This window comes from Thrips palmi, unplaced genomic scaffold, assembly GCF_012932325.1.
Source record: "Thrips palmi isolate BJ-2018 unplaced genomic scaffold, TpBJ-2018v1 HiC_scaffold_2, whole genome shotgun sequence".
Taxonomy (NCBI): Eukaryota; Metazoa; Arthropoda; class Insecta; order Thysanoptera; family Thripidae; genus Thrips; species Thrips palmi.
In genome coordinates this window covers 4453833-4518972 of record NW_023144629.1, presented here as the reverse complement: position 1 = coordinate 4518972, position 65140 = coordinate 4453833, and the positions used below count along the sequence as shown (strand labels likewise).

The 65140-nt window shown below is 56.0% G+C and overlaps 10 protein-coding genes and 1 long non-coding RNA gene across 14 annotated transcripts in view; 4 read left to right on the top strand and 7 right to left on the bottom strand.

Moving 5' to 3' along the window:
* The window catches only part of LOC117646696 (alpha-2-macroglobulin receptor-associated protein), a 2556-nt gene extending 164 nt beyond the window's left edge, over positions 1-2392 (bottom strand). The window contains exons 1-8 of the mRNA XM_034387815.1: positions 2233-2392; positions 1824-2125; positions 1593-1734; positions 1347-1520; positions 1157-1270; positions 973-1063; positions 730-886; positions 1-653 (exon numbers count right to left, since the gene is read on the bottom strand). The exon at positions 1-653 is cut by the window's left edge and continues 164 nt beyond it. Coding sequence (XP_034243706.1) covers positions 435-653; positions 730-886; positions 973-1063; positions 1157-1270; positions 1347-1520; positions 1593-1734; positions 1824-2075 — 1149 coding nt within the window. The 5' untranslated portion in view covers positions 2076-2125; positions 2233-2392 and the 3' untranslated portion in view covers positions 1-434. The remainder of the gene's footprint in view (positions 654-729; positions 887-972; positions 1064-1156; positions 1271-1346; positions 1521-1592; positions 1735-1823; positions 2126-2232) is intronic.
* Positions 2393-4329: 1937 nt separating this feature from the next.
* Positions 4330-10721, bottom strand: LOC117647106 (aminopeptidase N-like). 2 transcript variants are annotated; one of them, XM_034388628.1, is made up of 13 exons: positions 10695-10721; positions 9201-9484; positions 8639-9126; positions 8264-8560; positions 8003-8183; positions 7768-7924; positions 6606-6687; positions 6124-6530; positions 5763-6043; positions 5506-5690; positions 5214-5384; positions 4950-5102; positions 4330-4858 (listed from the first exon to the last, which is right to left on the bottom strand). In XM_034388628.1, exons 2-13 carry the CDS (start codon positions 9474-9476, stop codon positions 4396-4398), a joined length of 3141 nt encoding a protein of 1046 aa, XP_034244519.1. In that variant the 5' UTR covers positions 9477-9484; positions 10695-10721; the 3' UTR covers positions 4330-4395. The 2 variants fall into 2 exon arrangements, with proteins under 2 accessions (XP_034244519.1, XP_034244520.1); XM_034388629.1 differs by lacking the exon at positions 10695-10721 and having other exon boundaries at positions 4330-4506; positions 4540-4858.
* Positions 10722-15821: 5100 nt separating this feature from the next.
* LOC117647522 (nuclear receptor subfamily 2 group E member 1) lies at positions 15822-21603 on the bottom strand. Its single transcript, XM_034389291.1, has 6 exons — positions 21308-21603; positions 18046-18146; positions 17819-17954; positions 17618-17735; positions 16827-17185; positions 15822-16717 (listed from the first exon to the last, which is right to left on the bottom strand). Exons 1-6 carry the CDS (start codon positions 21411-21413, stop codon positions 16464-16466), a joined length of 1074 nt encoding a protein of 357 aa, XP_034245182.1. The 5' UTR covers positions 21414-21603; the 3' UTR covers positions 15822-16463.
* A 2739-nt stretch (positions 21604-24342) lies between these two features.
* On the top strand, positions 24343-25606 carry LOC117647397 (zinc finger protein 668-like). Its single transcript, XM_034389125.1, has 3 exons — positions 24343-24581; positions 25030-25191; positions 25342-25606. The coding sequence occupies exons 1-3, from the start codon at positions 24343-24345 to the stop codon at positions 25604-25606; spliced, it is 666 nt and encodes a 221-aa protein (XP_034245016.1).
* A 111-nt stretch (positions 25607-25717) lies between these two features.
* Positions 25718-26104, top strand: LOC117647396 (urease accessory protein UreE-like). The gene has a single exon (XM_034389124.1). It carries the CDS (start codon positions 25718-25720, stop codon positions 26102-26104), a length of 387 nt encoding a protein of 128 aa, XP_034245015.1.
* Positions 26105-32756: 6652 nt separating this feature from the next.
* LOC117647524 lies at positions 32757-33380 on the bottom strand. The gene is made up of 2 exons (XR_004587833.1): positions 33328-33380; positions 32757-33241 (listed from the first exon to the last, which is right to left on the bottom strand). It is a non-coding gene; the product is annotated as an uncharacterized LOC117647524 (long non-coding RNA).
* A 2177-nt stretch (positions 33381-35557) lies between these two features.
* Positions 35558-40193, top strand: LOC117647521 (ubiquitin carboxyl-terminal hydrolase 46). Its single transcript, XM_034389290.1, has 9 exons — positions 35558-35729; positions 36155-36235; positions 36303-36519; positions 36622-36702; positions 36817-36956; positions 37034-37189; positions 37275-37412; positions 37485-37628; positions 37704-40193. The coding sequence occupies exons 1-9, from the start codon at positions 35727-35729 to the stop codon at positions 37812-37814; spliced, it is 1071 nt and encodes a 356-aa protein (XP_034245181.1). The 5' UTR covers positions 35558-35726; the 3' UTR covers positions 37815-40193.
* Positions 40043-42333, bottom strand: LOC117647523 (p53 and DNA damage-regulated protein 1-like). Of its 3 annotated transcripts, none has more exons than XM_034389293.1 (3): positions 42191-42333; positions 40594-40831; positions 40043-40499 (listed from the first exon to the last, which is right to left on the bottom strand). In XM_034389293.1, exons 2-3 carry the CDS (start codon positions 40817-40819, stop codon positions 40327-40329), a joined length of 399 nt encoding a protein of 132 aa, XP_034245184.1. In that variant the 5' UTR covers positions 40820-40831; positions 42191-42333; the 3' UTR covers positions 40043-40326. The 3 variants fall into 3 exon arrangements, with proteins under 3 accessions (XP_034245184.1, XP_034245186.1, XP_034245185.1); XM_034389295.1 differs by lacking the exon at positions 42191-42333 and adding an exon at positions 41815-42046; XM_034389294.1 differs by lacking the exon at positions 42191-42333 and adding an exon at positions 41042-41182.
* LOC117647395 (G patch domain and ankyrin repeat-containing protein 1 homolog) lies at positions 41070-42140 on the bottom strand. The gene has a single exon (XM_034389123.1). The coding sequence runs from the start codon at positions 42138-42140 to the stop codon at positions 41070-41072; it is 1071 nt and encodes a 356-aa protein (XP_034245014.1).
* LOC117647520 lies at positions 42330-44339 on the top strand. The gene is made up of 5 exons (XM_034389289.1): positions 42330-42489; positions 42701-42993; positions 43075-43465; positions 43548-43792; positions 43885-44339. The coding sequence occupies exons 1-5, from the start codon at positions 42467-42469 to the stop codon at positions 44154-44156; spliced, it is 1224 nt and encodes a 407-aa protein (XP_034245180.1). The 5' UTR covers positions 42330-42466; the 3' UTR covers positions 44157-44339.
* Positions 44330-62206, bottom strand: LOC117647394 (nuclear receptor subfamily 2 group E member 1). Its single transcript, XM_034389121.1, has 9 exons — positions 62098-62206; positions 58585-58665; positions 58343-58504; positions 49434-49561; positions 48827-48940; positions 46194-46292; positions 45585-45668; positions 45255-45492; positions 44330-45163 (listed from the first exon to the last, which is right to left on the bottom strand). Exons 1-9 carry the CDS (start codon positions 62105-62107, stop codon positions 44916-44918), a joined length of 1164 nt encoding a protein of 387 aa, XP_034245012.1. The 5' UTR covers positions 62108-62206; the 3' UTR covers positions 44330-44915.
* Positions 62207-65140: the final 2934 nt, after the last annotated feature.

Here is a 65140-nt window from a genome sequence, read left to right as displayed (position 1 = left end):
AGTGGCATGTGCAAAGAGGAATATCCAACTAATATCACAAATGCCTACAAGTAAAGAGATGCCCTTATCACAATGTATTTGTAAAGTAATTAAACATAATTAAAATTATTTTACATAGAATTTAAATGGAAACAGAAAAGAGTTACAGTAAGAAAAATAGAGAAAATCACAATCACAGAGGCTTTGGAAGAAGTTAATACTTGCATACAATACAAATTGTGGCACAGTCACATTGAGTTTTAGACAGGTAATATAGAAAACAATAAAATTAACATAGAAAAGAAGAGAAAGCAACAAAAATGATGGCAAAAATATAAGGAGATTCTAAGGAACTTTTTTTAAAAGTCTATACAAACAAATAAAAGATCCAACGACAGTATAAAATTTCAGTATAGATATCCTTTGGTGACATATAACATTTGTGCACAATGTCTTTAGAGTTCTGAATGTTTGTTAGTAATTCGCTTAGACAAGTAGTCATGCAATTTTTCAACTTTCCTTGCATGCTTTTTGATGGTTTCCTCCATTAACTCTTCTCCATCACTTTTGTGGCCTATAACTTTCTTGTCCCCATGACGCTGTTGTCCCAGGGCAGCCTCAGCCTGAAGATGCCTCAATTTCAGTAAGCGGTTTTCATAATGAAGTAGCTCAGTCTGAAAATAGAAATATATTTAGTCCAATTTTTCTTTGTTTAGTGTCCTGATAACCAAACAATCCATCATTACTCACCTTCAATGATGCCAATTCATCTGCTGAGAAATTGGATTCTACAGCAATACGCCAAAGTCCCTGCACCTTTGGTTCAACAAAATCTTGACTTTTAGGTCCTTTAGAGGCAATTCTGTTGAGGCGATCATAACTATCCTTTAAATCTCGATGATGAGTTCTATGAGGAAAGACATGGAACAAACATAGGAGAAAATTAATGTGTTTCATTGAGGATCTTTAGCTTTACTGATGAACAATTGTTACCTCAATTCATTTGCTTTCGCTGTAGGGTCTTTATTGATTTCCTCCACAGACGCAATTTCGTTGAACTTATCATGAGTTTCATCAACAGTATCTAAAAATGAGAGGGTAATAATAATAAAAATGTTACAATTTGAAAATTAAATCTCAAGGGAAATATTTTGGGTTTCATCAGAGTCCAACTCACTTTCAGCATCATCCTGTGGGTTGCGCTTCTCAACCTCACTAAGAAGCGAGTAAAATTGGTCCAGTTTATCTTGATGGTGTTGGAACTCCTCTTTCAAGGCTTGAAGCTCCTCAGCTGCAAGAGGTAGTTCATTAGACATAATCTCAAAGCCGAAAGTTGAGTTTCCATTAAGCATTGAAAGCCAACTTACCAGAGAATCCAGCATGTTCTGCTTTGTCCCACAATTTGTTCAATTTCTTGTCCTTGAATAGTTTTTTAGTCAAATTGTCGTCGGAGGCTTGGTTGAAGGGCTTGTGGAGCCTATACTTTGAGGGATCATTGACATCTTCAAAATGCTCAAGGAGATCATAAGAACTCATAATACCTATGATAAAACATACAAATTGTAAGGTGGAACATAACGGGAAAGCGAACCATTCAAGAAACATAGACTTACCAGTTAGCCTTTTCCTCATGTCTGCCTCCATCATGCCATCTTTATCCTTCCCCTCAGACTTCACCTTCTTGAACGTGAGCTCTTCCTTATCGTGAATCTTAAGCTCGCTGAAGAGTGATTTCAGCTTAGGTTCCGTCAGCCTCTGCAAAGTAAAAGTCACACGTAACACAGTGATGACCGAAAACTAGCTGGAGTGGTAGAAAGAAAATGAGAAACAGAAAAGGGACTGACCAACTGGGCTTTGCTCCAAAGCATGTTCAATTTGGCCATCCGGAATGGTTTCTCGAGCTTCCTGAAGTCTGACACTTCGCCAAAAATGGACTCCTTGGGGGGAGTGAGGTCCTTCTTGGAAGGCTTGGCTGCCTTCCCCGGCTTGCTCTTGTCGGCCTCGTTCGCCTTGGCCGAGTACTTGTTGTGGGCGTGGCAGTACACCGCAAGCAGTGCCAGGAGGCACAGAGTACTCAGCAGTCGCCCTCGCCCCATCTTGCCGGCTCCGCGTTCAGGTTAGCTACGCGCAGAATACTTCTCAGCTCCTGTAAACCAAGAAAACCGACCACAGTCAAAGAAAGGACTCCTACACTTTGAGTAAAGCCGGCCGCAGACGAGGTGGACGCGTTACACACGAGAGAGATCAACGCACCGAACGGAATCAAGGCAAATATCAAGATGAGACGCCTATCACTGCAGGCAATAACAACATTCATTCATTTTCTGCACACGACGACATCATCACACGGTCACGTGGTTTCAGCTTCAGCAGGGTATGAAAAATTAGGCTGGCGCCAAACGCGCGCGTAGTTGCGGCTCCTGCCGGTGGGGGGCAGCACTGTGCACCGGGGCCTGGCGCTGGTGGCGCGCTGATTCAAAAGGACCAGAGACCACTACACTGTAGAGAGAGTTAGTTTGGGCGCAGCCTGCAGTGATCGACCAAAGTCAGTCCTCATTTCAGTCATTCTTGGACGTTTTGGCGAACTTTGCGCTCACTTTGCATCTAAACTTATGTGGCCATTCGTGTGCCCTGTTCTCAGGGAAGGCCCAAAGACCACTGCACTGTGGAGGTGATCGACCAAGGCCAGTCTATTCCGCAAGTTTCAGGCCTTCGTTGACGTTTTTGCAAAGTTTTCGACTCCACTTCTCCCTCCCACCTCCTCTCCTCCCGCCGCGCCGCGGCACGCCGCTGGCTTGATGGCTTGCCTTTGGCTTGCCTGGCTTTGCGCAAAACTCAAAACAAACAGCCGGCAGCCCGACTGAAAGGCTTTTGATCCAGCTGCAGCGGGAGTTGAGTTGAGCCGCCGGCCGCACCGCCGCACCGCCGCGCCTCGCCGTCCGCAGAGCGGTTCCGAACAGGGCCTCCGTCGCTCTGTCTCTCTCGCGCTCCTACGGGACGCCCCTTGAGTGCGACAAGGACAGAACCGTGTTCGGAATCGGCCAGCCGGAGTGATCGTCCGCGTCGACAAATTGACTCGTCTATTACCTGGCTTTCTGGCTCCCCTCCCCCTCCCCCCTCCACCCAGCCATTGTGTGCGGCGACCGGCGACGACGGCGACCCCACCAGCCAGCATGCAGGCAGCGCATCCCTCGGGAACCGGTTGCCCTGCCTGCCCTGCCCCGCCGATCTCCGCCACTTTAGCCCCGCAACGCTGTCAACATCAGACACCCAGAAACCACCCGTCCGAGGGCGAAGCGCGAAGGCGAGGGGTGGCAGGGTGCCTCGCCCCGCGCACCCCGCCCCGCCCCGCCCCGCCCCGCGCTCTGCCATGCGGCGAGCACAACAAAATGGTCGCAGTGATATTGAAAGGAATCTGCAGCCATGTCGGTGATCTGACACGCTCTTTGACAAAGTGACGCTCGGCGAGCTCGGCCGGGGATGGGGAGGGGATGCTCGCAGGGGGTGGGTATACTGTTCCGAGAGACAAACACGCACCTCTTCATCTTGATGCCGCCGGAAAGGAAAATACCAGACTTCTGATTACATTCCAGATAGACTTAATGAGGAGCGGGAAAGAGAGAGCTGTGTGTGATCCTTGGGCGTGGAAGCAGCCCTTGTCTCGCAGCGCGGTTCCGCCCCGTCGTCGCCGAGGTGTCTGCGGGTTCGAATACCGGCCACGCCGTTGTGAATGTGTCTTGTTGTTGCTGTTTTTGCTATTTTTGTGGCGCGTGCGTGTGGCAGTCTTTAGCGCCTCGTCTCAGTCTTTTGTTTTATCGGCTTAGGTGTAAGCGACACGCCGGGGGCGGGGCGGTGAAGGCTCTCATTAGGTAAGCCACCGGTACGCCCCGTCGAGGGCCAAGACGACCAGGACGCGGAGGGACTCGTCGGGCGGCGTGCAGGAGGCAAGGGCTCATTGTGGTCAGAGCCATACAGGCCTTGTTTATCTCAACAGGCAATCGACTTGGGTGCCTCTCTCTCTCTCCCTCTCTCTCTCTCTCTCCCTCTTTCTCCCTCTCTCTCTCATTTCTCTCTCGCCGTGCCTTGCCCCCACCTCCTGGACAAAGCACACATTTTCCACTCTGTTACCCCTCATGAGCTGAGGAGTCATTGTGTCGTGCCGAGAGATTCCGAACATCACTTTCGTCGCCCCGTCTCTCTCGCACTCACGGGGCGTCCCGCGCGGGTGCGAGAGAGACGGTCCGCTGTCCGGAATCCGTCTGCAGCCGATGCAAGTAAGCTCGCTGGAGCCGACGCTAGCTGGAGAAGCTGGAGCCGAGCCGGACTGCAGGGATGGAGAGACCAAGCCTCTCAACGATCGGTATAAAAGTTTATTTATCGAGTTTTCTAGCTAAAATTAAATTTACAAAAAGGGCTCTACGCCCTCTGGGCAAGGGCGGCCACCAGGAGCACCAAGGAGAGGAGAGTGGTGGTCGACGCCGCCACGAAGGAGGCCCCGTTCGGCTTGGCCGTCGAGGGGTTGGGGCCGGGGCCGGGCTGGCCGGTGGGGCGTGCCGAGGTGGGGCCGGGCTGGCCCGTGGGGCGTGCCGAGGTGGGGCCGGGGTTGGAGGTTGGGGGATGGGAGGTGGTGGGGCCGGCGGGCGGGTGGGTGTTCGTCTCCAGGTAGATGTAGGCGGCCACCTTCTCGTAGTTGCTGCGGTACCAGCCGTTGTGCAGCCGGTCCTCGATGATGGACAGCGAGCCCTGGATGTTGGCGTACTCGGCGCGGCCCGAGAAGGTGGAGCGCACCCACTGCTGCACCTCGCTCAGCTCGGCGTCGTTGCGGATCGTGCCGATGATGGAAGTCAAGACCATGGCCAGGCTTTCGGTGTCACCAAAGCTGCGCAAGCGAAAGAAACCGACAAAAAACATATATCACTTTCAATTTTTTTTTTAAATATAATTTTCAAGTGAGCTTTTGTTGCACTTACAAGGTGTCTATCTTCTGCCAGTTGCCCTTGACGAAGTCCAGCAGGGCGCGGCGGTGGTCGGGCTGCTGCGTGATGATGGAGTCGAACAGGTCGTACAGGTCGGACTTGTCCTGCTCCTTGGCTTTCGTCTTGGACAGCAGCTCGGGGATCAGCCTGAGGAAACACCGCCTTGTCAAAGTGCGCCTCAACCACACCAGTGTGGCGCTATCACACTGTCTCTTCCGCGCTGACGACCCGTGAGTGCGACAGAGGCAGACAACTCACCCCGTGGTCGAGACGAGTTTCTGGCTCGGGGCGCAGGCGAGGGCGGTGGCCATGTCGCTTCGCGTCGTTCCAGTAGCAGACTGCCACAGCTGCTTCACGTTGGCGAAGACGGTGTCGTCGGTGGTTTTGAGGCCGTAGCACAGCACGGCGCGGGCCATGTCCACGTGGGGGCTGCGACGCGAGAGAGGGGTGAGGTTATGTGAGGTTATGTGAGGTTAGGTGAGGTTAGGTGAGGTTAGGTGAGGCCTCAGAGCGTCGAACCTCGCTGCATGGCGGCGTGGCCGTGACTTACAGGACGCTGTTGGCGAAAAGATCCTTGAGCATGGTGGCCGCCTCAGCGAGGCAATCGGCGTTGCCGCTGGCGCAGGCGTAGGGCGCCACGAAGTAGCGCAGGTGGCGGGTGTTGTGGTCGTCGGTCTCCTTGACCTTCAGGCCGACCTTCTCGAACGTGGACGCGGTGACCTTGTCCAAGATAATCTGAACAGAGGGCATGACTTTGCAAGACTTTTTTTCTCGCAGTGTCTATGCGTTAGTTGGCACGTACTGTACCTTGAACGACGAGTAGACGTCGGTGTTGGCGAGCTCGTTAGCCAGGGTGCTGATGACGCGGAAGCCGGCCAGCCACACGGCCGAGTTCTGCGTGTCCTTGAGGGTCTGCAGGGCCTTGACGGTCTCGGTCCAGTCCAGCTTGTCGGTCTGCGCCAAGCCCAGGACGTCACTCAAGTACTGCGCGCGCGTCGCTCCGTCCAGCACAGCCTCGTTCTGGGAGTCCAAGAGCGCGGCCAGGATGCGGCCCCTGGAGGCGTCGTCGTACTGCACGCGGTAGTAGCCTGCCGACACAAAGCGGTCAGGGAAGCCTCAGGAAGTGCCTCTCGACAGGCTCCTCTCGCGTGCCGGACCCCGGACGCACCTGTCTGCTGGGGGTTGATGATGACCCACTGCGCGCTATCGTCGTCGACGTCGATGTCGATGCTGACGCTGTCCTTGTCGGGCGTGAGCCAGGCGACGGTCTTGACGGCGGACAGGTCGGCGGACTTGGAGGTGATGACTGTCACGGGGATGTACCACTTGTTGCTGGTCTTGGACGTGGACGACGCGGAGCGCAGCTGCTGCTGCGACAGGGTGCACTTCTTGGCCCTGAAGTCGCACGAGGCCGTGACGACGGGCGCGCCCGGCTGCTCAGTCCAGCTCCTCGCCACCGCGGGGAAGTCCACGTTGTCGGGCAGCGACACCGTGTCGGGGGTCTTGTCGTTGGCGGCCGCGGCCTCGGCGGCCAGCGCGCGGAAGAGCTTCTCGGGGGTGCCGTTCATGAACATGCTGCGCACGATCGCGGGGCGTTTGGGTTATTTGTCGACCTTTTTCGAATTACTTGGCCGTAAGGGCGTGACTCACTTGGTGGCCAGGTAGCGCGAGAGGCCCTTCTGGAAGACGGCCGGGGTGAGGATGTGCTGGAACATGCGGAGGACGGTGCCGCCTGCAGGAAGCAAAGAAACCGTCAGGCAATTCTAAAAACAAATCTACCACTTTGGTTATCGATTTTGTGTCCAATCTAGTCGCCGTAAAAGGCTTCCCTCGACGCCCTAGTATTCTTAAGACCCTACTCTTTCATGCCCTGTGTCGGGAAGACGTTGACCACAACGATTTTGGCTTTGACCGCAACGATTTTCCGACCAAGTTTGTCAAAAAGTGGTCATATCTCGGAAATTTGCTGATTATGCTGACTTTGGGTGGCCACTGTGTCCAATCTAGTTGCCGTAAAAGGCTTCCCTCGACGCCCTAGTATTCTTAAGACCCTACTCTTTCATGCCCTGTGTCGGGATGACGTTGACCACAACGATTTTGGCTTTGACCGCAACGATTTTCCGCCCAAGTTGGTCAAAAAGTGGTGGAATCTCGGAAATTTGTTGATTTTGCTGACTTTGGGCGGCCACTGTGTCCAATCTAGTCGCCGTAAAAGGCCTCCCTCGACGTCCTAGTATTCTTAAGACACTACTCTTTCATGCCCTGTGTCGGGAAGACGTTGACCACAACGATTTTGGCTTTGACCGCAACGATTTTCCGACCAAGTTGGTCAAAAAGTGGTTGAATCTCGGAAATTTGCTGATTTTGCTGACTTTGGGCGGCCACTGTGTCCAATCTAGTCGCCGTAAAAGGCCTCCCTCGACGTCCTAGTATTCTTAATACACTACTCTTTCATGCCCTGTGTCGGGAAGACGTTGACCACAACGATTTTGGCTTTGACCGCAACGATTTTCCGACCAAGTTGGTCAAAAAGTGGTCGTATCTCGGAAATTTGCTGATTTTGCTGACTTTGGGTGTCCACTGTGTCCAATCTAGTCGCCGTAAAAGGCCTCCCTCGACGTCCTAGTATTCTTTAGACCCTACTCTTTCATGCCCTGTATTGGGAAGGCTATTGACCGCAACTAGTTTGGGAGCGGTAGCCTGACTAAGTTGGTCATGAAGGGTAAAAACGATGATCGGGGGCCTTTTGCGTTCTTATCCGCTGGGGCCTTTTGGGGCCAGTCCGAGCCTGGATTTTCCCCACGACGCTCACCCTTGGAGTAGGAGATGCGGTCGAACTTGGCCTCGATCTCGGCGGGGCTGGAGACGGGGCTGCTCATGGCGTGCTGGGTGTCGATCAGGTCGTTGTTGAAGGCCACCTGGGCGTACGTGGTGATGGCCTTCTCGATCAGCTTCATGTCGGGGTTGATCTGCAAACGGATTGTTTTGGTTTGTTGACGCGTTCGTCACGCACTGCGTCGTGTTGGGCAGGGTTAGTCCAGGCGCACCTTGTCGCAGATGAAGTTCTCGAAGAAGGTGGCGAAGCCCTCGTTGAGCCAGGTGTTGGACCACCAGTCCATGGTGACCAGGTTGCCGGTCCACTGGTGGGACAGCTCGTGGCAGATGATTGTCGAGATCGTCTGCTCGTAGGACACGTCCGTGTTCTCCGTCTTGATGAGGTACGGCTCCCTGTCAGTGTGCACGGACCACGGCCACTTTTAGCAACTTGCAGAACGTTTGCCACCGCGCGGCGCAGCCTGTGCTTGTACCTGTAGGTGACGAGGCCCCAGTTCTCCATGGCGCCGGCGCTGAAGTCGGGGATGGCGAACTGGTCCGTCTTGGGCATGACGTAGGCGATGCCGGTGTACTCGGCGAGCTGCTTCAGGGCCTCCTGGCCCACCTGCTGACTGATGGTGGCACCCGCGACGATGTCCTTGCGCGCCCACGTGTTGAAGGTCTCGTCGGCGTTGGACACCTTCTCGAAGTCGGACACCACCCACGCCAGCAGGTACGTGGACATGGGGACGGTGGACTTGAAGACGGTCGTCTGGGTCCTGTCGTCGGAACTGGAAACCAGTGGCCGTTAGTCGATCTGAGTGCTCGCTCTGCGTGCTGTGGCTTAGAATGGCAGGTGGGGTAGGTACCTGGTACTCAGCAGCGGCATGTTGGACCGAACACCGTAGCCCTTGTCGTGCGTGATCTGGATGTCGAAGCGTGCCTTGAGGCTGGGCTCGTCGAAGCAGGGGAACGCCTTCCTGGCGTTGATGGACTCGAACTGCGTCGTGGCCAAGTAGCGCGTGGTGCCGTCCGACGTGACGTAGCTGGACTTGTAGAAGCCGCTGAGGTCCCCGAGGAGGTCCGACGAGAAGGACGAGAAGGAGAGCGTGTAGTGCGCGTTCTTCTGCAGTGGGGCGGCCAGGGTGACGGTCACGGTGCTGTACTGGCTGTTCCGCTCCACCTTGCTGACCGCGACGGTGCTGTGGTCCGCGGCCTCCACCCTCACGCTGTCCTCGGGCAAACCGAGGTTGTCGGCGGCGTGCAGCACGATGGTGTCCGTGTCGGCCAGCACGTTCAGCGAGATGCTCACGGACCCCGTGAAGCTGAGGACCGTCATGTCCACGGTCAGGGCGAGCTACGGAGGGCAGCGAGAGGTTAGGGAAGTGCACAGGCAACGTGTTTCTGTTCGCGTTGGAAGCAAGCGCTTGCCTGGTAGCGCGTGGGCACCACGTTCTGGGGCAGGCGGTAGGGGTCGGCGTCGGCGCGGACGGCCTTCACGGCGGCCTTGGGCGCGGGGCTGTAGCGCCGCGGCGGCGCGGGGTCGACCTGCACCCCGGCGGGCAGCCCCAGCAGCTTCTCGGCGTCGTCCTGGATCCGTCCGGCGGGGGGCAGTACGAGGCGGGGGGCCGGTCCAGGGCCGAGCGCCGAGCCCCGCACCAGGGCGGCCGTCGCCACCAGCACCAGCAAGCCGCACCACTGCACCATGGCTGTTTCTAAAAAAAAATATAAAAAATTGAGTAAGGAGAAAAGAATTCGAAAAAAAGGGTGGGTGAACAGTGCGTAGGCGTTTTCCCTCCGGCCGGCTATCTTTCATCCGCTTGCGAAGATAGTGTGCTGGTACTCGGTACTCGGGTGGAGGATCGAGATTGTGCCACTCACGCGCCGGTGTCGCACTGTCGCACACGTCAAAGCGTTCCGAACCTGTGCTCCCTCGACAGAAAAAGTCACTCCGCCCGGCGTTTGAGCAAAGCCCGCTAATGCCAACTTAACCAAACAAAAAAAGGTCGACAGCTCTGTCTGTATCTCCTAAATGGTGCGCGTTTGTACAAGTGTCTGGCACTGAGTGTGACAAAGTATAAGGAAATTGAATTTGAAACACAAGTTACTTCGTGCGTATAGCGCTCGTGGTCCTCACTGTTGACGAGCTTCCACCACCGACAGACGAATTTCGGAAGTGAAGTCATTCCCTCGTCAAATGGGCCCGTTGCCGCGCTTACCTGAGCTAACCTAACCTAACCTAACCGACAGGCGAAGTTCGGAAGTGAAGCCGTTCTTTCGTCAAATGGGCCCGTTGCCGCGCTTACCTGAGCTGACGGACGCCGCGGACGCCGCCAGTCGAATGGGGCGACGCGGCGACGCACCGACGCGAGACAGACGCTAATTGTTGTTATCGGCGTCGTCGCGCAATTGCCGCGCTATCTCCCGCGATTACTGACAGACGCGGCAAATCAGCGCCCCGCCCCGCGTCGCCGTGCATCGCCCCAGTAGCCCAGATGATGAGCCATATCGACTAAATGGTGCGTGGAATATTTTGAAATCTCGAGTGGGCCAATAAAACGCAGTGTCAGTGCCGGGGCGTATGCACTTGTCGGTCTATGACGTGGTTGCCATTGCCTAGGGGAATACACGAAGCCATTTCCTCATCTTTTTTCCCTGAAGGCGCTGCTCAAGGAACAGGAAAAAGGCACGACGTGAAAGGATGCCACCACCAAGTTTATCCCGCCCAGTGACGCCCGAAAGCCGCTGAACTCTTATCATCAGACCAAGTATTATTGCTTTTTGAGAAATTGGATTCTCGAAATTCTATCAACTTTGGCAACTGTCGTCACAAGGGCGCACGTGCCACGCGTTTACGTCAAGACCGTCAAGATGATTCAGTCCTATTTCGACCGGTGCTTGGGGTAGTGCGCAGAGTTTCCCGACTTTTTTGTTTTCGCGCCTCCCGGACAGCGTCATGCAGGCCACTGCACCGCTAAAGTATTCCCGGCGCTGATTGATTGGTAATCTTATCTCAAACTTCGCCACAAGTGCCGATGGCTTTTCCGGCCCCGAGGCGGAAAGTCCGAAGGTCTGGGCCGCGGTTGCCAGGGTAGGCCCTCCTCTTCGCGCCCATTAAGTCAGTCCGATTCAAGTCTTTCTTTTGAAATATAACGAATCCTTTAGGAGCGACCGGGCGAGCGAGAGAGAGAGAGAGAGGAAGAGAGAAAGAGAGAGAGAGCGCGCGCGTCCCCTCGCTCCGCGGGCTCCGCGTCCATCGGCCGCTTCGAGGAGCTCTTGAGCGCGGTAACAGTTTCGCTGGTGTCACCGGCGCGACTGCGACAGCTGCTCCCTCCCCTTTCCTCCGGAGGCTCTCCACGGTGTAGCAATAAAGTGAAACGAGATCCATTCATTTGGCTCACTTACACTAACAGCAGCGGTTAGCACTTGACGCTCCGAGTGCGCCGCTGCTGCGCTGCATCGGCGGGACGGCGTCGTCGACGGCGCGGTCCAGCGCGGACACGGCCTGCATCGGCTGCCCGGCGAGCGTGGACCCCGACGAGAGCACCTTTGAGTCTGCAGAGTGCTGCTGCGATGCGAGGCCGCTCCACGGCTCAGCCCCTGTGACGGAGGCGGTAGCCTAACCCGACCGCCGGCGTGTGCGCCGTGTTGCCTACCCCGCGGCTCTGCCGCCCTGCTGCCGCTTCCTCCGGCGCGGCCTGGCGCTCCGGATTACCCCCGCCGTGAACAAGAGCCTCCAGTTTATCGTCCATCGGCCTGGGGCTGGGGGCCGACACGGCCGCGCAGCAGCCTTACTTTATTTTTAGCTGTTTTCAGGCACGGCTTTTCGTTTTGCTTTTTCCCGCCAACGCCGGGGAGGCGGCGGCAGAGGCGCGCCCTCGGCCGCCGGATAACACAAATCCGACTTCCCCGGTCGCGAGCCGCCGCCTCGCTCTGTCTCTCTCGCACTCGAGGCGCGGCCCGCAAGGGTGCGAGAGAGACAGACTGCTTGAGCCGGACTCGAATTGCAGCGGCCTACAATGGGCCGCTCAGGCGGCTGGCCGGGGTCGTTGGACTCGGCGCTGGCTTCTCTCGCCCCCGGCGCTAGGACCGTACGCGCGGCGGCCCGGAGGCGTTCCCGGAAAAACGCTGCCTTTTCCGGGACGTGTCCGGCGAAACAAACACGAACGCAAACGGGCGGCGTCGTCGGGAGCGACTTCGCGGCTTCCAAGTACTCGGTGAGTCAAGTGCTTCGTAATCAAAGCGGCGCGTCGAACGCCGCCCTGGCTTGGCTGGCTTGGTATCTGGGTACCTGGGTACCTGGCGACGTAGAGCGATAAAGGCGAGGGCCGCGCCCTGGGCCGACTCAGAGGCCCGCCTCGCCCGATCAGACGGACCAAACATTTTCAAAACGCAAACTTTATCAATCAAGCAAACGAAAGTAATCAGAATTTTGACTGGCCTGTTTCTTTTCCTGCTTATGTTTTGTTGTGCGCCGGCGGCGTCTGTGAGGCGCCAGGGAAACGGAACGGAATGGAAACGGTTGTACAAATGCTGGTCCGCCTGAGCTGGTGCGGCGCGCACGCACACAGCCACACATTCACACACACACTGCACGGCCACAGCTTTTCGCCATTGTGGTGGGCCTGTGACGCGCTCCGTGCACTCCGTGCCGCACCCTGCGCACACTCATTCCGAAACGGTCGCTCCGTCTCTCTCGCACCCTCAGGGGACGCCCCGTGCGTGCGAGAGAGACGGAGCGATCGCTTTCGGCCAGGAGGTCGAATTAGCCGGGGGATGTAAGCGAGATGGGGCAGTCGATAGCGCCAGCCTGGCCCGGCCTGCCCGGCCTGCCCGCGGCACCGACACTGACCAGATCATCTTTCGGTTTGGCCGACTTTGTTTCGCCCCCATTCTTTACGTTCGCGGTTGCGGCCGAAAAATAAATCGTAACAAAATAGAACAACGCCGTGGCGATCATTGTGGCTTTATTAGTGGCGCGGTCCCTCTGAGGTGAGGCGCGCGCGGGAACGTCCGATGACCCCGTAAAAATTAAAAAAAATCAATTTTAAAGGCCGCGGTGGTGTTTGAACCCCAATAACCGAGGATTGCATTCGACCCTCGGTCCGCTCTGCTGCTCTGCTGCCCATGCCCTGGCTATGCCCATCGGCCTGAAGGCAAAGTTGAACGCACCCAGCCGACTTATTCGCTCCGTCTCTGTCGCGCCTACAGGGGACGCCCCGTGAGTGCGAGGGAGACAGAGCGACGAAGACGACTCTCTGGCTTTGCGGCCTTTGCAGCCTTTGCAGGCACCCCGTCCTGGGCCTTCCCGGCCTCCTCGCCCATTGTCGGAGGGAGGTGAAGATTTTCCGGCTGGTTTGCCTAATCACTGCAACAATGCCGCCAGCTCTGCTCCGAGGCAGGCCGGCCGTGCTGGCCGCGCTGGCCTTGCCCGAGACTATTTACTCCATGTTGCCTTGTTTAGTTACCGTGGCTTTGTGAACCTCGCCTCGGCCTAGCTTCACTTGGTTCTTTAGCCCCCCCCCCTCCCCCCCGAGGATCATCCCCGACGCCAGCCGCATCGCCGTCCTCCTCGCACCCCCACAGGGCCCGCGAGGCCGCGCCGGCGGTGCGAGAGAGACAGCCGCGTTGGCTCGGCGACGCGGCGACGCGACGCGACCTGTTTTTATTATGAGGAAAGTGCACGCAGCCAACTAAAGAAGCCATTGAGTGAGTCAGTCAGTCAGGCCGTCAGTCAGTCGGGGAATCGGGCGGGTTCAGAGAGGCAGAGCGTGGCAGAGCGTGGCAGAGCGACGCAGCCGCGAGCGCAGGGGCGGCAGTTGCGGGGTTGTTGGCCGCCAGTCCCACACTGCACGCCGCGCCGCCGCGGCGGTGTGCCTGTGTGTGTGCGTGCGTGCGGGTTCGGGGGGCGCGCGGGGGGAGAGCCTCGAGGCGGTGGAGGGATGGCGGAGGGATGGGCTGCCTTTTCGATATGAAGTCACCGTCGACTCCAGCGCGACCCTCTTCTTCGCCTTCGCCCGGATTGCCTTGGAGTCGGCGAGGCTTGGCCCTACACTGTGCGCTGCCTGTAGCCTGCTGGCCCCGGGGGTTGTTTGTTGTGTGTAATCATGTGCGGGCACCCCGGCCGTCGTCGTCCTCTCCGCGCCGAGTCCGAGGAATGCGAGTGGAATTCGGCGAGCCCCTCGAGAGGCCGTCAAGGAGGTCGTCAACGAGGTCGTCGCGACGCACGGACCTCGAGGCTGCCGAGGCTCACACGCCCGGATCCCGAGCCGCGGTGTGAAAAGTGCAGCGACGGGACGGGGAGAGCGGCATCGCCGAAAGTTACGTTCTTGGAGGGTAACGCCCGCTGGTGGAGAAATCCTCGCCCAAAGTGTTGCGCCCTTGGCAATGTCGCTGCCCGGCCGGCCCTGCCATTGTGCCGCATTTAGCCGTCCGGGTTGTTTGCGGAACTATCGGCGGCGACCTTCCTTTGTCTCTCGGGCCGCGCGACACCCCGAGCACCCCGAGCACCCCCACCAGCGGATGCAGCGGGCCGTGCCGCCGTGCCGCGGCCGGGCCAGCAGGTCCAGACCCCTCTCCCTTCACCTTGCCCTCCCGCCCCGCCCCGCCGCGGGGGGCCTGATCCCCGCCGCGGCCCGCCCGGGCCCACCAGGACCCACCAGGACCCACCCACCCCCCGCGGCACCGGCTCCACCACCGCCCGGCACATATTGATCCTCGCTTCCTCGCGCGGCCCCCGCCACCCCCGCGGCCCCCGCCACCCCACGCGGCGAGCGGCCACGCCGGCCCGGCAGGCAGTCAAGCCCCGGTCCTCAGCGCAGCGCCGCCGGCCCGCGCTCCGCCGCCCGACGCCGCCGCGACGCCCCCGGAGCCGGCACCGCGTCGTGGCGTCCTGGCGTGGCCGTCCGGGTCCGAGGCCTAGCAGTGCCGTGGCGCCGACGCGCTGCCCGACGTGCCCCCCGCGCCGTCGGCCGCCCCCGGGACGCCGACCGCGTGCGGCGCGGCTCGCCGGACGCGCCTCGCGGCCCCCGCGGCCTGCCCTGGTGCCCCTGGTGCCCCTGGAGACCGGGGACGCCGCCGCCGACGAGGCCAGCATGCTGGCGCCGGGGCTGCGGCGGCAGTGCTGCCTCTGCAAGTCCACTAGGAGCACGTAAGTGGCGCGGACTCGCAAGCCGCGGATTCGCGATCCGGGATTTGGGTCAGGAGGGGGCGCTTCCGGGTTGCCGAAACAGGAAAAGGACCGGGGAGGGGAGGGGCAGGGCAGGGGTGCAGGGTGCCCCACGGCGAGGCGCAGGGCCCAGGGCGCGCCAGGGCCGAGACACGGCCGAAAGTCAAGACGCGGTGGGATAGTCTTGGGAAGCGCGCGCCACTGTATCCACACACCGCCCCTTTGTTCGAAGCAGCGAAGCAGGAAGAGGGTGCAGCGAGGTCCGTTTCGCTACCTTTCCCTTCCCTGTAACGTTTCCCGGCCGCAGCAACAACAGCGCCGAAGAGCCAAAGACAAAGGGGATGCTTTGGTGCCTCGCAACGCGGTGCAGCGACGCAGCCTCAGCCGCGCGGTCGAGCGGCACTCGCTGGAGTGTCCCATTCTGGAGTAGCCAATGGCTTTGTAGCTCCCGGCAGCCCCGGCCAGGCGGTTTGAGGTTAAGGGTCGACTCCAGCACCCCTCCCCCCTCCCGCTCCGGCCGCCACCCCTCCGTCGGCACCCCTGCCTCTCCAGCACCCCCACCCCCCGAGCTACCCCCAGCCATGGCCCGGTAACCCAGTGACGACGCGCGGGCCGGCCGGGGCCAGCGGGCCAGCCAGCCTCGTGGGCCGATCCTCGCGGCAGTAAGCTATTGAGCCGGGCCATCACGGGGGTGGGAGTGGGACGGGACGTGTACTGACTGAAGATAGAGAAAGATAGAGCACCGGTTAGGTTAGGTCTGCCGTTCTAAACTTTTTTCCGGCTGGCGACCCAATTTATTCATAGTGTCAAGTCCTTTCATTTGTCGGACTTTATATACTCGTTTTGCGTCTGAATGAGAAGGTGATGATTAAATCCGACAAGGACACATGTTAAATCTTAAATTTAATAGTATAAAACGATATAAATTTGTTTCAGCCTACTAGGCGAAAGATATACTATAATAAGAATACATTGGCTCAAAAATATGTTTATCATATTTAATAAAAATATAACTGACGAGAAATGGCGTCATTGCAAGACGGAGAAAGTCTTTAAATCACTTCTAAAAGACATGAAACTTGCGTGCAGGCCAGAGACGCGCGATATTGTCAGTCATAAACATTAACAAAAATATACACGCAGCAGCTTCACTCGGCTTTCGATCCATCCTAGCATTCTGATAAGAGCGCTAAATACGTATTTTTTAAAATCACAGACAACGAGTACACAAATATAACAGTCAGTAGCATAAACACTTTCTTTAAAAACACCGCACTGTGAATTTAGCGGGGACGAGGAAAATCATTACATTTTACAATCCAAGGCCTGCGGTTCCACGAAGCGGCCAAGAAAATCGATAACAACATTCTTCAGCGAAAAGTCCCCGCAAAATCAAGTCATGAAATGGATGGCGGGCGCTTAAACGCCACCTGGAAAAGGAGACATTCTTTGGCATGCAACTGAGAGTGTAGTTGGCACTCCTGGGGGCGATGAGCGTCCTCAGCGGCGCGCTCAGGGCCAGGGCGTCAGGGCTCGCTGTTGGAGTACATGTTGCAAATGATGCCCTGGATGGGGATGCTGCCGATGGTCCTACGGAAGAACAGGTCCTCGATGGCGTTGGCGGGGACCTTCCGGAGCTCGGGCAGCAGGAGGAGCAGCTTGCCGAAGCGGCAGGGCTGGTCGGGCCGGGCGGCCGACGTGTACTTGCTGAGCATGAGCTGGGCCTGGTCCTGCAGCGCGGCCACGGCGGGGACGTCCACCAAGGGTCCGCGTTCCACGGCTGCAAAACAGAAACAGAATTCGTCAGTGGGCGTCAGATTAGCGGAGCGCGTAGCGCGACGCGAACTCCACGGTGGGCTAGCCGGGTTCAAATCCCAGACTTTACTCACCTGTTTTGAAGAGGACGATGGCGCGCAGGCACGAGTACTCGTGCGCGTCGACGGCCAGCGCGGCGAACTTGGCCAGGGTGTCCTGCAGGACGAGGCGGTAGTCCTCGTGGCCGCGGAGCGCGTCCTGGCCGAGCGGCAGCGCGAACTGCGCGGCGGCGAGGACGAGCAGCTCGCTCCAGGACTCCTGCAGCAGGAGGAGCTGGTCGCGGAGGCTGAGCCCCGTGAAGGCGGGCACGCCGCGCGCCCACTGCACGTTCAGGAACAGCAGACGGGCCGCCGCCTCGCAGACCGTCTCGGGCAGGGGCAGCGAGGGCACGGCTGGCGGAGGCGGCGGCGGGCTGCGACTCGACGGCTCGGGGCTGCCGTCGCGGACGCCGCCGAGGCCGAGAAGCTGCAGCTGCAGCCAGACGGTGTTCTGCGGGAAGACAACAAGGCCGTTAGCATGGACTCGTTAGCAACGAGGTGGCCGTCGTCGCGCTGGTCGTGGACTCACCTTGGCCGCCTGGGCGTGGGGGTACTGCAGGCCGGCGTGCAGGCGGGGGTGCAGCGGGCCTCCGGGGGCCGGCGGCAGTTGCTGCATGGACGGGGGCGGCGGCGACGCGCCGTGGCTGCTGCCGGTGCCGCTCGTGTCCTCGCTGCGGGGGCTCAGCTTGGGCATGGCCAGGTTGAGGGCGGGGCCGGCGTGGTGCAGCGGTGACGCGTGCGGCGACCCGACGGGCGACGACGGCGAGGTTCGCTGGTGCTGCGGCGGCACGGACATGGGCATCAGGCCGCCCAGCCCGCCGCCCAGCGACATCGGCGGCCCCAGGGGCAGCATGGGCATGCCGTGGTGGGGCATGGCGTCCTTGAGGTACAGCGCCATCTGCCGGCGCAGCGTCGAGTTGCGCGGGCCTCGCTCGTGCTGCACGGCTGTGGCGGGAAGGAGAGGTCAGTCCTGGCTTCGAGTTCGAGGAAGGGGAAAGGCAACCGCATTCGCGGAAAGAGACACTCACCATCCCTGTTCATGCCCGCCTCGACGCACTTCCTCAGCCTGCAGGCGCGGCACTGGTTGCGGTGGGTCTTGTCCACCACGCAGCTGCCCTCGGACTTGGCCTTGCACACGTACTGCCTGTTCCGCCGGATCGACCGCTGCAAATGCAAGTTCGTGGGTTCAAATACCGGCTCTACGTTTTTTACTGCTTTATTTTTGTAAGCGCGGTTGAAAATGTAGTGTTCTCACCTTGAAGAAGCCGGCGCAGCCGTCGCAAGCGAAGATGCCGTAGTGTTTCCCCGACGAGTGGTCCCGGCACACCTTGCAGGGGATGTCGTACAGGATGCGGCCTGGAACACACAGAGAGGCGCCGCCGCGGTTAGACTGGGAAAGCAGAGACATTATCGGCTTTTGGCCGCGACATGTGCGCGTTGACGGGTACGCGGTGGTGGTCGCGGGTGGCAGACGACACACTGCCGCGACAGCTTGCCGCGCCGTTCCGGCCCCGGCCGCTCCCACGCGAGTCCATGTCAACCCCCTGCACCCTCGTCGCGGAGGTCACGCGAGGACTCGTCACCCACTCCACTCGTTTTTTACTGCGTACTGGTTTTTCAAACAAGTGCATGTCTAACGTCTAGGGAATGCTCGGCCGCATGGCCTGGGGCGGCCTTGCCGGCCTTGCCGGCCTGGGGGGTCCAGCACCATCCAGCACCGGGCCGCCGAGGCGGAGGACGGAAGCGACCGCCCCGCATCGCACGGCCACGTATGAATAACAAGCGAAAAAAAAAAGAAAGTTGGAGTGCCTCTCGGCTAGTCAGCGTCGCCAGGAGTACCAACTTCCTTCCTGCCATCCAAAAATTCAGAAAAAAATGTCCCTTGCGGAAAGTAAGGCGGGGGTGGGGGGGGGGGGAGATCGTCCGCGATTTATGCATAAACGCGAACAAAGCACAAAGCCAGGCGGTCCAATTACTCCACTCCGAAATGAGCATCGCCCCCTCGCGGCCTCAGTGCCACCTGTCCGCTTCCGGTGCCGAGTCGGCTTCCGGTGTGGCGGCGCGGCCACGTCGCTGCCGTGGCTGTGCCAGTGTGCCTCCGCGCGGTGACGCGTTTTTACTCGGGGCCGCGCGGGGGATGGAGAAGTTCGCGGTCCAGCGGCGGAAAAGTGAACAGCGAGGTGCTGCGTGCGCCGCACTGTAGGACGCCACACTGTAGGACGCCGCACTGTCGGACGCCGTGCCGCCCCAGGCCCAGGCCGCCCTGGGGGTCCACTTGGCGCTCTCGGTGCACTCGGTCGCGGCGCGGGGGGTGGCGGGCAGGGCGGCGTCGCGCAGGGGCGTTACCTGGAGGGGTGGTGGCGTGTGAATGCGCGCGAATGCACCGCCACGGCTGGTTCCGAGCGCGTCGCTCTGTCTCCCTCGCACCCCTTCCGGCGCGCCCCGCGAGTGCGAGAGAGACAGAGACAAGGCCCGCCATGCGGGATGCGTGGCGACCAGGTTAATTAGCTGGGGGTGAGCATCCCAACAGATTTGCCATGCGGGAGGGGTTGGGGTGGGGGAGGCCGCGCCGCACCGCGCCGCACCCTCGTGGGAGTGGCCGCGACGCCGCGACACACGACCGCGATGCCACGACCGTGGAGCAGCACCCGCGCAGTGACAACCCTTTTTTTCGCAGAGTAGCCATCAGCGCTGGAACCCTTTTGCACCTCGCTGCCAAGGCCGGAGCGCAATGCCCCGCAAATGTAAGGCAGAGGCCCCGGAGAGGGTCGAGTAGGCACGCCTTGAGGCACGCCGTCAGACAATGTCCCGTTGGCCGTTGCTGGCAGCCTGGCAGCCAAGGTCGCAGTGCTAGCTGTGCTGTCCACCCGTTCCCCAACAAGTGTTTGTTGTGCCGCGGACCGCTTTCGGGCTTTCAGTGGAGCGGCCCCTCAATAACCTCGCAAATTATGTTTTAGTCCGACGGCCGCGCCGCGCCACGCCACGCCGGCGGACGGGTTGGCCTGCTCCTGCTTTTATGGCGGCTGTCGGCTGCGGCTGGACCGGCAGACTGATTCCGAGAGTCGTCATCGTCCCTCTGTCTCTCTCGTGGATGCACGCGACGCCCCATGAGTGTGAGAGAGACAGAGCGATGAAAACGACTCTCGGAATCAGTCGCAGCAGCGCAGCGCAGCGCGCAGCCCCCGCCCGACTCGGCGCGCCCCCACCGCCCCTGCCAGTGGCCCGGCTGTGCTCGGCTCGGCTCGGCTCGGCTCGGCTCGGCTAGGTAGGGCAGGGATTAGCAGTCCGTCCCGAACGTCACTGCCACTACACTGCCTGATGAGTCTGCGACGTCTCTGAGTCTCTGAGGCGTGCCGCTGCGTGCCGCCTGCACTGGAAGGGAAGGTGACACTGTTAAAAAGTCAACAAGGCGATCGGTGAGCTGAGGCCAGCTTCAGACTACAGTGTAGCTAAAGCGCCGCGGTCCTCACTGAGCCCCCCCACCCCCCTGCTGAGTTTCCCCGACGGACCTAAATAGTACGAAACTGTTGGTACGTAATTTAGTGCACTGGCTGGCACACGCGTAGAGCGAGGAATATCGCACTCGTTGTCGTTGACACTGCTAAATGGGGTACCTGGGCCGGGCCTCGGCTTTTGGCTCGGCGTGTACCGGGTCGCGTGGGCAGGGGCAGGGGCAGGCCTCCAATAAAGCCGCTCGCCGCTTTGCCAAAAGCGCTGCAGACTCCCTTTGCGAGTCCGTGTCGTGTCCGCCTGATGTCCGCCCCGCCCCGACTGCCCTAACGGAACCCACCAGACAACGACGACAACGGCAGTCGAGTCAGAAAGCCGAAGCCGCCGGCCAGGACGCTCCGCGATGCTCGGATGGGGTGAGAGAGAGCGAGAGAGGCAGCTGTCAAAACGAGGATGCCCGGCCGTCCCGCTATGCTCTGCTCTGCTCCCTTTGCTTCACTTCTCCTTTCGCGACTCCGTCACTCCGTCAGTCTCCGAACAAAACGACAAGACGACAAGGCGGCCACAGGAAAGAAAATGCAAAGGTTTATAATCCGGCAGGCTGGTTGTTAGTGGAATCTCTAGCTTTCTCATCCGAGTGATTCAGAAGCCAGGCTGCGGTGCGGCGAATTTGGAGCAAAAGAGCAGTGCAACTTCAAATAAGTTTACATAAATGTCCTAACCTGAAACATTTTCTCAAAGGCGTGGGTTCAAATCCGGCCACCCCTTTCGCACCCCTTTCCCATTTACTGAGAATAAGCTCGAATCGCCAAATGCATGGTACCTGTTTTAAAAATTCTTCGCCGTCCTTTACAGCACCCTACACAGCTGTCAATCCCGAGAGGAAGCAATGGAAACGGAACAAAAATACAAGGAGTGTAATTTGAAATGTCGCTTTGAAAATCTAGTATCCGCAGTGAGCGGTGAAAATGACTTTTCCAGCGTCGATTGACGGGGTCGGTCTTTATTCAACCGGCGGGCACTTTTCGCGGCTAGAATCACTACAAACATTCAGAGGCACTACTCACTGGAGGTCGGTGTCAGCTTCTCCTGCTGCTGCGGGGGCGGCTGGTGGTGCGGGTGCAGCCTCAGGTCCATGAGGTGGGGCGGCGGGGCGCTCTGGACTTGCTGCATCTCGCTGGCGTACGCTGGCGGAGTATCCAATCGAACAAACACTTTGGCACACACACACACACACGCGCGGTCACGGAACACTCGCCGAGGGGCTGTGGTGGCTCCCCTGCGTGCGGGTCTCTGCGGCGAGGTTCGCGAGGACGGCGACGGCCGAGACGAGACGGGGGTCCGGCCTGGGCGGCGTCCTGAGTCGGAGTGCCATGGCGAAGCGAGGACGGCGAGGATGCAGGAGGAGGCAGCCCCCTAGCCGAGCCGGCGGGGCTGGCCGCCAGCCTCGTCAGTCCGGGCTGCGGGGAGCGAGCGCGGCGCTGCCATTGGCTGCCGGTGGAGGCTCCACCCCCTGGCGCGGTCCTCCGTCCCCGGCGGACGACGCGGACGACAGCCGCCGCGGCTTTCAACGCCAACAACGCCAAGTGCGTGCCCGCGGACCGGCTGGCCCGGCTGGGCTCGACGGCCGCGTCGCTCCACTCGGCCCGGTGTCTATTATGCTGTTGATCTGGATCTGCTTGTGGAGATAACTGGTGCGGTGGTGCGCCGATGTCAACGCACCCCCTGCCACCGCCGCCGCCGAGTCCATCGGAAAAAAGTGAGCGTGTGTCGCGGGGGTGTAATGTCGCCGATGACGAGGGCCGCGGGTAATGGATTGGCCTCGTGCAGCACCCCTGGACCCTGGCCGCCGTCAAGTAGGGCCACCGTCGCCAAGCCCACGATGGTCTTGGCGGCGGTTCGCCGTTCCTGCGCTTTCAGCGGGCCGACGTCGGAACCACCCTCGCGGCGGCGATCATCCCTCGAAGCTTGTCCAGCGCCTCTGAACTCGCCTTCAAGTGATCCGCTGCATGCAGGCGGCAGGACGCTGCTCCTAATGATCTACTTCTGGCGCCGCGCGTCCGTCGGCCGCCATCCTCTCAAAGAGACCGGCCCACAGTGGGCCAGCCACAGGGCCGGCTCGGCTAAAGCTCGCCTAAAAATGCGGCCAGGGCCAGGGCGCTGCCTGGGCAGGGCGCGGCTCAAACCTCGCAGGGGATTTGTCTTCGGCATTATTAGTGAAGTCGAGTCGGCTCCACCCAAGCGGCGCGGCGCGGCTCGGCCGGGTCATTGTTTGTGCGGTTGACAGGGGCGGCGGCGGCAAGCGCTGCAGGCTGAGTTCGAACAGCGTCGCCCTGTCTCTCTCGCACTCACGGGCCGGCCCGTAGGGGTGCGAGAGAGACAGACGCCCTTCGGCCTCATCCTTCAATGCGACGAGCTCAGGGGGTGTGAGCGGGGCGGCGGCGCGGGGGTTTGCGGGTAGCCGACACACTGCCATCCGCCAGGAGAGGGGGAGGGGGTGGCGTCCGCGCACCGCCGCACCGCGCTTCGTACTTTTAATCCCGTCTTTGTCCTCGTTGTCACATGCAGATGAGGTGCCCTACGGTGTAGTACCCTAGTTGTGCATCTCCGCACTCCCCGCGCCCGCCACGCCCGCCGCCACACTGGACGACAAATGATCCGCACTTTCCACTAATTTCGTCGCCCCGCTTCGCCTTCTTCCTTTTGTCAGCCGATTCCGAATAAACGTTTGGTCGCTCTGTCTCTCTCGCACGCACGGGGCGCCCCCATGAGAGCGAGAGAGACAGAGCGAGACCCTCCGGAATCATACGGCTGTCCACCTTTTCGGCGTCGACGGGCTGACGGGCCCCGCACTGCAAAATGCACAGTGTACACACCTCTAATGCGCTTTTGGTCCTTTGGTCTTTTGGGTGCGCGCAGCCGGCCGGCGTGCTCCACATTTACACGGCGGCGACTTCGTGTTCTTCGACGAAAGTGGAGCACTCTTGTTGTCTTCACGGAACGGCGTCGTCCTCCCCGACGTCCTGCTCCTCCTCGGCGTCCTCGGCGTCCTCGGCCAGGCTCCGGATTATCCCGGGGCACAAAGGAGGGAGGGGGGTTGGGGGTCGAGGAGGAGAAAAGGACGCGAGCAGGCGGCTTTTGACGGGGTGTCGTGACGTTACCGATGGCGTCGTCGGGTCGACGATGGGAAAAAAATAAATGAGTAAAATAAAGCATTGATTGATTTGGGATCGTTAATGCAGCAGCAGCCGAGTAGGCTGTGAACAGCCCCCTGGTCCGAGTGCGCCGCGCCCGCGGCCATATGGTCCACCCGCACCGCGAGCACCGCGAGCACCGCGACCACGGCGCGCCTAAACGATACCTGTCCGCCGTGGGAGCCGCTGCCCGGCCTGGCCGTGGCGAGCCGCGCCGCCACCCCTTGGCCTGCGGGGGTGGTTTGCTTTGGGCCGGCCGCGCCATATGGAGGCAGCGGGCAGGGCGGCAGGGCGGCACCAGGATGACATCGCCTGACGCACCTTCCCGATTTCCAGCGGGGGAGTGCGGCCGGCACGCAACGCGTAGTGCTGGCAGTGGTTGCCGGCCGCCGCAGCGTGGGCGGCGTGGGAGGGGAGGCACAGGGGATGATACTGATGGCGCGGGGGAATGGGGAAATTAGGACTAATAGGTGGTGCCTCTGTCTCTGTCTCTGTGGTGGGGCCGGGAGCAAAGTATTCCCACGGCCATCAGCCGATCCGATACGTAGTATCGGTTTCGTTCCCCCTGAAACAGATATTCGTCAAAACAGCTGACGCGTCATGATTTGTGTTTGCAGTATTTTGAAGAAATCTTAAAATGTTTTGTTGGTTGTTGCAGGCACCGTCGCGCTACCGTGGTGGTGGTCCAGACCCCGGAGCCGGCGCGGAAGCCGTGGCGGATGGCGCGGACTCGCACGGCGCCGCCGCCGAAGCGGCTCATGATGTCGGACGGGCGGCCGTGGACGGCGCCGGCGTCGTCGGAGGGGGCCGTCGACGAGGCGTCGTCGCCGCCCTCGCCGGCGCGGCGGCCGTACCACTGCGCGTCGTGCGGCCGTGCCTTCCGCTACGCCTGCAACCTGCGCGCGCACATGGCCGCGCACGCCCGCGCCCCCGTCGCCGCCTTCTCGTGCCCCGAGTGCCGCGCCGCCTTCCCGCACGCCTACCAGCTCACCGACCACCTCCGCGAGCACGCCCTGCTGCAGCAGCAAGTCCAGCTGCAGGAGCAGGTGGCCCGGCAGATGGAGGAGCAGATGCTGCTGCAGCAGCAGCTCGAGGAGCAGTTCATGATCCAGCAGGCGTACATCACGCAGACGGCCTTCGGGGCCAGGTAAGGGGAAAAGGCGACGCTCTGTCGGCGTTTTCGCGTTTTCATGGGAAAGCGGCGCACCGCGCCCCTCGGCTCCCCTCGAGTGGGGTGCTCCTCGCAAAGTTTCCGCCCGCGAGTTTTAGCGGATAATCGGGTGGAAATTAACAAGGATTCGCTTTCGCCTCAAGTGGTGCGCGCTCGAGGTGTGCAGGAAGTGGGCGAACGCAGCGAACGCTTTGGCGGCTCGCGGACGGAAACCTTTGCGGGGGCGGCCGGGGCGGCCGGGGCGGGAGAGTGAGTGTTGTTGTTGTGGTCTGTTACAACAAGCAAGGCCTCCCCCACACCTGCCGGCACTCGGCGGGCATTCGCGCGGACGATGGGTGCGCCGCCGTGCGCCGTGATGCGCCTCCAACTTGTTGGACCACTGCTTCTTGTTCTAAGCGCGCCCCGCGCCCCGCGTGTGTTGCAGCCTGGGGCTGGGCTGGGGCGCCATGGCCCCGGTGGCGCCCACGCCGATCCGCTGCGTGTGCCTGGAGTGCGGGCGCGAGTTCCTGCAGCGCAGCGCGCTCCGGCAGCACATGAAGGAGCACGAGACGAAGCACAACAAGGAGAGTCCGCGCCGCATCCGCAAGTGGCCGAAGATGCCGCCGCCGCCGCCGCCCGAGCCGTCCACGTCGCCGACGGCGTTCTTCCGCTGCGGCTGCGGCGCGGCCTTCGACACGCCGCAGGCCCTGCACGAGCACCGCGCCGTGCACGTCCGCAAGAAACCTTTCCGCTGCAGCCAGTGCCCCGCCGACTTCAGCAACCCCTGGAACCTCGCGCGGCACTACAAGGAGCACCTGCGCCACCTGTGCGTGCTCAGCCTCAGCGACCTGCGCTGCCACGTGTGCAACGAGAACTTCCGGTCGGACGAGGTGGAGCTGCGGCGCCACCGCGCGCTGCACAAGGACGTGCGCTTCTGCAAGTGCCGGTGCGGCGCCACGTTCCGGTCGGGCTGGGACTGGGAGCAGCACGTCATCACGTGCACCACGCCGCCGGCCGCATGACAGTGGCCGCCGAGGCCCAAGTGCCTCGCCCGGCCCGGCCACGCCGGCCACGCCGCCGCCGGCCACGCCACCGCCGTCGCCGAGGGTGCGCTGCGCGCCGCGGCCGTCCGCATGCTGGACCGCGTGCCCGGCGGCGCCGCGGCCGCCGCGGTCGTGGGCACGCGCGTCACCATGGCGGCGTCCTGGGTGCGTCGCGTGTGGGCCACCGTGCGCCGCCACTGGGACGGCGCCTGGGGCGCGCTGTGCGACCGCGTGCTGGAGCTGCCCGAGGTGTGGTCGTGGACGGGGCCCTACGAACCGCTGCAGCAACCCGCGCCGGCCGCCAGCCACGCCAACGTCCACTCGCACTCGCACAGCCACGGCCACAGCCACGGCCACAGCCACAACCACAGCCACGGCCACAGCCACCGAGTGGCGCCCGGCTGTGCCCAGCAGAAGCAGCTCTCGGAGCAGACCATCGCCCTGGTGCGCGCCAACCACCACTCCAAGAGCGCGTAGGAACTTACCCCGAAAAGACTTGCAGCCCCTTAAAATGTCGCTCCAAAATGCATACGTACTGTATTTTGTGCCAAAAAGAAGCTGGTGGTGTAACTTCGGTGCCCGCGCGATAGGGTTGGGATGGTTGGCGTTTCAGACTGATGCCGCGAACCGCAGGCCAATGACTGTATACGAAATACAAAATAATACTCGCTAGTACCGGAAAAGTATTCTAAGCATACATACTCCCCAAACCCAAAAATAGCGAACAAAAGAATTTTTTCTTTTTTCGGAGCAATGGGATATGCGGCGTTTGATTACAATTGTGGTGTGAAAACGGCACAAAATTAGTTGATGAGCGAGTCAAGACTTGACCCGGGAAATTAATTGGGAATTTTAAGTCGTAGACTTTATAAAAATTTGAGACGTAAATCGTCACTTTTTACAGAGAGGTTTGTTTCTTGAAATTGAGATAGCCTACAATCAAAATGTGTAAATCAAATGTTTCTCACGACTGTAGTTGACAATCCTGTTTTCTAGACATGTAATTGTTAGATGAAAATAATTGATACAAAAATAAATGAATGGGTGTTGTCCATGGTAGACGCCTTTATTTCTTAAGTGTTTTTTTTCCTTCCCATTCGTTGCATAATATGCGAGAGTTAGTCTCGTCGGAATCCTCGTCAACAGCTCCTGCGCGTTTTGAAAGTCCCTTTCGTTCCCACTCCATGTCTCTCAGGCAGAAAAAAAAGCACACACAGACACGGCGACGTTATAAAGTGCCCCCACCCCCAACGCATTGTCGCTCCACAATACGGGCCCACCTGCGGCCCTGCAGACACTGGGGCCTACACTGGGCCCTGCCAGCCAGCGCACTGTAGAGGCCTGCACTTGCTGCTGGTACATTGACGGCAACAACCCCCACCCCCTGAAGGCCCTGAAGCAGCAAGCAGCCCTCAAGTCAGCATCCAACATGTGTGCGTCGCTGGAACACATATCGAGTTTCCTATAAAGCCCGGCCGGGGCCGTCGACATCAGACATCACCGCTTCGCCACCTCGCTACTACACTCGCAGCCAAAGGCGCAGGCAGGCAAGCCCGCAAGGCAAGGCAGGGGCAGCTCGTTGGAGTCCATACGCCATCGCGCGGGCGGATCCAAAAACTGCACAACGGAATGAATGTAAACCGAGACCGCCTTTACAGTGGGCATTCACTGCGTGGGACGACGACGGGCCGTCGGGGGGCGTCCGCAAACCACCAAATCCACAAAACACAGTTTTCAAAAAATTATTAAAAATTGTAAAAGAGGAGGGGGCCGGATTGAACATCAGCGGCCTAAAAGAGGCACCCGAGAAATCGTGTGTGTTTCCCGAGTGATTTCCCGGAAAAACCGTGGGGAGGTGGCGGAGCGGAGCCCCGGGCCCTCACCGCTCAGGGCCGGCCCCAACCCCAGGCCGGAGGGCCCGGAGGGTCGTTGAAGTGAGCGACTCGCTTGTGTAAGAGGAGTCAGGGCATCCGGGGGCAACGCGGAGCAACGCCAGCAACGCGCGAACAAGACGATGCTATCGGCCAAACAAAAGGGCACACAGCAGCACACCGATTCCGAGAGTCGTTCTCGTCGCTCTGTCTCTCTCGCACCCATTGGGACGTCCCCCTACACAGTAAATCCAAAACCCAGTTTCTGGGGCGTTTTTGACCAAAATCCGGGGAGAAATGAATCTGTTTCAAGGTGCCACAGCCCTCGGGGCGCGTGCCGCAGCCTCCGAGAGCACCGTGACAGTTATTGAACAGCCATCCTACCAGAAACTGGGGCGTCCACCCCGAGTTCCGCGGCAAACCTGCATGATTTGGTGGCAATGGCGCACGGCTTCAGTTTGAAAAGTTACCGGTATCTTTATACCCCGATTTCTGGTTTTTTTCTACGTTTTGATGCCCCAGAAACTGGGTTTTGGATTTACTGTGTATAGGTGCGAGAGAGACAGAGACACTGTGTGAAAAAACCACAGTGAATCCCGTTAATTTTTTTGCCGGGATTTACTGTAGTTAAGAACACAGGATCTACTGTGCCTGGCGACAGTATTTACTGTACCTGGTACAGGATATTCCGTACTCCACTCCTGTGGTACAGTAAATCCCGTACAAAGTACAGTAGATCCTGTCAAAAAAGTACAGTAAATCCTGTACTCTGAACTACAGTGACAGCTGTACTTATCACTACAGGATTTACTGTGATTTTTTCCCAGAGTGGAGACTCTCGGAATCAGTCGGCAGGCAGCAGCCTGACGACGGCGACGTCACCTGCGCGGGGGCGGACGGGGCGGGGCGGCCACGTCGCCGATGACATCCAGAGCGCTCTGAACTAACTCCCGAGTCCATACCGGATCCGGTCTTTTATCTGCCCGGGAGGGTGGTTGGGGGAAGGGGGGGGGATGTGTGCTTTTCTAGCCGCAACGGACTCATCCAGGGACACCGGAAGCTCCATCTTGGCTGCGCAGTGGCAGTGGCTCTCACGACCCCCGCCGCGCCCCGCCCCGCCCCTGCTTGTGATGTCACGGCGGCTCGGTACGCCCATCGCCCCGCCCCGCCCAGGACGCTCCCTGTCTTTTGGGGTGCTCCGCTGCTCTCATTCAGCGAAGACACTCATTCATGGGGAGGACGAGGATGAGGCCCTCTAGGAATAACAACCAAACTGGTTTCGGCTTCGCTGCTGCACGCCCGGAGGTGCGTTTGCTGCCAAAAGGTCGGAACCGTTGTCTCATTGCCAGGAAATATACTCTGACCAGAAAACGAAGAGTCCTGGGTTCTCGCGGTCGAGGGCTACCTGCAATGCTAGCCTTATAATTTTCGTGCTCCCTTGAGGGGCGTCATGAGTGTTCTTTCCTTCTGGCGGGGCTGCCATGTACGACCAAGCAGCACCTCCATGATGTGATTGTGGTTTGGTTGAGCCGTTGGGTTGAGCCCCGCTGCCGCCCGCGCAACACCAGCCCCCTCCACCGCACAGTCTGCGGACGCCTGGCTGCTGCGTCGACTGCGTCGCTGCCCCCACCCCCGCGCCGGCCCAGGCCCCTCCCCCATTTCCCCAGGGGGGCCTCTAGGCCTCTTCCTGCTGCTCGGCCATCATGGCCACCATGGCCACCATGAGACGCAGGACTCCCGTCGCTCTCGCACTCTCGGGGCGCAAAATCAACAAATTTCCGAGATTCGACCACTTTTTGACCAACTTGGTCGGAAAACCGTTGCGGTCAAAGCCAAAATCGTTGTGGTCAACGTCTTCCCGACACAGGGCATGAAAGAGTAGGGTCTTAAGAATACCAGGGCGTCGAGGGAGGCCTTTTACGGCGACTATATTGGACGCAGTGGCCGCCCAAAGTCAGCAAAATCAGCAAATTTCCGAGATTCGACCACTTTTTGACCAACTTGGTCGGAAAACCGTTGCGGTCAAAGCCAAAATCGTTGTGGTCAACGTCTTCCCGATGTAGGGCATGAAAGAGTAGGGTCTTAAGAATACTAGGACGTCGAGGGAGGCCTTTTGCGGCGACTAGAATAGACACAGTGGCCACCCAAAGTCAGCAAAATCAGCAAATTTCCGAGATTCGACCACTTTTTGACCAACTTGGTCGGAAAATCGTTGCGGTCAAAGCCAAAATCGTTGTGGTCAACGTCTTTCCGACACAGGGCATGTAAGAGTAGGGTCTTAAGAATGCTTGGGCGTCGAGGGAGGCCGTTGGGCGCAACTAGATCGGACGCAGTGGCCGTCCAAATTCAGCAAAAACGGCTACTTTCGGAAATTCAATCACTTTTTGACCAACTTTGTGACGTTACTGGTCCCAAACCCGAAGGCCCCGGCAGATTTTTATGCCTGCCGCTGCCCTGGCCAGCCCGAGCCTGCGCTCCTTCGTGGACTTTTCGGAGAGACGTCCGTTGTGTCTCCAAACTGGTCCGCTTGTTTTCCGTGCGCGCGTCGACAGAACGACAAAGGGAGGGACGCTGTGTCCAAAACGGAGCCGAGTCCGACCGAAGACGACAAAGTCCGCCGCAAAGCATCGCAAAGCATCGCAAAGCCGGAAACAATGAATTGCCTGGCGCCTTCGCCTTTCTGACCGCACCTTTCGGGCGGTGGCGCCTGTCCCCTCGTCCTCTCCGGCATCGCCGCGCCACATCTCGAGCACACCTTCCCTCACTCCGAATCGCGGTTTCTACACCCAGTTTCTCTCTCTCTCGCTCTCCAGGGGGCTTCCCGTATGGGTGCGAGAGAGGCAGAGCGAGAAGAAACCGTGCGGAAGCGCTCTTCTGAAAGCCGCACTAAGGCGTCGCCCACATCAAAGGCCGCAGACAAACACGCTAAAGTAGACTAATCTGCTGCTCTTCGGCGATACGAAGCGCAGCGAAGCAGGCGAAGCGAGGGTGGCTACAGAAAGAAAGAATGGAAGGGGAAAAAAAAGCAGAGAAGTTTCCTGCGAATTGCCGTGAAAACGACTCGGCAGTCACTCGCAGCCTCGCTGCCCGGAACTCGGGGCGAAGGCGAAACCTGAGCCCTCTGTGTCCCGCAGCCCCGCCAGGCCGCCAGGCCCATGTTCGGGCAGGCTCCGTGTTCGGGTATGGGTTGGCGACCCTGAGGGCCCCGAAGGCCCTGCCTGACATGCCCTTCAACGTCTTGTCTGCGCGCGGACACCTCCCCGCTGACGGGGCCAGGGTGGGGTACAGGATGGGGGCGCAGCCAAGGTGGGGCTAAAAGTGGGGCCGTTGAGGGCGATGGCGGCGGCAGAGGGGTTGGGGTAGGTTAGGGCAGTGGTTCTCAACCTTAGGGTCGCGACCCCAAGTGGGGTCGCGAAAAAATTTTAAGGGGTCGCCGCGAGGTAGCTGGGGTTGTGTTTTGGGCCGATTTTAAGCAGCCACTGCGTCTGATCCGAGGCGGGCATTTTGCTCCCTCAACCGGCAATTGGTCTTTGAACCTTCCTTTAGCATGCCTTTGTTACGGAGTGTGATTATCAGTCTTAGTTTGGGAGCAGTATTGTCTCAAAGTTGGCCGAAACGGTCAGAAATGTCTTTGAAAAATCGTGTTTTGGGCCTATTTTAAGCAGCCACTGCGTCTGACCCGAGGCGGTATTTCGTCCTCCTTCAACGGGCAATTGGTCTTTGGACCTTCTTTTAGCATGCCTTTGTTACGGAGTGTGATTATCAGTCTTAGTTTGGGAGCAGTATTGTCTCAAAGTTGGCCGAAACGCTCAGAAATGTCTTTGAAAAATCGTTGTGCCTGTTTTTGTCAACTTTGAGACAATACTGCTCCCAAACTAAGACTGATAATCGCATTCCGTAACAGAGGCATGCTAAAGGAAGGTCCAAAGAACAATTGCCCGTTGAGGGAGCAAAATGCCCGCCTCGGATCAGACGCAGTGGCTGCTTAAAATCGACCCAAAACATGATTTTTTAAAGACATTTCTGAGCGTTTTGGCCAACTTTGAGACAATACTGCTCCCAAACTAAGACTGATAATCGCACTCCGTAACAGAGGCATGCTAAAGGAAGGTCCAAAGACCAATTGCCCGTTGAGGGAGCAAAATGCCCGCCTCGGATCAGACGCAGTGGCATGCTAAAGGAGGGGTCCCGTGGGGTCGCGAAACTTTTCCTGGGGGTCGCGGAAATTTTTGGCTACAAATTTGGGGTCGCGAGCCGAGAAAGGTTGAGAACCGCTGGGTTAGGGGGTTCATCGGGGGCGGGAGGAACCCGGCCTCGGCGCGCCCCGGCGTGTCAGCACGGTGACAGGAGGCCCCCATACGTCCGCACCAACATTATCATTTCCAAATAAAGACCCGGCCAAAGCCTTTGCCTCCGCCGAGCCGTACGCCACGCCACTGCCACGCCAGCGTGCATGAAAAAGAGGCAAGGTAAACTCACTCGCATGGGACCCATTTGAAAAGACCTGGCGGCACACACACACACACACACACACAACGACCGTACAACGAACCGAGGCGCACACACACACACACACGCGCGTTCGTACACAGGTTCTCCAGGAAGTCGGATTGAAAGAAGATGAGGCGTGTGTATTATTATCTGCGCTCGAATCGGGCATCGGGCGGTGCGGCGGGTTCTTGTTTCGCTCATCCACCCCTTGGGCTTGCCGAGCCGTGCCGTGCCGTGCCTTTGTCTGCCCGGCCCGACCGGCAAGAAGGCGTAAGTCTCATCCATTCATTCACCTGAAGCACATCCAGAAGCCAGCCAGCCAGCCGACCGGAGGTGGGCGGAGCCGCGGACGTCGGTACGGCACGACGGCTTGCACGGCCACGGCACGGCACGGCGGCCCCGAGTGGCGGACATGGCACAAAGCGGCAGCGTGAGCACGCCGTCGGCGGCCGTCGTCGCAATCACTGTCAACTGCCAAGGCAGTGCCAAGGCTGCCAAGCGAGCAAGAGTTGGAGAGGTGCATCGCCACTTCCTGCAGGGCGACGACGGGCTGCTCCTTTGCTGTCTTTCCCACGGACAACCGTTGCGTCCCATGCCTTCCATGGCAGCGCATGGCCACCACTGCACTGAGGGATGTAGAAATAAGAAGAAGCGAAATGGGCGATCTGAGGTTGCATGCATCGGTCGCCCGAAGTCAGCCCAAAGGAATTTTCCGACATTTGTCGACTTCCATGAAGCATATTCCCACCCAGTAACAACAAAAGAGCTCAGGACGGATTGGTTTATTTGGCAAATTGAAGACTTCAACTTTAGCAGCTGCAGCAATGTGGTACTTTAGCTTTGGCGTCTCAAAGAAATCTAATTCTTAAAATTCTTTAAACTAGACAGGGAAATCCCAGCGGCTGCCAAGCTAAAATAACCTACGACAAAAAAAAAAAAAAAATACATTCAAGCCTATCTAACCTAGAGTGACAAGAGCTGCTTAAGCAGTTTGTCTTCACCGATGCACCTGTACAGAAGTGGCTACCAAGGCCATTGGGCGCGTCGATGTTGGTCGTATAGACACGTTTCACGTTTCGCACACACACACGAGTGAGGCACAAGCACACGGGGAAATACAATGACATGGCGGCCGAAAGGCCGAGGGAAGGTCTCATCCGTACGAGTACCGACCGCTCATCGAACTGCTGGACCGAGACATCGATAGCTGGCTGGGGGAACGCTTCACCGACTGGATCTTCTTGAGCAATATCTAAGTGAAAAAAACAAAAATGTTTTGTTAGCGTCACTCGCTTTTTCGAATATCAGTGCGGGTTTGCAGCAGAATGGCGGCTTCACCTGGTTGTCGCGCTCGATGTCCTTGCCGCGGCGCGCGCGGTTGACGGCGTGGCTGCAGCGGTGCGCGGCCGTGGGCGCGGGGGAGGCCCTGCCAGCCCTGCCCAGGCTGGGGGGCTGCGCGGGGGGCTGCGCGGGGCCGAACATGGGCTGGCGGGCGCGCTGGCTGACGATGCGTCGCAGCAGCAGCTCGTTCTCGCGCTGGATGCGCCGCGCGTCGTCGTTGGAGAAGGACATGTTGAGCCGACGCGACCGGCCGGGCACGCCGGGCCGGCCGGACGCCATCACGGGCAGCGACCCCGTCGAGCTGGGAAGGAGGCAAGGACTGCTTATCCTGGAGGTAGGCAACCCGGCCAGGGCCACGCCAAGCGGGACGCCGACACCACAAGGGGAAACTCCGCGAACCTACCTGGGAGGGCGGGCGCGGCGTAGGGCCTTCTTGATGGCGTCCATGGTGTACGCGTCCTCCGGGTCGCTGTCGCCGGCGGAGTCTCCCCTGGCCATGCTGGAGACGGCCGTCATGGAGGACACGGTCATCGAAGACAGGGCCCGGTGCGGCTTGTGGCTCACGGTGAGGCTCAGCTCCTGTATGCCGAAGGTCGCGTCCGCGTCCACGGCCTCCTCCACGTCCTCGACGGCGTCCTCCGCGCTGTCGTCATCGCTATCGTCCGAGTCCTCCGACGAGGACGGCGAGGATGACGTGCTGGGTGAGCTTGTCGTCGAGGCCTCGGGGACGCTGGTGCGGGGAGGCGCCGCTTCGCCCAGGATGCCGTTGACCGGGACGGCGTCACTGGCTGGTTCTGTGTCCTCGGCGTCCTTGGCCACGCGCTCGTCCTGGGAGGAGGGAGAGCCCAATCAGTGGTTAAAGGCAGGCAACCCAACCAGCACGCCGGGCGGACGGGGTGCCTACCTCCCCGGCGGCCTACCTGGGAAGGGCTGGCCGCGGCAGACGCGGCTAGGGGTGGGGTGGGGGGTGCACCCCGTCCAGCATCTGCACTTGCTTGCTGCTGCTCCGAGCTCGTCACCCGCGCGACCACCACATCATCCTCTGCGTGTTCTGCAGAAACCTGTAGCAAAGCAAAGCAATACCGCTGACATTTAAAAAAATGTTCGGGGTAAACATAACCTAATATTGTTCGCGTTGTTCCCGCCCACTTGGCTCCGGCACCCCTAGAGTCCTAAGTGAAGTCCACGACGATCGTTCAACGGCAATGCCACGCACCTCCCTGTGGTCTTCCTTCGCGGCTTCCTTGACGGCGTCCTTTCCGCGGGGTCGAGACGGTCGGGACGCCCCCCGATGTCGCCTGGGGTCGGCCTGCCGGGCCTGCCGCCCTCGTTGAGTGAGGAAGCCAACGAAGCAGAGGAAGACAGTCCACTGCTGCCACTGCTGCTGCTGTCGATGGGGGTGGGGCCCCCGACGAGCGTCGGCGACGGTACGTTCCCGTCGTCCAAGTCCAAGCCGCGGTCGGCGTCCGAGTCCCCGAGCCGAGTCCGGGAGTCCCCTGCCCCCCGCTGGCTCCACGAGGGCGTTGTCGGCGCGGAGGGCGCATCGTCGAAGAAGTCGAAGTCGATTTCGCGTTCACAGTCGACGCGCAGCTTGTACAGGGAGTCCGGGAACACCCTGGACGAGGCCAAGTCGGTCGACATGCTGGCCTGGTGGACGTGGCGGCGCCGCCACCGCGCCTCTCGGCGTTCACATCGGTTCTCACTTCACGCCCGGGCGGCCTGGGCCTTGGCCTGGCGCAGGTGCTTGAGGTCCTTCCCGCGGCGAAGGTGCGCGCCCACCATCGCGCACCCTACGCACGGTTTCTCGAGGTGCGCCCCGAAGAGGACCGCGTCCACGTCTCGACCGAAACGACATCAACGCCCCTCGACACTCGACGTTTCCGTCACCCGTCACCACTGTCCCTTCGTCCTTCGTCTCGTCGCAACTCCGTTGTTTGTTTGTGTCCGCACTACGTCGGTCTCCATGGCAACACGCGATTCGCCGAGTTTGAATTTCCCTCTCTGCCTCTGCGGCGCGCTGCGGCGGTGCGGCGGGCGAGGCAAAAGTGCCCCACAGCGCGGAAATACTCAATGAAATGACCGTATGACAATCTGAGAGGCAATTCCAAAGAAAATTAACGCCATATTCATTCATTCGAAGATGGGGTTGTCCACAAAAGGCGCGTGTTTCCCTCCTAAACGGCTCGCCGAGTCACGGTTTCTCATACCCAGCAGAAGAAAACTAGACCAGAAGACAAAAACAAGTGAAGTTGGGCTCCCAAAAGAAACAACCACAAATCTGAACAACAAGGTGGAGCAGGAACTAAAGTATTTCCTCATAATGTGAAGCTGTTGTTAATCTGTATGAACCGCTCCTTCGGTCGGTTTCCTTTAGTTACTGAACTAATGCATTTACAATGGTAAGTCGGCGTCGCTCGTTCTTCGAAAAGCGGCTTCCCCCGTGCCATTAACCTATGACTGTATTTGATGTCATATGTTTATGAATTGGAATGGCTCGTAATTCTCACCTCTGATGCACATTTGGGGAAGACGCCTTTTCTTTTTCAAATCACAGTAGTTCAACTTTACAGTAATAAATCAAAATGTGATGTGTTCAGTTTTAACTTACTCTGCTAAGCTTAACTCACACTTGTTTCCTAATTTCCTGTTAAAGGTATTCACAATTTAAAATTATCTCCTAAAAGTTTAAATCAGTTTGTATTAAAATTTTAACCCTGAAACTCGAAGACTTTTTCAATTCTATCAAGTTTGGAGCCTTCTAAACATAACCTCCTAATTTTTGACAGCCTATACCATTTGTAAGTGTTTATTTCTATTCTTCCAGGGTGCTAATGTATCCCAACTGGAGAGGGATATAGGAGCGGACCAGTTCCCTCCGAATGAACATTTCTTCGGACTAGTCAATGTAAGTACTTCTTAACTTTTCAGTACACTGTGTACCTGTCAGTCTTCTAACATCTCTTTCATTGCAGTTTGGAAATACATGCTACAGTAACTCAGTTCTTCAAGCACTATATTTCTGCAAACCATTTAGAGAAAAAATTTTGGAATACAAAGCAAGAAATAAAAGAACAAAAGAAACATTATTAACATGCTTAGCAGATTTGTTCTACAGCATAGCAACTCAAAAGAAAAAAGTAGGATCTATTGCACCCAAAAAATTTATAGCAAGACTGCGTAAGGAAAAAGGTATGCATGCCTTAATTGTACTCTGCCTTTTTCTTCAGACTGGCACCGCTGTTGGTGTCAAATCTCTTTTCTTGTTTATGATTTTTTTTTTCTTTATTTCAGTTGAATTTGATAACTACATGCAACAAGATGCTCATGAATTTCTAAATTTCCTTATCAATCACATAAATGAGATAATATTAGGTAAGTTTCAAAAACTTGTTTGGTACTTTATTAGTAATGTGTTCAGGGAGAGACTATTGGTCTGATATAGTAGTTAAGTTGAAAATTGACAGTTGTGTTTCTTCCCATCTACAGCTGAAAGACCTCAGAATTCCAATAGCAGGCACAAATCTGGTAATGGTGATTCTGTTAGTTCACAAAGTGAACCAACATGGGTTCATGAAATATTTCAAGGAATTTTGACAAGTGAAACTAGATGTCTAAATTGTGAAGCTGTGGGTACCTCTGAAACCTTTCTTGATTTAAATGGATAAAGGACTATGCTTAATACTTGACTTGTATTGCTCCTCAGGTCAGTTCCAAAGATGAGGATTTCTTTGACTTGCAAGTGGATATTGACCAAAATACTAGCATCACACACTGCTTAAAGTGCTTCAGTAGCACTGAAACATTATGGGGTGACAACAAATTTAAGTGTGACAATTGTGTTAGTTACCAGGAAGCTCAGGTTAGTTAAAAGTATTGAAAATAATTATCCTTTACTGTTTTCAAATGTATTAACCGTTATTATTTTTCATACTTTGTTTCTGTAGAAGAGAATGCGAGTAAAAAGATTACCAATGATCCTAGCATTACATCTGAAGAGGTTCAAATATATGGAACAGTACAATAGACACATAAAAGTATCTCATAGGGTGGTTTTTCCATTAGAGCTGCGTCTTTTTAACACCGTAAGTTATCAATGCTGGTGCTGTGTGTTGGTTCCAACTACCAAAGACTAACAGAAAGTTGTTTTTTTACAGTCCGATGATGCTGTTAATCCAGATCGCTTATATGATTTAGTTGCTGTTGTAATTCACTGTGGAAGTGGTCCAAATCGTGGCCACTACATCAGTATTGTCAAAAGCCATGGCTTCTGGTTGCTCTTTGATGATGACATGGTTGATGTAAGTTGGTTGTAACACAGTTATTATTCTGTTCAAGCTGCATATAATCATATTGTGTCTTGATGTTCCTCACAGAAAATTGACTCCTCAGCAATAGAAGACTTCTACGGATTAACGTCTGACATCCAAAAGTCCTCTGAAACAGGATACATTCTGTTCTACCAGTCAAGGGATGTGCTTCCCTGACATAGACCAAATCTACAGAAAATAATAGATAATATTTGTTGAGTTTCATTGTTAAGAAATTTATTTATGACTGGTAGCTAAACATTCCTTCAATTGAGCTTTAAGTTTTTTGTCATCAATTCATGGAGTCCAATATTTGGGGGATTTAATTGTTGCATTGCCTTATGCACAAACATAAATCCACAGAAAAAAAAATTGCCTGAAATTAGCTAAGGACTCAAGGGCTTATTGGAAGACATCCATTGTTGGTGACTACTGTTCCATCGTTAGCATATTGCTAAAAAGCAATATTTTTTAAGGCTGTGGTCCCTGTTAGTTGCCATAAATAAGGTATGAGCCATGAGAGTGAATTTCCAAAGGCTTGCTGTAGTAAGCTGTAAACCTTGCACTTTCATGTGTTGGAAGTTGATTGCTTCTTTGACCTGAAACGTAACTCAATGCTGCCTTTGTATGATTTCTTGCTTGTTGAAGTGTTGTGAAATTTTAAAGTGGGCTTAAGTGTAAGACTCTGTTAATGATCAGCAACGGTTGCAAGTTTTGTTCTTTGACGATGAAAAACACATGTTCGGTTTGGCTGGAGCTTTTTGCTGTACCGTACTTCGAGTTTCCTTTCTGTATTTTCTGTTTTGTAGTCCATGAGCTTAGGTCTTCCAATTGTGCTCTTTGATAACGTCTTTTTATTGACATTAGTGGATTTTGTTCTTAAAAGTTGGTAATAATAATCCTCTCCTCTGTAGTTTTTCTAAAATGTTATGTTTTTTAAAAAAATAAAGTAAATAGGAAGTTATAAAAATTCTGTTAGCAATAACACGCTACATATCGATTGCCTCATCTAAGTACTGTTTGCCCTCTCCTCAGTAGTTCTGACATTATTGATGATTTTTTTTTCTCTTTTGTATCCTTCTATGGAGTCATGTTTAGTTCTTCCCATTGCTGAGTAATGCTATTTGGATGACCTTGACTCAGAGACCATTGAGAACAGCACCTTCATGTATGTCATCATTGCATTTTATTGTCCTTGTAAAGGTGCTTTCATAATGGACATGCCAGTTCTCAGGCCTAAATAATTATACAATCAGATGTCTTTCCTAATTTTTTGCAGTTTTCACAATGCCAGAACCAGAGGATTTGTGATGTATTTTTTAGGATTGCCATAGAAGAAGTTTTTGAGTGCTATAAATGCCATCAGAGTACATGGACAGAAAGTGTGGACGTTTCAGTTCAGGTTTTCTAAATAGATCCTAAATTACTGTTCTGCAAAAGTGCCTTTGCTGTTGTTAGGTGGTGTTTTGATAGAATTTGCAGAAAGTTCCAATTTCTTATGGTTGATCTTTTACTTTATTTTATGTCAGACATGAATGAGTCTTGCATTCATGGAACTCTCCTTCATGGCATTTTAATACCAAGTCTCACATCCACTCTGGGCTTTTTCATTTCGTAAAAAAAAACAAAAAAAAAACATTGTCTTCACTAACAAGCTGAAGTTTTATATTTGGTTTTAATAGTACGGCAATAAAATCCTGGGGGTGTTTGTGTGAAACAAATTTAGAAAGACAGTTTTGCAAAACTGTAGGTCTCATTGGTAGTTAACCACTGGTTTGGTAGGATCTACAGTTTTGCACAACTGTTCTAGTCTTAAGTACCAGTTAACTTTGAACTGTTTGAGGCTGTTAGTTGTTCAATGCCTCCAGTTGGCTGAGCCCAGCTCTGTGTATGGTGCACATTCATGTGATATAATCACTCCGCATGTGTCAGTTTCAGACTAAGAACCCACTTTCTTTGACTTTCAGTAGTAATAATCAGGGGAGAAATGAATAAGGCTGATTTAAAACTGATGCTCTTGTTTCAGAATGTAAGTAGAAAGTATTATTTAAAAAATGTTTTGAAAAATCAAATAAAAATGTCTGGGTCTTAAAGGAGCTGTAGTACGTATTTGATTTCCTCTGATTGCGTGATTATAAGCATTCATTGCCTTTATAGAAAAGGTACTTGTACTTATTCCCTAAATTTTGTTCATCAGTAATACCGATTTATGCCTAGTGCAGCCATTGTTAAGCCTAATTAAAATATCAAGGAAAAGAAATTTGGTATGAAATGAAACTGCTGTGTGAATGAGTCCCTTATGTTGTTCCAGTAACCTTGATTGCCATGCTCAACTCCTTAACACCTCTAGTGTTCATTCATGAAATGTGGACTTGACTTACTAGGATTTAAAGTTAGCTACTCTGTTACCTTCTGATAAGAATTTATTTGATGTGTTGAGTCTGATCAATGTTTTATGTCATCTCCTACACACTTGTGCTGGTATAGATCACAATCATGGACTTTCCTTTCTTTTTCAATTTACATATGTACTGAAATGAAGATATTTGATATTTACATTTACTGAAGTTCAATAATAATAATAAATTGTTTTACAAACCCTTACAAACAGTCTTAAATTGTATTAACATATTCTAAATGCACAATTTAGTCACAATATTGACACAACTGATACCAGTCTCACATGTTCTTATTCCGAGCTTCTTCCTAATGCCTGCCCCACCGCATTCATTTCAGCTTTAGACAATGGATTCAACATCAATCCTGGAACTGGGCTTGTATGCTCAAGGTCTCGGAGGGCATTAACCTTCACCTTCAAGTCGCTTCGTAGCTTGTTCACCTCTACATCCAGGCGAACTTGATCTGAAAACCCAAAGCAAATAAAAAGATGTGACTTCATCGAGATCTCAGATGGCAGACAAGATTGACCAAATAAACTGAAGATTCAGGATGTTACCATTATTTAAAATGTTGGATACTTTCTTGATGGGCATTTTAACAAGAAGTGGCCCAACAGTTATCCATGCTGTTGAATTGTCCAGCCTTTGAACTGCTCGTATTGCTTCACGGTTTTGATTTCTTTGCTTGTCTAGGGCGACAATTTCTTCGCGGTCACTTAAAATTTCTTGAGCTTTCTCTTCAATTTGAGTTAGGTGTAGAAGTGACTTTCCTGGATTCTCCATAATGTTAAAAAACTGCAAAACAGAAAAAGAAAACTAATGGTTAATTCTCTAGGTTAAAATTTCAACTTATAAAATTAAATTTTCTTTTGGCCGGAAAAGGTATTTAGAGCAAAAAGTAGTGCCAATGAAAAGAAAAAAAAAATGAGCCAGAAACTGTATTGTTATTTCATTAAGATCTAGTTTTAGATAGATGCACTTTAGCAAGACCAAAATCCACAATACCTTGATGAGCAGTGGGTGCGATTTTACTTCAGCTCAATTCCCTTCGCAAAGCAGCTTCTAACAATTTTTCTTTACGAATTTGTCGCTTCAGCTGTGATTTATTTTGATGACTACTTGAATGCTCTCCTTGTGAGGGATTCCTAGCAACAGCTTTTGTATCATTGGACTGAAAGTGAGTGATACGCGCCTGTCCTTTCGATGCCCCAAGTCCTTTGCGATCTCTCTTGAGAACTGTTTTTGGGGGAAGCTTCATTCCGCTGCCAGATGGGCCAAGGCCTTTCTCTCCATCCCAGCCATTTTTCAACATGAGCTGATAACCGCGATTATTTCCCGGAATGCTATAGAACGTCTTGCAACCTTTAGAGCAACGACTCAACTGATGGATTGTAGACGTAAGGTGCTTTTTTTTCCTAGATTCTTCAATTATGACATTGCAATCATCACAGAATTCAAAATTCAATTCTGAATTTGCAACTTTTTCATTTTTAAGTGGTTCTGGCTGCAACGCAGGTTTTTCAGGACTAAAGTTCCTTATTAACTGTATCACATTAAGGTGGCCTTTCTTTCGAGCAAGTGAGATACATGATTGCCCACCTTTGTCTCGAACCCCCACATTGGCCCCTGAAAGGAGCAATAGTTCCACAATTTCAATCGCTCCTGCACAAGCCGCAACCATCAGCGGAGACCAACCAAATTGGTCAACAGCATTGACTAGACTGGCATCTGAATTGATGGCGTCTTCGACTTTGTCATAGGCACTGGACTCCACGTACCTCATCAGTGAGCTGAGAGAAACTGGAGGTTTAGGTTTGACGGACACTGAAGCGGAAGCGCTTTGATGTCGTAACTTGGGGGCAAGAGGTGCGGTTGAATCCAATTCTCCACATTCAGTGGATGCCACTTTCCTCCTGGCGTCTGACCGTCTCTGACGTGACGTAAACGCAGTCTGGACGATTTCTTCGTAGGCTTGACGTGCGTCATTGCCTTTAAGAGCCCCAGTGCTCCCTGTGCAAACGCTACCCTCAACCTCAACCTCAACCTCCTTGCAGCTGCCCCTCACAAACTCCTTCCATCCGGGAAGGCTGCCTGAGTGGGACATGGCGACATGGCCACGGGCGGACGCGGACACGCCCCAAGATTAACACTTACATAAATTGCCTATTGTATAACCGAGCGGAGAACCAGCGGTTTAAATACGTTCACACTCCTCAGTCCTTTATGTTTTCGTTGCTCCTTTCGAATGAATGTGTGTTTGTGTGAATGTGAATGTCAATGTATTCATCTCTGAGGCTAGGTTGCGTAGTATGAGAAACGTTACGGTACACTACGAGCAGAAAGAAACCATCCCATCACATAACCTCCCATTACCTGAAGTAGTTTCGTGGTTTCTGTCGTTCCTAATTAAAGCATTGAAGCACGTCAATCATGCTGTCCCAAGTGAAAAGAAGGTTTGTTTTGAATGTGTCATATGATGTTTCAGGGTCTATAATCACTATCTTCCTGGAACCGTGAAGCTACCATCCCAATGAAGATGCTGGATGTTCCTCTTTAAAATGTTTTCTTTCTTTGTCAACAAGCTACGGCACGGCACAAGGGTAGCCACTTGAACTTTTATTTTTTTCACTTAACAATGTTTTATTTTTTTGTTTATTTTAACAGGTTGCTCCATCCAGTATTCTTGGAGAACGCATTCCTTTCTCCTTCAGTCGCTCGGTTCTCATCCAAGAAGGGCCCAAAGGAGCCATTTGTGTCTGCTCAAGTATCAAAATCAGATCGCAAAAACGGCGAAGAGGATGTTCTCGAGGAATTTTTTAATAGGAACCTGCTCCCAAAGAAACCTAGAAATAAAACTTCTGATGAGTATTCGGAAGTTTTCGATGCAGTCCTTGATGCCACATTCGGCAAAAAAACGAGGAAGCAGGTGTCATCAAAAGCTAAGCCAGGGCAATTAAGTATGTTGATTTAAACCTAAACAAGTAAATAGCTCATTCAAGAAAACTAAAAATTAATGCAATAAATTTTAATTTTAACAGATATACAAATGGCAAAAGCAGCACACAGTGTTGCAGACTTGGCTGGTTCAAAGAAAACAGAAGTTCTGGGGGACATTATGGACAAATTAAACTCTGTCTTTCCGGGAATGGATAACCATACGAAAGGAAAGAGACAACCCTCTGGGAAGTTTAAGAATCAAGGTCCTCAGCGATTCGCAACCTCTTTCAGTGATGAAGATAATGTGGAGGACATTGTTGGAATGGCAGTTGCACAGAAAGGGCCTAGGCAGAGACCAAAATCAGAAGAAGGCTTCAGTAAAAGGGACAGGAAAAATGCTGTTGGAGAGGACACTGCAGTTGCCGCTGATGAATGTGATGCTGTCAATATGGCTTTTTCGGGTGGAGGATTTAACATGCTGTCAAGTGATGTGTAAGTTTTTCCCAGCCCAATGATCTCCTATACTGTAGAAGAAAAGAAAAAAATGTAAATAATGTATCTTTCTCTCCACTAGCAAGGTGCAGCCACGATTTATTGGGCAACGCTTTACAACCGTAGACCAATTGTTAAAATCTCAGAAACCTCTTGGAATTTTCACCTCAAATCTTTCCGAAAGTTCATCTTTGACCCTGTGGAAAAAGTTTGAAGAAGCTCGGCTTCAGGGTTGCACAAGATTTGATCCTTTGAATTGGTTTGACCAGTGTATTGTGTGGACTGAAGAAGGAAAGCTCTGGCATTTTCCCATTGATAATGAACAAGGTAATGGTCCTACGCTTGTCGACACATATCTATCTGTCCACAGAGATATCAATAAACTTTTTTAATAAATGTATTCCATCTCTATCATCTAGGTATGGATAAAGAGGCTGAAGTTGACTTCTCAGAACATATATTCCTAGATCATCACGCTGAGCCATGGTGCCCCAAGGAGGGGCCAATCAAATATTTTATGGAGTTGGTTTTAGTTGGCCTAAGTAAAAACCCATATTTGACAGTTCAGGAGAAGATAGAGACAATTGACTGGTACCGGGAATATTTCATGAAAAATAAGCCACTTCTGGAAGAGATCAATGTTTTTGGATCTTCTGAAAACCCCATTGATGTAGAAGGAAAGATATCGTGAGCTTCTATTATCAAGTTAACAAAAAATTATGTTGCATTATATCAATGTTTAATCATATTCCTCCTGCCTTAAGTTATTTGTTTAAAATAAAAATTGTATGATTTTGAGTTTGCTCATGGGTAATCTGCTATTTGCCACTTGTGATGTGAATTTTCAAAATAAATTTTTCTAAGTCCGAGTTTATTTTACCATTTTATTCACAATCAGTATATTCCTCAAATTCAACCACCAACATGTCAACATAATTTCTTTTTCATAAAATGCCATGCTAACACTGACGCCCATTCAATTTCTGAAGGAAACAAAAGAGGCTTTGGAATTCTAGCTTACATCAATTTTAGTTCACCTGTACATAAATTACGTACTGATTCATACAGGTAGACATGCAGGGCGTGAGCATCAGTTTTTACCTGTAATCACAAGTTAAAATCCACTCCCTATTTTTGGTATTTTCTATAAAAGCGCTTCTTCTAGTCTGCCCAAGTAGCACCTAAATGTAACTCCAAAAAAAAAAAATTCTTATTAGAAGAAAACAACAGGCATATGGTAACTATGATTTCTAACATGGTTTTTGGACACCTGTCAGACTTGTCCATGCGACTTGAAACCCTCCCGTTCATAGGAGATGCTAAACACGTTTAAATTAATAGTCGATTATTAAATATCGAAAAGAGAGAACGAGGGCCCGAGCGAGGGAGGCGTCCGAGTCCCGCGGCGCCTCGGTCTGGTTCAGTCCCTTGTAGTGTAGGCGCAGCCGAGCTAGGCGTAGCCCATGTGGTACATGTCCCCCAGCAGGCGAGTGATGGGGATCTCCCCGATGGTCTCGCGGAAGAACAGCTGCTCCACGGTGGCCTGGCGGACGGAGCGCAGGCTGGGCACTAGCAGCAGCAGCCGGCCGAAGCGCGTGGGCTGCCGCGGGTACCTGGTGCGCACGTAGTCGCTGAGGATGCACTGCGCCTGGTCCTGGAGCATCTCCACGGGCTGGGAGTCGCACAGCTCCCCCGTCTCTGCAGCCAAAGAGAAAGCAACAACGAAAGCGTCATGGCAAAGTTTTTAGCGGCGTGGTGGCTCAGTGAGAGCTAGGGAAGGCCCACCCACCCGGCGTGAAGAGGATGACGGCCTTCATGCAGCCGCACTCGCTCACGTCCGGGGACAGCTGCCGGAAGCGGGACATGATCTCCACGATGGTCTTGAGCTCGGCGGCGGTCACCTCGTCCTGCGGCAGCCGGTCCCGGGCCTGCGGGGACTCGAGCAGCGCGGACAGGTCCCAGGGGATGGACCACTGCGCCAGGTGCAGCAGGAACAGCTCCTTCCACGACTCCTGCAGCAGCAGCAGCTGCAACCGAGAGGGGCGGGGTAGGGCGTGAAGGCGGGGCGGGCTCGTCCGGGGAATGGCTTTCCCTTCGCTTCGCCTTTCCAGTGGCTCACCTGGTCCTTCTTGGACAGCGTCTGGAAGGGGGCGAGCGACCGCACCCACTGCACGGCCATGAACAGCAGGCGGGCGGTGGTCTCCTGCGCCAACGCAAACACAGCCGCGTCAGCACAAAGAACAACGCCTCCATTTTTAAATCGGGGCCAACCGCCCCCGCCCCCTCTCTTTGTTCCTCGAGGGGCGTGGCATGGCGCGGCGGGGGCGGCGCGGGGGCGGGGTGCCGCGGGCGGCGGGGAGGGTGGCGCAGCAGCAGCGTCGCTCCCATTGGCTGCGCCGCGTCGACCAATCAAGAAGCCAAGCCGCCCCGCCGCCGCGCCGCGCCGAGCCGCGCCGAGCAGCGTCGGAGATGACGCCGCCGCCCAGCCTTCTCACCGACGCTCTGTCTCTCTCGCACGCATGCGGCATGCCGTGCGTCCCGTGGGGGTGCGAGAGAGACAGAGCGACGGAACGATCCTCCCGCACCAGGCTGCTGCAGGCGCCGCCTCCGCTTCTTGGCGGCGGCACGACGGGGACGTGGGGGGCGGGGAGGCGTGTCGGGGAGGTGGAGCCACACTCGCGTTTATGAAAATGCAGCTCGGTGGGGAAAGCAAGAACCAAAGGCGTACCTGCAGGACCTCCCACGTGGGGGTGAGGACGATGGGCAGGGTGGCGGCCTGCTGCAGCAGCACCCTGTCCTCGGAGAGCTTGGCGCCCCACAGCAGCTCCTGCAAGCAGACGGAAGGGAAGGACTCGTCAGTGGGGCCCAGTGGGCAGAGAGGTTAGAAGTCACTGGGGCCAGGATCGGTTTCCCCATTGTCTCGTCTAATCATCCCGTCTCCTCGGTGTTTTCTGCATCGCGGATTAGCGGCCGAGTCCCCGAAGTCGAGGCCGACCGGGCGCGCGCTGCAAAGCTACACCCGGGTGGGACGCGCAGTCATCCGTGAGGAGGCCGAGAAGGGTGTGGATGTCGCCGACGTCGACGCCAGGCGCGGCAGTGCTGGCGGCACCCACGACCCTGCGCTGGCACGCCGGCACGCCGCGGTGGCGTGGTGGCAGGCGCCACATTTGGCGCGCCTTCCCACAACACGGCGCGCAGTGGCGCGGCCCGGCCTGCAGTCGGGAAGGGACACGACACGGCCGGCCGGGCGGGCGGCAAGCCCGCGCAGGCAGCAGTCAGCAGTCTGTCCGATTCTCAGAGGGATCTGTGATCTCTGGCACCGAGAGAGGGCTCGGCTCGCCCTTCCTGTTGCTACATCAGCCCTTCTAATCCGGCCAGCCCTTTTGCCTTGGTGCCGTACAGCCGTACCGCTCCCCACCCTCCGTCCTCGGACCCTGTGGTGGGTGGACCCTGCCAGGGCTCGCCAGGCCTCGCCAGGCCATGGCCCTGCATGCAGTGGGCTGGCCGGGCCGGGCCGCAGGGAGGGTGCCACGATGATGCCACTCGGAGGCCTATAATCGTCACAAAACACGCCGCCCTCCCTGACCTCCCCTCCCTCTCTCTCTCTCGCTCTCCGCAGGGCAAGGACGACACCGACTCACGGGCGTTGCTGCCCACAGCGAAACGCGCAGCGTCGCGCGGGAAAGCGCTTTCCCGCGATGCCGTCGATGTATTTGTTATTTGTTCCGCTTTCCTGTTTGCGTTTCCCTCCCTTCCGGACTTTTGGGCGCGAAAACGGAGGGCAGATGGAGAGAGAGAGAGCCTTACCGCCTGACACGAGGGCGCGCGTGTGTGTGTTCTGCGCGGACACCGATCTTCCTTCCTTCCCGAAACAAAAATAAAAGATAGACAGGCGAGGGGGAAGTAATAATAAAATAAAAGAGGGGGAGCTTTACGTTTGGTGTCCGCGCGTCCGCTGGCAGTGTGTCCGCGGAGCGTCCGCGTCCGCGCGCTCCCTTCCACGCTTCCACCCTCCTGCCTCCCTGACTGAGAGGCTGGAGGCTGGGTGCCGCTGGGTGCCGGGTCGCGGCCTGGCGGCCTGGCGGGTCGGAGCTACACGCCACATGTGCCGCTTCCCACCGGGGCTATTGTGCGCTCGCCGAGCAGGGGCGGCGCGGGGGCGGCGCGGGGGCGGCGCGGGGGCGGCACGGGGACCTCATGAGGGAAGGAACAGGAGGAAATGGACGGTAAAAAGACGAGGGGAGAAGAAATGGAAAAAAGGGCGAAAGTAAAATAAAAAAAAACTAAGAAGAAACCCGGCGAGATAAGTCATGGCTCCGGTCGGTGGATTTGTTATTTGTTATGCTTAATGTGCTCCGCCACGAGCGCGTACAGCGCGTACAGCGACGCCCCCTGACCCCGGCGCCGTTGTTGTGTTCCACTTTTTTGTTTCTTTCGCCGAAACAAAGGGAGAGGGGCGGGGCCGCTCCGGCTTGCGTGGCGGAGGTGATGTTAGTTCGCGGTAAAGTTATGATGGAAAGTCCGGTCGTCTTGTTCTAGTCGCTCTTCTTGTTGTTGGCCGGGCTGTTGTTCCTCTCTCTCGGTAGAAAAAGAAAAACGACGGACGGATGGAAAAGGAGGCCGACGACCGAATAATCGTGTGCTGGCTGGCCGCAAAGGACGTTACTTTTTATTTTTAATTTTTTTTAAATCACTGGCAGTTTTTGCCAGACTGTCTGTGCTGACTGTGGTGCGGTGCCCGCGCGTGGTCTGATCCTCGCTCCTCCGACGAGGCCTATCTTCTGCCCTATCATTTCGACAGCTGCGCCGAGGCCGCGGCCGGGAGAGCCGAGGCCGGGGAGAGCCGAAATGGACAATCAAGACGTTCCCCTTTCTCTATATACATCCCTGCCCATTGTGCGGTCGCTGGAACGCCGGGACGCTGGAGCTGGAGCGCGCTGGAAGGTGGGAGATCACGCTAACGCCTCGTCACGCAGCCGAGGCCGTGGAGGCCGCGGGGGGTATCACGCCACCCTATTAGCCAGCCAGCCCTGCCAGCCCGCCCGGCCCCAGCTGCGCGCGGCTACGTCATAATTTCAGCGCGGAGAGCAAAAGGCGAGCGATGGAGGCGACGGCGTCGGTCCGGTCCGGTGAGCACGGCGAGAGCACGGCGCCTGTGGAGTCGGGGGTAGGCAACGCGACGGCATGGCTGCGTGGCGGGCGGCCTACCCGGGGCCCGCAGGCGGCAGGCAGAGGGCTTTCGTCGCTCTGTCTCTCTTGCGGCCGTTCGGCGTGCCTCGCGAGTGCGAGAGAGACGGAGCGACGAACGCTCTGTTCGGAACCCCCAGGGAGATGAACGCGCGGCTCGGCCGCGGCACTCACCTCGCACTTCTCGGCCGACATGAGCAGGTGCAGGAGGTTGGGCGGCGGCGGCGGCTTGTGCTGCGCCAGCACCATGGCGCCCTGCGAGCTGTGCTCGTCGGAGGCGGCGGAGGCAGCGGAGGCGGCGGGCGCGGGGGCGGTGCCCTGGCTGTCGGGCGAGCCGAGCGGCGGTGGCAGCGGGCAGGGGGCGCCTGCCTCCAGCCCGGGCGCGGACGGCGAGGTGGGGCTCAGCCCGGAGCTGTCGCTGGGGCTGCCCTTCGCCGAGCCGCCCCCCGAGCCGCCCCCGGAGCTGGCGCTGACCTGGGGGCCGGGGCAGCCGGTCGGCGACATCGGTGACAGCGACAGCGGCGAGGACAGGTGGACGGCGGCTGCAACGGCAAGGCGGCATTCATTAGCTGTTCCTTTGGGGTGGCCGAGGCCGTCGTCGTCGTCGTCGCCTACCTCTGGCGGCCCACTCGTGGTGGGCGTGCGGGTGCGGCGGCGCGTGCGGCGGCGGCTGGTGGAACAGGAAGCCGCCGGGCGGCAGGAAGCCCTGGTGCACGCCGTGCACGCCGTGCTGCAGGTGGTGGTGGCCGGGCAGCTGTCCGGGCAGGTGGTGCGACTGCACGGCCTGCAGGTGCGACGGGTGCAGCATGTCCTTGGGCGGGCCGTGGCCGGTGTGGCCGCCGTGGCCGCCGTGCCCCAGCTGGACCAGGGGGTGCTTGGGCTTGCGGGGGCCCCGCTCGTGCTGCACCGCTGCAAACAGCAAAGGCCCTGATCATCATTCGGTGTGTTCGTTATCACTGCGGCCGCGTCCCCGTGCAGTGTGCCTCGCTGCTCCCCGCCCGGCCGCCCGCATCCATCAAAGCGCAAAGAGGCGACGTGAATGAGACGCTCCTCTAATCGTCTCGGCGTCTCACTCTTTCTGCGCCTTCTCGCGCAAAACTCCTTGAAATCTGTCAAAGTGATCGAGGGACCTCGGGCTTAGGGGCTCCCGCGTCGCGCAGCGTCGCGTGTCTTTGGAGCTTCCCCCACCGTCCTTCCTTTGCCTTTCGGAGAATCCTTCGCCATCTTTGATCTCGTGCAGCGGCCCAAGTCGCACAATCCACCTCCATCTCGGCGGCGGTGGCGTGCGCGGGGCCGCAGGGAGGGGGTCAGGCCGGTCATGACCCCTCCCCCTTTCGAACCACCCGGCCGCCTGGAAGGTGGGCAAATTGCAATACATCCCGCCTATTTGCCACAAAGCATGGCTTGACGCCCTTCAGAAATTTCTGGGCAAGCCGCTCGGCTATAACCATTTTGACGCGGTGGCCGGCCAAACTAAAAATATAAAGGCTGAAAAAAAAATCATCAGGGACGCGGGGATTTGAACCCGAGCGCGTCCTGTTTACTGTTTTTCCTGTTTCCGCTCTGGGTGCCGTCATTACGAATGCGAGCTGCGAACCACGTTACGTGTTCGCGTAACATATGTTGCGCTCAGAGCGCGGTGCGTGGCGTGGCGCGGCGTGGCGCGGCACGGAGTGAGTGCTCTTTTCCTTAATTCAACTGAATTAGGAATGGCGCCGCAAGCCCCCTTCCCCCTCCTCCGGGCTGTTCTGCCGGGGGCGCCAGATTAGCCCCCGTGGGCTGTATGAGACCACCACCGCGGGCACCGCGCTTCGCAGCTTTCCGAGCCGAGCCGAGCCGAGCCGAGCCGAGCCGAGCCGAGCCGAGCCGAGCGACACCAAGGATTTGGGAGGCATGCTCCATTAATCAACTCACGCGAACTCGGCGGCCCTCCGCAGCTCCCTCTGCAGCACGGCGCCACGGCAGCACGGCCCGAGTGGCTGAGCACATCTGCCCCCTCCCCCACCCCCTCCCCTCGCGCCGCGGGAGGGGACTAGCGCCATCAAAAAGGAGCCGCCTTCGCGGTGTTGGCTGAGAGTGTGGTGATTGGGCGGCGCGGGGGCGGCGCGGGGGCGGCCCCCATTGGGCCCCGGCAGATCCCGCCGCCGCCGCCCCGCCGCGACTCAAAGTAATGCTGTTTTCACAAGCATTGCCGTCGCGTCTCCGCGGAGCCCCGCGGAGCCCACTTGGCGGTGCGATGAATCGGAAACATTTCCCCCTCCCCCCCTCGTCCCCCAAAGCCCGGCCGTCTTTTCCGCGGCGCGCGCTCCTTGGAAAAGGAATCAGACGGCAGAATTTAGAGGCGGCAGGTGGGTCACACGCCCCGCGCCGCCCGCGCCGCCGCCCCGCCGCGCCCGCCCACGTGAGGGGCTGGCGGACTGGCGGCCTCGGCCTCTAGTCGCCCGCCCCCCCCGCGCCCCCAAGCCGCCGCCACGACAGCGCAGCGCTCCGGTAACAAGGATCGCGGCAGACCTCTTGGCCCAGCGCGGCACGGTGGGGGCGGGGACGGGGCCACGCCCGCGCCGCGCCCCGCCGCCCCGCCCCGCCCCGCCCCGCCCCGCCAGCACGTGAGGGGCTGGCGGACTGGCGGCCTCGGCCTCTAGGTCGCGCCGCCGCGCCACCGCGCCACTCCAAGACAGCCGAGACAGCGCAGCGCTCCGCATTAACAAGGACGGGCAGACCTCTTGGTTCCCAGGCGCGGCCGGGGCGGGGCGGGGCGGGGCGCGAGCGCTCCGGGGCAGCCAGCTCACTTTCGGGCGGGGCGGGGCGGGGCGGGGAATGAGAAGTACTTAGTTCTGCAACACGGAATCTTTGGTGGCGGCGAGGAGGTTCCATTGCGGCGCGCAGTCTTGGCCGCAACCCCCGGGCGGAGCAGCGGAGCAGCCCCCGGGCACTTCTCCGCGCTGGAGCAGCAGCAGCGCTTTCAGACAGACCGCCCCGCCCCGCCCGCGCCCCGCCCCGCCCCGCCCCGCCCCGCCGCGCCCTGAACCCCTTGCTTCATCATGAAATCTGCGGCTTCTGGGAGGATCGCGTCACGACATCCGGCAGTGAAGATACTAGTGCAGAAAGGTGAGGCCGCAAGGGAGATGGGCGGGCGGCACGCGAAAATTAGAAAGGCTCGTTTCTCTATCGGGTCGCTTCTCTCTCTCGCTCTTCCAATTTCTCTCCCTCTCTCTTCCCGGCGGGCTTCCACAGCACACCGTCATATTCACGCGATGCAAACTCCGCCAAGCCCTCGCGTCTCCAGTTCGAAAAACATGCCCAACTTGGGATCGGCTCCGAGTTTTGAGCGCCTCCGGACCGGAATAACGTCAATTAAAAACAGTTAAAAATGACGAAGTATCTGTCCAGACAGTGGTGCTCGCCTCGCCGGTTCTGTCGAGAGCTGATCCCGATGGGGTGGCCTTGGAGGACGCCGTCGCCGTCCTCGAACGCCTTCGTGCCCTTGGGGCCCTCGACTTCGGGTGCCGAGTGCTGCCCTCGGCTGTCTTTCAGCTTGGCCCCTTGCTTCGGTCTCTGATTGAGCTGCTAGATTCTTGTTTGACTTCGTTGATTGGTTGGAAGGGCCCGTGTGTACTGATCGCTCTTGTCAGCGGAGGCTGGCTGCCCTGGCTGGCGGACCTATCGAAAGTCGCCAGCGTCGTCCGCCCCCCGCCCTTCCCTACCCTCTTCAAAATGGACGCAGAGGAAAAATCGGCAAACAAAAATACGGCAAACAAAAAACCGTATGCGGCAAATCAAAAACCGTATGAGGCAGACCAAAAGCCGTATATGGCAAACAAAAAACCGTATGCGGCAAATCAAAAACCGTATGAGGCAGACCAAAAGCCGTATATGGCAAACAAAAAACCGTATGCGGCAAATCAAAAACCGTATGAGGCAGACCAAAAGCCGTATATGGCAAACAAAAAACCGTATGCGGCAAATCAAAAACCGTATGAGGCAGACCAAAAGCCGTATACGGCAAACAAAAAACCGTATGCGGCAAATCAAAAACCGTATGAGGCAGACCAAAAGCCGTATATGGCAAACAAAAAACCGTATGCGGCAAATCAAAAACCGTATGAGGCAGAAAACCCAAAAGCCGTATATGGCAAACAAAAAACCGTATGAGGCAAATCAAAAACCGTATGAGGCAGACCAAAAGCCGTATATGGCAAACAAAAAACCGTATGAGGCAAATCAAAAACCGTATGAGGCAGACCAAAAGCCGTATATGGCAAACAAAAACCGTATGCGGCAAATCAAAAACCGTATGAGGCAGACCAAAAGCCGTATATGGCAAACAAAAAACCGTATGCGGCAAATCAAAAACCGTATGAGGCAGATCAAAAACCGTATGAGGCAGACCAAAAGCCGTATATGGCAAACAAAAAACCGTATGAGGCAAATCAAAAACCGTATGAGGCAGACCAAAAGCCGTATATGGCAAACAAAAAACCGTATGCGGCAAATCAAAAACCGTATGAGGCAGACCAAAAGCCGTATATGGCAAACAAAAAACCGTATGAGGCAAATCAAAAACCGTATGAGGCAGACCAAAAGCCGTATATGGCAAACAAAAACCGTATGCGGCAAATCAAAAACCGTATGAGGCAGACCAAAAACCGTATGAGGCAGACCAAAAGCCGTATATGGCAAACAAAAAACCGTATGAGGCAAATCAAAAACCGTATGAGGCAGACCAAAAGCCGTATATGGCAAACAAAAAACCGTATGCGGCAAATCAAAAACCGTATGAGGCAGACCAAAAGCCGTATATGGCAAACAAAAAACCGTATGAGGCAAATCAAAAACCGTATGGGCAGACCAAAAGCCGTATATGGCAAACAAAAAACCGTATGCGGCAAATCAAAACCGTTGAGGCAGACCAAAAGCCGTATATGGCAAACAAAAAACCGTATGCGGCAAATCAAAAACCGTATGAGGCAGACCAAAAGCCGTATGAGGCAAACAAAAAACCGTATGCGGCAAATCAAAAACCGTATGAGGCAAATCAAAAACCGTATGAGGCAGACCAAAAGCCGTATATGGCAAACAAAAAACCGTATGAGGCAAATCAAAAACCGTATGAGGCAGACCAAAAGCCGTATATGGCAAACAAAAAACCGTATGCGGCAAATCAAAAACCGTATGAGGCAGACCAAAAGCCGTATATGGCAAACAAAAAACCGTATGAGGCAAATCAAAAACCGTATGAGGCAGACCAAAAGCCGTATATGGCAAACAAAAAACCGTATGAGGCAAATCAAAAACCGTATGAGGCAGACCAAAAGCCGTATATGGCAAACAAAAAACCGTATGCGGCAATCAAAAACCGTATGAGGCAGACCAAAAACCGTATGAGGCAGACCAAAAGCCGTATATGGAAAACAAAAACCGTATGAGGCAAATCAAAAACCGTATGAGGCAGACCAAAAGCCGTATATGGCAAACAAAAAACCGTATGCGGCAAATCAAAAACCGTATGAGGCAGACCAAAAGCCGTATATGGCAAACAAAAAACCGTATGAGGCAAATCAAAAACCGTATGAGGCAGACCAAAAGCCGTATATGGCAAACAAAAAACCGTATGAGGCAAATCAAAAACCGTATGAGGCAGACCAAAAGCCGTATATGGCAAACAAAAAACCGTATGCGGCAAATCAAAAACCGTATGAGGCAGACCAAAAGCCGTATATGGCAAACAAAAAACCGTATGCGGCAAATCAAAAACCGTATGAGGCAGACCAAAAACCGTATGAGGCAGACCAAAAGCCGTATATGGCAAACAAAAAACCGTATGAGGCAAATCAAAAACCGTATGAGGCAGACCAAAAGCCGTATATGGCAAACAAAAAACCGTATGCGGCAAATCAAAAACCGTATGAGGCAGACCAAAAGCCGTATATGGCAAACAAAAACCGTATGGGCAAATCAAAACCGTATGAGGCAGACCAAAAGCCGTATATGGCAAACAAAAATCCGTATGCGGCAAATAAAACCGTATGAGGCAGACCAAACCGTATGAGGCAGACCAAAATCGTATATGGCAAACAAAAACCGTATGAGGCAAATCAAAACCGTATGAGGCAGACCAAAAGCCGTATATGGCAACAAAAACCGTATGCGGCAAATCAAAAACCGTATGAGGCAGACCAAAAGCCGTATATGGCAAACAAAACACCGTATGAGGCAAATCAAAAACCGTATGAGGCAACTCAAAAACCGTATAGGCAGACCAAAGCCGTATGCAAACAAAAACCGTATGAGGCAATCAAAAACCGTATGAGGCAGACCAAAACCGTATATGGCAAACAAAAAACCGTATGCGGCAAATCAAAAACCGTATGAGGCAGACCAAAAGCCGTATATGGCAAACAATTTTAACCGTATGGGCAAATCAAAACCGTATGAGGCAGACCAAAAGCCGTATATGGCAAACAAAAAACCGTATCGGCAAATCAAAAACCGTATGAGGCAAATCAAATCCGTATGAGGCAGACCTAAAGCCGTATATGGCAAACAAAAAACCGTATGGGCAAATCAAAAACCGTATGAGGCAGACCAAAAGCCGTATAGGCAAACAAAAACCGTATGCGCGACAATAAAAACCGTATGAGGCAGACCAAAAGCCGTATATGGCAAACAAACCGTATATGGCAAATCAAACCGTATGAGGCAGACAAAAGCCGTATGAGGCAGACCAAAAGCCGTATATGGCAAACAAAAAACCGTATGCGGCAAATCAAACCGTATGAGGCAGACCAAAACCGTATAGGCAACCAAAACCGTATGGCAAATAAAAACCGTATGAGGCAAATCAAAACCGTATGAGGCAGACCAAAAGCCGTAATGGCAAACAAAACCGTATGGGCAAATCAAAAGCCGTATGAGGCAGACCAAAAGCCGTATATGGCAAACAAAAAACCGTATGGGCAAATCAAAACCGTATGAGGCAGACCAAAAGCCGTATATGGCAAACAAAAAACCGTATGCCCGGGAAATCAAAAACCGTATGAGGCAGACCAAAAGCCGTATATGGCAAAAAAAACCGTATGCGGCAAATCAAAACCGTATGAGGCAAATCAAAAACCGTATAGGCAGACCAAACCGTATGGCAAACAAAAAACCGTATGAGGCAAATCAAAAACCGTATGAGGCAGACCAAAAGCCGTATATGGCAAACAAAAAACCCGTATGCGGCAAATCAAAAACCGTATGAGGCAGACCAAAAGCCGTATATGGCAAACAAAACCGTATGCGGCAAATCAAAAACCGTATGAGGCAGACCAAAAGCTATATGGCAAACAAAACCCCGTATGCGGCAAATCAAAAACCGTATGAGTCAGTTACCAAAAGCCGTATATGGCAAACAAAAACCGTATGCGGCAAATCAAAAACCGTATGAGGCAGACCAAAACCGTATGAGGCAGACTAAATCGTATCAGGCAAACGAAAAACCGGTAATCCGGCAAATGTTCAAAAATCCATTGAAGACAAGAACAACAAAACGGGCCGTATCTCGACCGGCAAGAGCAGAACCGTTGCCCGGCAAATTCGAAGACGTGGAGCGGCTGCACCAAGCCGGTTGCATGGCAAACACCGGCGGCTGGCCGTATGAGGCGCCATGCCGTTATGAACGAGAATAAAAGAACATCGGCAACAAAAACTCGTGACGAGGCAGAGGAAAAGCCGTTAGGAAACAAAAAATATTCAACACGTTATGAAACATGATTTTTGTTTCTCTCTCCTATGGGTCTTCAAAGATATTCGTAAAAATTATTCAGACAGACGGCCGAGCTGGCGCGAAGCCGGCGAGTGGCGAGCCGGGCGGCCGCGAGCTACCTGCACCTTTGGACGCGGCAGGCTGCGCTCACCGCCAGCCAGCCAGACACACGCCCGCCCCGGCGCCCGCCCCTTTAGACTTTTTAGGATCGCGGTTTCTCGGCTCAGGTAAAAGCACGCTGACACCTTCATGTGTACAGTATTTTTAAGTATGTTTCAAGCGTGGTGAAGGTATCATCTGCTAAAAAGTTCGACCTTCTGCAACTTGACATTTTTTTTATTTTCGTAAAGTTTATTCCTTTTTTCAGATTTAGACGGGGGGAACCAGCCCGGCGACGAAGGGCGAGGCGACGCAGTGACGCTTCGCGCTGACTACTGACTATATATTCAGTGTACGGACCGGGCCGGGCGTTTTGGCGTTTGCTCAGCTAACGAGCTAGCGGCCGCGCGGCCTCGTGCCTCTGCCGCCAGCAAGACTGATTCCGAGAGTCGCTTTCGTCGCTCTGTCTCTCTCGCACTCACGGGGCGTCGCGTATGGGTGCGAGAGAGACGGAGCACCGCGACATGGCCTCGGCATGGCCTCGGCCGGGATGCGGGCGCCGAACTCACTTCGTGCCTGCATGGCCTCCTGGCCGAGACGCCGAGGCCAGCGCCTACTACTGCCCCCGACTGCCCCGCCACCACCCCGCCAACGCCCGTCGCGTTTCAAAAAATGACTACCTTTGCAAAAATAAAAAAAATAAACCAACTCGATAACGAAAAGAGTAAACAAAACAACCGGCCGCCGCGCGCATCCTTCCCCGATGTGAATGTGAATGTGGATGCAGACGACCCGAGGCGGTGTGGCGTGGAGCGTTGCACGCGGATTCACATTCAGGTTGTTGTTTCACTCACTTCCCCGCGATGCGCGCGATGCGCGATCGCCGACTGTTGATACAAGATACCGCCCGCAGCGGCCTCATTCCAAGAGTCGTTTCCGTCGCTCTGTCTCCCTCGCACTCATGGGGCGTCCCGTAGAGGTGCGAGAGAGACAGAGCGAGACTCTCGGACTCAGGCCGGAAACGCCGGAATCCGGAAATGTTTAAAAACTGCCAATTTGAAGAAACAAGAACAAAAACAAAACGGGCCTATCTCGACCGCAAGAGCGAAGTTCCCGCGCAAATTCGAAGAGTGGAGCGGCTCGCACCTGGGGTTGGCGGGCTGGCACACGGGGCTGGCCGTGCCGTGCCGTGCCGTGCCGTGCAGAACGAGAATAAAAGAGACATCGGGCACAATGTCTCTGAGCAGACGGCAGCAGGAAAAAGAGCACGAGGGGGAAAAAAGAACAACACGAAAACATGTTATTATTACATCCCCTCATGCCGTTCAAAGGCAATTTCGGTGAAAAAATATTGACAGACGGCGAGGCTGCGCGGGGCGGGGCGAGGTGGCGAGGCGGCGGGCCGCGAGCTACCTGCAGGGTATGGACGCGGCAACGCGGTGTAGGCACCGAGCGAGGCAGACAGGTTGCGCCGAGCGCGCCTGCAGACTGATTCCGAGAGTCGTTTTCGTCGCTCTGTCTCCCTCGCTCTCATGGGGCGTCCCGTACAGGTGCGAGAGGGACGGAGCGATGAAAGCGACCCTCGGAATCGGCCTGCCGTGCCCTGGCAGCACACTGGCAGCCTGGAACGAGTCGCGCTGATGGAAAAGTTGGTGTTATCACAAGCGGGGCGTTGTTGATTTTCAAGTTAAATTAACGGCACACGGTGCGTCTCGGTCGGTGGCACTTTGAAGCGCAGGCGGCGCAGGCCCCGGGGCGCGAGGTTGGCTTAACCTGTCGCAGGTACGTGGGAGGCCCAATTCAGGGTTTTCTTTTCTTTTTTTCCCCAAAGTCCTTGTACTTACCGTCCTTGTTCATGGAGGCCAGGAAGCACTTGGTGAGTCGGCATGCGCGGCACTGGTTGCGATGGGTCTTGTCGATGGGGCAGCGGCCCTTGAGGTCGCCCTGGGCCTTGCAGGTGTACACGCGGCTGCGGTGGATGGACCGCTTGAAGAACCCCGAGCAGCCTGAACCAAGCGGGACAGTCGTAAGGCCGCGAAAGGGGACCGACCAAAAGTAGCCAAATTAATCTGTCGTTTTTTTTTACCATCACAGCTGTAGATTCCGTAGTGCTTCCCCGAACTTCTGTCCCCGCACACTTTGCACGGGATGTCCAGGAGACGGTCTCCTGAAAGCACAAAAAGAAGGGGTGTGTGTGAGTATTCGAACCACCGACCTTGTGCTCCACTTCCGAGAACGGAGGTCTCGGCGCTGTGAGGGTTCTAACGGCAGCGCCACGTCCGGGCGGCATGCGGTGTGGTGGTCGGGGAGGTCTTGGTGGTTGGCGCGTCGCGGAGGTCGCCGAGGTCGGGGCAGATGGCGGTGCCTCCACACCAGGCAGCCAGGTGGAATAAAGTCGTTACCCGCAAGCGGCAAGCGGCAAGCGGCGCCGAGAACGAAGAACGCCGCGCTCAAAGACGGGACCGGGACGACCGCCGCAGAAAGGCGCCAGCCCGACAGCCCGACAGCGCGACTGGCGAATCGGGCGTGCCTCCTCCCCCCCTCCTCCCCAACCCCACGGGCCACGTCCCCCGCATTTATTCGCTACTCGGAACCGGCAAGGGCCAAAGACGGCGGCGTGTCTAGGAATCGCGGGTCGGGGTGTCTCCGAATCCGCGCGAAGGTCGGATAACACGCCTTTGCCGCCTTTGGCACAACCTGTAAAGCTCATGCGTTGTTGAAAAAAAGATCCAAAAACCCGCTCATGTGGCTCTTCACTCTCCACCATTCCTATGGCACGTGCTTTTCCGAACGTCCCCATTCACCGGGCCTTGATTGCAACGCCAAGGTGTTTGAAAAAAAGGGTGGGGGTGGCGGAGGTGCCGTCAAGAGACCCGCATGGCACGGCGGCACGGCAAGGCGCCGCCCCGCCGCCGCCCCGCCCTCCTGGCCGCCTCCATCCCCGGCGTCTCGCTCTCCTCGCTCGCCTTTGCCCCTTTGTCGCCCTTTGTCGTCGAGTTGCCAAACTTGGCTCGCAATGTTCCGCTCGGTCTGCTCGCTCCGGTCTTGGGGGCGGCGGCGGCAGCAGCAGCACTGGCTTCGGCTGCTTGGGCGGCAGCCCAGCAGGGCCAGCAGGCGGGGTCGGCCTCCGCCTCGGCAACCGCCTCCACCACACCCCCTGCTGGATTGGAGCCCCCCAAGGCACCCAAGGCGGTGACGGGTTGCCTTTGGGCCGTCAAGACCGCACCCAATCTCCCCCCCCCCCCGAGATGAGTTGCCGCGCTTCTTCCTAACCGGATTCGAGTCTCTTCGCGCGTAAAAGTGTGCACGCATGTGTGTGTGTGTGTGTGTGTGTGTGTGCGCGCGCGCGCGCGCGAGTGTCAGTGAATGCGTGTATGAGTGCGGGATTTTGAACCTCTTGCATTGAGCAGCATCACGCTGATGCGCTATGCTCTTCGCGCGCAGATAAGATCCAAGTCCCAACAACAACACAACAACACAACAAAACAAACACAACAACAAAACAACAACAACAAAACAACACAACAACACAACAACACAACAACAAAAAACGAAAGCAACAACAACAAAAGAGGAAGAAGAAAAAGTCCGCTTTTTTCCTTTCTTTTCTACGAACATAACAAAAGTCAACAAACATTGGCAAACGCAACAAACACAGAGTGGTACAGTGGGCGTGCACAAACGCACGCGTGCTGCGCGGTGCTGCGGCTTTGACCACGGACAACAAGTGCGGCTGTGTGGGTCAGCGCGTGGTCTGCCGATCGCTGCGGGCCCCTCGTGTGTGTTGGTGTGCGTGTGTGTGTGTGTTGGTGTGTGTGTCTCTGTTTGTCCTCGTCGTGTGATGGTTGTGTCCAAGTTGGCGATCCACGCGGTCTCCTCGGTCTCCCCTCACGATAACGCCCTTCGCCACCACGCAGACGCATTCCGTGTCGCTCCGTCTCTGTCGCACTCGCGGGCCGTCCCAGGGGGCCGTCCCAGGGGGCGTGGGGGTGCGAGAGAGACGGAGTGAGCGCTCGCGGCCTCGGCCGGCAGCAGGCTCTGCTGACTGCGGCTTGCTGCGGCTCGGGGGAGGATTTTGCGGCCCCTGACCGACAGCGTGCCAGTCGTATAGCGGGGTCGGGCCCCGGGGCCGTGGGGCCCTGACGGTGTGGTGGTGAGGCCTCGGGGAAGGCCCGCGCAAGGCCCCGCCGTAACAAGGTCTGCCAATCCACGTGTCCAATTTTGTTCGCGTGTGCGTGAGTGCGTGTGTGCGTGTGTGTGTGTTTGTGTGCGTGTGTGTGTGTTTGTGTGTGTGCGTGTGTGTGTGAGTGTGTGTGTGAGCAGGGGGGTTGGGTGTTTGGAAGTGGGCGAAGCGGTGATGTGCTCCGCTGCTCGAGGGCGTCCGACCGGACCGGGACGATTCGACCGAATGACAACACAACACCCACCAAACAAAAAAGGGGAAAAAATCGATTTTTGACGTCTTTTGTAATTTAACAGTCACGGTAAACCTCCTAGTAAAACTAAACGCTCAGTGCCAACAATTTTAAAAAGCAATCAGTCAATCAATAAAAACTTTGTTTTGCGGATGAAAACTATGCGGGCCGGCTTCCGGCTGTCGGCGAGTCAGTGGTTTGTCGTGGTCCGGCCGAGAGGCCCGCGGAGTCTGCTAATTGGATCACGGGGCAAAACCAAGGCCCTCTCCTTCTTCATCTCCTTCTTCTCGGCCGAACGCGACTCTTTTTGCGCGTGCTCCTCTAATTGTTCTGCTTTCTCTAAGCCGTCGAAGAGAGCGGCGGTGCGAGGGAGAGAGACGGGCGGAGTGAGAGGGACAGAGGGGTGGGGGGGTGACTGATGTCTGCCGACACCGCTCTCACTCTTCTCGGGCTCGCCACTAACAACTCGTGGGAACTGCCAAAAGGCTGCGGGAAGGGGTTACTTGAAAAACAAAAGTGACAAAAATGAGACAGGATTAAAAAGAGAGCGAAAAAAGTAAGACGCGGCGCGGGGGAGGAAGGAGGGCGGGGGACGTCCCGCCGGCGAAAGGGCCTAAGTCGATGATTCAGTTTGAGGAGCTTTATGAATTCGCGGAGAAAGTCTGGGCGGTGTGAACTGAGTGATTCCCCCCTCTCTCTCCCTCGCCCTTAAAAGTGACAGGGTTTTGCTTTCTTTGGCTCGTCTTTCTCATTTATTGATGTCGGCGTCATTTGGCGAGCGAGTGCCGGGCCCCGGCGGCGTCGCCAGTCGTCCGGACTCGTCGGAGCGAACGCCTTTTTACTTCACTCTTTCCCTCTTTTTATCCTTTGGCCTCTTTCTTTCGTGGCAGCGGCCTTGCAGCCTTGCAGCCTTGCTCGCATTTGTTTCTACCACACCAACAGATTCTTCTCTTTTTTTTTCGAAATTTTTTTTAAAAAATTTAAAATTAAAAAAAAATTTTGGAAAAAAAAGCAGTTTACGAGAGAAGCACCTGTGCCAACATTTGAATCACCTATAGCACTCCCATGTCACACCTTTCCAATCACCTGACATGCGAGTCCAAAATTTGACATTTCGACCCCTGGCCTGTTCACTTCAAATGGTCACAACACACAGGAAAGGTAAAACCGGCGTGGGGCCTCACCTGTGCCCATCCTGCCGCGGGCCTGCCGGTTCTCCTGCAGCAGGTGGTGGAAGATGTCGATGCGGGGCCGCAGGGCCGCGGGGGCCGTCTGGGCGGTCTGGGCGTGGCCGACGTGGCAGGGGGCGTCCTCGGCCCGCGGGGGGCTGCGTGCCACCTCCACCGTCACTGCCTGAGGACCCCGTGGAGGGCCCGCCGCATGCAGCCTGGCCTCGGCCGCCCCGCCGTCGTGGCCGTCGTGGTCCTGGAGCGTATCCGTGTCGGCCTGTCGGCGCACTCGCGGTCGCCTCACTGCACTACTGGAAGGCCAGCACGGCCAGCACGGCGCCAGCGCGAATGGTCCAGGGAGGCGGGGGTGCGAGTGCTATATACGGCAACCCACCCCCACCCCTCGCCACCGGCCACCCCGGGCCACCCCCACCCCTACAGCGCGCTAGCGGCCGGCCTGCCTGGAGCGGCCTGGAGCCTGCACCGACCAACCCCCACCCTGTTTGGGGCCAAGACGGTCTTGTTGTTGCTGCTTGGTGCTGCTTGGTGCGCGCCCCGCCCCGCCCAGAAGAAGGCCGCGGAAGTCGCTGGCGACATGCGGGGCGACGCGGTGGGGGAAACATACAGGCGGAGCAGGCGCAGCACGTCCAGGCACGGCGCACAGCCATCGGCCGGAGGACAACGGACAACTGCACTGACAGCCTGGCAGTCGGACAGGCTAGGGATGCAAAAATACCGGTAAGATTCAAAGTTACGTAAATAACGGCAAAATACGGAATTTTACCGTAATATACGGTATAATTGGGTTAAGTTGATTTTTATCGTTTTGATCCACTTTGCAGCAATACTGCTCCCAAACTAAGGTGGCTAATCGCACTCCGTAACAAAGGTGTTCTAAAGGAAGGCCCAAAGAGTACCCACCCGTTGAGGGAGAACGATTTGGCGGCTTAGATTAGATGCAGTGGCTGCCTAAAGTCAGGCCAAACGATGATTTCTACACATTTGTTACCGTTTTGACAAACTTTGCTGCAATACCGCTCCCAAACTAAGGCGGCTAATCGCACTCCGTAACAAAGGTGTTCTAAAGGAAGGCCCAAAGAGTACCCACCCGTTGAGGGAGAACGATTTGGCGCCATAGATTAGATGCAGTGGCTGCCTAAAGTCAGGCCAAACGATGATTTCTACACATTTGTTACCGTTTTGACAAACTTTGCTGCAATACCGCTCCCAAACTAAGGCGGCTAATCGCACTCCGTAACAAAGGTGTTCTAAGGGAAGGCCCAAAGAGTACCCACCCGTTGAGGGAGAACGATTTGGCGCCATAGATTAGATGCAATGGCTGCCTAAAGTCAGGCCAATCGATGATTTCTACACATTTGTTACCGTTTCGACAAACTTTGCTGCAATACCGCTCCCAAACTAAGGCGGCTAATCGCACTCCGTAACAAAGGTGTTCTAAAGGAAGGCCCAAAGAGTACCCACCCGTTGAGGGAGAACGATTTGGCGCCATAGATTAGATGCAGTGGCTGCCTAAAGTCAGGCCAAACGATGATTTCTACACATTTGTTACCGTTTCGACAAACTTTGCTGCAATACCGCTCCCAAACTAAGGCGGCTAATCGCACTCCGTAACAAAGGTGTTCTAAAGGAAGGCCCAAAGAGTACCCACCCGTTGAGGGAGAACGATTTGGCGCCATAGATTAGATGCAATGGCTGCCTAAAGTCAGGCCAATCGATGATTTCTACACATTTGTTACCGTTTCGACAAACTTTGCTGCAATACCGCTCCCAAACTAAGGCGGCTAATCGCACTCCGTAACAAAGGTGTTCTAAAGGAAGGCCCAAAGAGTACCCACCCGTTGAGGGAGAACGATTTGGCGCCATAGATTAGATGCAGTGGCTGCCTAAAGTCAGGCCAAACGATGATTTCTACACATTTGTTACCGTTTCGACAAACTTTGCTGCAATACCGCTCCCAAACTAAGGCGGCTAATCGCACTCCGTAACAAAGGTGTTCTAAAGGAAGGCCCAAAGAGTACCCACCCGTTGAGGGAGAACGATTTGGCGCCATAGATTAGATGCAATGGCTGCCTAAAGTCAGGCCAAACGACGATTTCTACACATTTGTTACCGTTTCGACAAACTTTGCTGCAATACCGCTCCCAAACTAAGGCGGCTAATCGCACTCCGTAACAAAGGTGTTCTAAAGGAAGGCCCAAAGAGTACCCACCCGTTGAGGGAGAACGATTTGGCGCCATAGATTAGACGCAGTGGCTGCCTAAAGTCAGGCCAAACGATGATTTCTACACATTTGTTACCGTTTCGACAAACTTTTGCTGCGCTCGGCATCCAGGTCATGCCGGGTGGCCGCGTCGCCTCCCCGCCGCGCCCCGCGGGCCGTGGCGTGCTCGGCGACGTTGTGGCTGGGATCGGATCGGACTGCACGGGAGACACGAGGCGAGCGCTGCGCAGGACCGCACCGAGCCGACGCGTCCATCCGTGGCGCGGCTTGGCCAGACCGGGCCGGCCGTGGGAAGAGACACAGGTGACACAGAAAAAAGGGCGAGGCTGCGCAGGCTGCGAGGAGGGCCTGCATGGCCTGCCTCGACGCCTAGCCTCGGCCCGCTTAGCTTCATCCCCGGCTTCACCACCACCGACAACGAGGTCATATTGGCCATCGATGACGTCAGGGTGACGTCACCGCGGCCGTCTTGGCTTCGCGGTGACGCCACCGGCCGGCCGCGGTTGGTTCACACGGCGCGGCCGCGTTGATTCCGGATGATTAATTTCAATGCCGCTGTTTTGTTTTGTTTACTCTTTCGCCAGCTCAAAATTGCGCGTGCCACCAACTTGCTCGCACGCGACTCTCCCACACACACACACACACACACACACAAGCATCCACACACACCCACATATACACCGAAAACCCATCTCCGCCGCCGCCCTGCCGGTTTTAGAACGCAAACACTTCACGCGAACCCTTTTTCCTGCTGGGCGTGACTCTGTCGGTAATAAGCTGGGTAGATCGGATCTACCCCCTCCCCTCCCTCTCTTC

Excerpts from the sequence above, each read along its gene's own strand:
- LOC117647106 (XM_034388628.1), bottom strand. The coding sequence starts at position 9,476 with ATGGTGCAGTGGTGCGGCTTGCTGGTGCTGGTGGCGACGGCCGCCCTG. Across the intron at positions 7,925-8,002 it reads AGAACTTCATCTGCGACAAG|ATCAACCCCGACATGAAGCT; the intron begins GTGCGCCTGGAC and ends ATCCGTTTGCAG. Across the intron at positions 5,691-5,762 it reads ACGTCTACTCGTCGTTCAAG|ATTATCTTGGACAAGGTCAC; the intron begins GTACAGTACGTG and ends CCCTCTGTTCAG.
- LOC117647522 (XM_034389291.1), bottom strand. The coding sequence starts at position 21,413 with ATGCAGCAAGTCCAGAGCGCCCCGCCGCCCCACCTCATGGACCTGAGG. Across the intron at positions 17,186-17,617 it reads CCCCTGGGGCCGCCGATGTC|CCCCGAGCCGTCGAGTCGCA; the intron begins GCTGGGCGGCGG and ends CCGCGACGGCAG. Across the intron at positions 16,718-16,826 it reads CATCGTCCTCTTCAAAACAG|CCGTGGAACGCGGACCCTTG; the intron begins GTGAGTAAAGTC and ends TCTGTTTTGCAG.
- LOC117647397 (XM_034389125.1), top strand. The coding sequence starts at position 24,343 with ATGGCCGCGCACGCCCGCGCCCCCGTCGCCGCCTTCTCGTGCCCCGAG. Across the intron at positions 24,582-25,029 it reads CAGACGGCCTTCGGGGCCAG|CCTGGGGCTGGGCTGGGGCG; the intron begins GTAAGGGGAAAA and ends CGTGTGTTGCAG. Across the intron at positions 25,192-25,341 it reads AGTCCGCGCCGCATCCGCAA|CCAGTGCCCCGCCGACTTCA; the intron begins GTGGCCGAAGAT and ends TTTCCGCTGCAG.
- LOC117647396 (XM_034389124.1), top strand. The coding sequence starts at position 25,718 with ATGCTGGACCGCGTGCCCGGCGGCGCCGCGGCCGCCGCGGTCGTGGGC.
- LOC117647521 (XM_034389290.1), top strand. Across the intron at positions 36,957-37,033 it reads GATGTCTAAATTGTGAAGCT|GTCAGTTCCAAAGATGAGGA; the intron begins GTGGGTACCTCT and ends ATTGCTCCTCAG. Across the intron at positions 37,190-37,274 it reads TTAGTTACCAGGAAGCTCAG|AAGAGAATGCGAGTAAAAAG; the intron begins GTTAGTTAAAAG and ends TTGTTTCTGTAG.
- LOC117647523 (XM_034389293.1), bottom strand. The coding sequence starts at position 40,819 with ATGGAGAATCCAGGAAAGTCACTTCTACACCTAACTCAAATTGAAGAG. Across the intron at positions 40,500-40,593 it reads ATCCAACATTTTAAATAATG|ATCAAGTTCGCCTGGATGTA; the intron begins GTAACATCCTGA and ends TTGGGTTTTCAG.
- LOC117647395 (XM_034389123.1), bottom strand. The coding sequence starts at position 42,140 with ATGTCCCACTCAGGCAGCCTTCCCGGATGGAAGGAGTTTGTGAGGGGC.
- LOC117647520 (XM_034389289.1), top strand. The coding sequence starts at position 42,467 with ATGCTGTCCCAAGTGAAAAGAAG. Across the intron at positions 42,490-42,700 it reads CTGTCCCAAGTGAAAAGAAG|GTTGCTCCATCCAGTATTCT; the intron begins GTTTGTTTTGAA and ends TTATTTTAACAG. Across the intron at positions 42,994-43,074 it reads AGCTAAGCCAGGGCAATTAA|ATATACAAATGGCAAAAGCA; the intron begins GTATGTTGATTT and ends TAATTTTAACAG.
- LOC117647394 (XM_034389121.1), bottom strand. Across the intron at positions 58,505-58,584 it reads CGGAATCTACAGCTGTGATG|GCTGCTCGGGGTTCTTCAAG; the intron begins GTAAAAAAAAAC and ends CGCTTGGTTCAG. Across the intron at positions 48,941-49,433 it reads ACCCGTCGCACCTGCAGGCC|GCCTCCGCCGCCTCCGACGA; the intron begins GTGCAGTCGCAC and ends GCCGCCTCCGCT.